Here is a 72,089-nt window from a genome sequence, read left to right as displayed (position 1 = left end):
AAAGGCGACTGGAAGTGGGGGGTGGGAACGAAGGAGCTAGCCCTACAAGGCGTATTAAATGCCTATTCCAGGGCAGCTGAAATGAGCCTGTAATTTACAAAGCAACTTGGATAATGTTTGTCTTTTTCCGAGTTTCGCCGGCACTGCCCCAGGGAATTAGTGTTTGTCTTTAGGAGTGTGTGTGCGTGTATTTATTTTTTTTCAAAAGTGAGTAGAGGTACCGATGGTGGCTCCTTGAAGAAAAAGGTATATTGGGGAGAAGAGACAAGCCGGGGACCCGAGAGAAAGGTTGAGCTCTGCATAGCTTTCCCTCAGACTGTGTGGACATAAAGGGTCACATGTCTCCTGCCCCAACTGTGCTCTGCTTCTCTGCAGATTTCCCCCCCGCCGCGCGGTATAGACGTCCGTGTGCGGTGTGGCAGGCAGGGTTCAGGTGCAGGAGCAGAGCCTGGAGGAGACAGCATGAGGAGTACTGGAAGTGGACACAATTGTGGGCCCCGCCAGGCAAGTGTGAACGGGCAGGTGGGGAAGGACGGCTGAAAGTCTGGACACCGTGGCCGGCCATCCATCAACATTCCCCTGCTTCAGGGATTGTTTGCTCTTCTTTTATACCCTATAAAAGACTTCCCACAGACTGAATGAGGCCAGTCCTTATCTGGGCAGATTCTCCACTTCCCACCGAGGAAATATTGGAAACGAAATCCTTTTCCTTTGGTGTCTGACCGCCAGGCTTTCCCATCTCTAATGAGTTACCGTATTCTCTCTCTTTCCCCTGCGGAGGGAAAAGTTCCACGGGTTGCTTCTCTTGCCAACTTTCTGGCCATCACTTCCCAACCTGTCTCTATGTCCAGAGCCTCTCCCTTCTCGTAGCACTGTGGTCCCCAGCTGGGTGTCTATCCTGCGACTCACCCATCATTAGTAATGAGCCTCAGTGGTGGCAGAATGGCCAGCCTGGTTTATTAGACACTTAGACCGATGTCAGTAGCTGAGGCACATAAGACACTATAAGAAACACAACAAAATGGGGCGCCTGGGTGGCTCACTCGGTTAAGTATCTGACTTAGGCTCAGGTCATGATCTCATGGTTCGTGAGTTCAAGCCCCACATTGGGCTCTGTGCTGACAGCTCAGAGCCTGGATCTTGCTTCAGATTCTGTGTCTCCTTCTCTCTCTGACCCTCCCCCAATCACACTCTGTCTCTGTCTCTCAAAAATAAATAAGCATTGGAAAAAAAATTTTTTAATTAAAAAAAAAAAAGCACAACAAAGAAAAAAGCTTGCCATCAACTTTCCTTGACACTGTAAACTGACTTCAGCTAGGTTTTATCTTCCTTGGAGAAAACCATAGAAAGGTCGGGAAGATCCTGCACTTTTTCTGTGAGCTCCTCCTGCATCTGCTGGGGTCACCGTGTGTGTATCAATTTCATGACCCCCTTGTACCAGCATCCTGGCGGTCCTTCACGAGCTCAGTGTGTGTCCAGCACCACTGCTCTGTGTGGGATGGAACCCATTCCATCATGGTAGATTTTTCCTTTTCTTCTTTTGGCATACTGCTGATTCTATCTGCTAATATTTTGTTAAGAATTTCTGTTTATTTGTTCATGAGGGGTATCTTTCTTTAATTTTCTTTCCTTGCAATGTTCTTAATGATTTGAGAATCAGAGTAATACTGACCTTATGAAATGAGAAGAAAAGTACTCCCCCTTCTGTTTTCTAAAAGGGCTTGTGTAACGATCGGTATTTCTTTGTAAATTTTTGCCGGAATTCATCACTGAATACACCCGGTTTGCAGTTTTCTTTGTGGGAAAGTTTCCAATTATGAATTCTAGCTTGCTAATTGTCACAGGGCTATTCTATTTTTTTTTAATTATTTTGAGTCTGTTTTTGCAATATATGCCTTTCATGGATTCCCCCCCCCCACTTTATTTTAGTTGTAAAATTCATTGCCCAACATTTGTCCATAATATTTATAACCTTGCTATCCTTTTAATGTCTGTAAAATCTAAAATGATGTCTGTCCATCAGCTTTTGGTCTTTTTTATTAAAAATTGTTTATCATTTCATTGTTTTCTATCCTTAGTGTAATTATTCCTTACATTTTTGTTTCACTCGCTCTTCTTTTTCCATTTTTTTAAAAGATGGAAGCTTAAACTATAAGTTGTATACCTTCCTTATCTTCAAATAGAGGCAGTTAAAGTTGTCCCCTAAATACCGCCTTACGTGCAGCCCACAAATTTTGACATGTTGTGTTTTCACTTATAATTGCTATTTTCTTGGGGTGCCTGGGTGGCTCAGTGGGTTAGGTGTCCGACTTCAGCTCAGGTCATGATCTCATGGCTCGTGAGTTCAAGCCCTGCATCGGGCTCTGTGCTGACAGCTCAGAGCCTGGAGCCTGCTTCGGATTCTGTGTCTTCCTCGCTCTGCTCCTCCCTGACTAGCACTCTGTCTCTCTCTCAAAAATAAATAAACATTAAAAAAATTATAATTGCTATTTTCTAATTTATCTTGTGTTTTCTTCTTTGATCCATTAGTTATTTGGGGGATTTTTCAGATATCTTTCAATTATTGATTTTTTATTTAATCATGTTGTGATCATAAAACATACTCTATGTGCCTTCATTTCTGTTAACTTCATTCGGTCTTGTTTTATGGTTTGACATGTGGTCCATCTTGGTGAATGTTCTACTGGAAAGTGAATGTATTTTGCTGTTGGGTGAAGTGTTCTTTTTTTTTTTCCTCAATATATGAAATTTATTGTCAAATTGGTTTACATACAACACCCAGTGCTCATCCCAAAAGGTGCCCTCTTCAATAGGGTGAAGTGTTCTCTATATGTCAATTAGGTTAAGTTGATTGGGAGTGTCATTCAGATCTTCTATATCCTTACCGATGTTTTTTTTCTGCTTATTCTGTCAATTACTTAGAGAGTATTGAAGTATCCAACTAAAATTTATATTTATATGTTATGTATATTTATGTAAATAGAAGTTTTTTACTTACAAATCAAATGTATAACTGTTTAACTTATATTTAATTTATAATAATTGAATATATTGTATGTATAAATAAAAATATATAATATAAATCATATAATATATACATATATATTTATAACTTGTTGATTTATTTATTTTTTCTCCTTTCAGTTTGTCAGTTCTTGTTTCACATGTCCTGGAGCTACATTATTAGAGTATCTGTTTATATTTATGATGGTAACCTTTCATCACTATGCAATATCTCTCTGTGTTTCTGGAAATTCTTGCTTTCTTATCTTTTCATATTTTTTTCCTTGTCTATTACTTCTGATAGTAATAGAAATTTGTCAGCTTTTTGTGTTAAGTGTTTACATGATGTACACTTTTGTATGTTTTTACTCTTAACCACTTCGTGTCTCTGTATTTAAAGCCCATCTCTTCTAGAGAGAACGTAGTTGGGTCTTGCTTTTTAAACCAGTTCGAAGGTTTCTGGAATTTCATCGAAATCTTTAGTTCATTTATATTTGCTTATGTGTTTATGTAATTTTATATGAATTTAATTATACATTTAACTGCATGATATGGTCTGCCATATGGTCTGCTATTTCTTTTTTTTAAATTTTTTAATGTTTATTTTTAAGAGAGAGAGAGAGAGTGTGTAAGCAGAGAGGGGCAGAGAGAGAGGTTGACACATAATCTGAAGCAGGCTCCAGGCTCTGAGCTGTCAACACAGAGCCCAATGCGGGGCTTGAACCCACAAACTGTGAGATCATGACCTGAGCCGAAGTTGGACACTTAACCTGCTGAGCCATCCAGGCGCCCCCCATTTTGCTATTTCTTTTCTATTTGTCTCACTTATTTTCTGTGTATCTGTCTCTCCTTTACTGTCCTGTGTGTGTGTGTGTGTGTGTGTGTGTGTGTGTGTGTGTCTGTGTGTGAAGCAAATTATTTTTATTTATTGGTTTTTTAGCTATATTTCTTTGCATTGTTTTTGGAGGTTTCTCTAGAGATTAAATGAGCTTTTTAAACTTACTGAAATATTTTAAAAGTTAATACTGAATTACTTCTGTTAAAATATAAGAATTTTGCAATGGCATTGTATATTAAATCTGTACAAAAATACAGTATTACAAACTTCACTTTAAACATTTAGAAAATAAAAGAAAAAATAGAAAACATGTGTTCTTTTAAATTTATTCTATATATTTTCCATTTCTGGTGCTCTTGATTCCTTCTGTTTATCGAAATTAACTTCCGGTATCATTTATCATTTCTATCCAGACTGGAGGATTTTTTTTTTTTTTTTGGTAGTCGGCCAGCAATAAATTCTCTGTTTTTATTTATCTGAAAATGTCTTTATTTTGCCTTCATTTTTGATGGATAGTTTTACTTCATGTAAACTTGTTGCTCAACAATTTTCTTCTTTATAACTTTGAACAGTCATTCCAAAGTTGTTTTTGGCCTCCATTATTTTTGTTTTTGTTTTGTTTTGTTTTGAATTATGTTTTTGTCTTTTATTTTTTTATTTCTAAATTCTTATTTATCTTTATTTAGAGAGACTAAGTTAGTCATATAATTTAATGCAGTCAACTAAAATGGTTTTTATTTTAATCTCTTGCCTTCTTGCTTGCTGGCTTTTAAACTGACTTTTTTTTTTTAAATATATGAAATTTATTGTCAAATTGGTTTCCATACAACACCCAGTGCTCAACCCAAAAGATGCCCTCTTCAATACCCATCACCCACCCTCCCCGCCCTCCCACTACCATAGCCCTCAGTTTCTTCTCAGTTTTTAAGAGTCTCTTATGCTTTGGCTTTCTCCCACTCTAACCTCTCTCTCTCTTTTTTTTTTTTCCTTCCCCTCCCCCATGGGTTCTTCTTAACTTTCTCAGATTCCACATAAGAGTGAAAACATATGGTATCTGTCTTTCTCTGTATGGCTTGTTTCACTTAGCATAACACTCTCCAGTTCCATCCACGTTGCTGCAAAAGGCCAGATTTCATTCTTTCTCATTGCCACGTAGTACTCCATTGTGTATATAAACCACAATTTCTTATCCATTCGTCAGCTGATGGACATTTAGGCTCTTTCCATAATTTGGATATTGTTGAGAGTGCTGCTATAAACATTGGGGTACAAGTGCCCCTCTGCATCAGCACTCCTGTCTCCCTTGGGTAAATTCCTAGCAGTGCTATTGCTGGGTCATAGGGTAGATCTATTTTTAATTTTTTGAGGAACCTCCACACTGTTTTCCAGAATGGCTGCACCAATTTGCATCCCCACCAACAGTGCAAGAGGGTTCCCGTTTCTCCACATCCTCGCCAGCATCTATAGTCTCCTGATTTGTTCATTTTGGCCACTCTGACTGGCGTGAGGTGATATCTGAGTGTGGTTTTGATTTGTATTTCCCTGATGAGGAACGACGTTGAGCATCTTTTCATGTGCCTGTTGGCCATCTGGATGTCTTTTTTAGAGAAGTGTCCATTCATGTTTTCTGCCCATTTCTTCAGTGGGTTATTTGTTTTTTGGGTGTGGAGTTTGGTGAGCTCTTTATAGATTTTGGATACTAGCCCATATGTCATTTGCAAATACCTTTTCCCATTCCGTTGGTTGCCTTTTAGTTTTGTTGGTTGTTTCCTTTGTTGTGCAGAAGCTTTTTATCTTCATAAGGTCCCAGTAGTTCATTTTTGCTTTTAATTCCCTTGCCTTTGGGGATGTGTCAAGTAAGAAATTGCTATGGCTGAGGTCAGAGAGGTCTTTTCCTGCTTTCTCCTCTAGGGTTTGGATGGTTTCCTGTCTCACATTCAGGTCCTTTATCCATTTTGAGTTTATTTTTGTGAATGGTGTCAGAAAGTGGTCTAGTTTCAACCTTCTCCATGTTGCTGTCCAGTTCTCCCAGCACCATTTGTTAAAGACATTGTCTTTTTTTCCATTGGATGTTCTTTCCTGCTTTGTCAAAGATTAATTGGCCATACGTTTGTGGGTCTAGTTTAGGGGTTTCTATTCTATTCCATTGGTCTATGTGTCTGTTTTTGTGCCAATACCATGCTGTCTTGATGATGACAGCTTTGTAGTAGAGGCTAAAGTCTGGGATTGTGATGCCTCCTGCTTTAGTCTTCTTCAAAATTACTTTGGCTATTCGGGGGCTTTTGTGGTTCCATATGAATTTTAGGATTACTTGTTCTAGTTTCGAGAAGAATGCTGGTGCAATTTTGATTGGGATTGCATTGAATGTGTAGATAGCTTTGGGTAGTATTGACATTTTGACAATATTTATTCTTCCAATCCATGAGCACAGAATGTTTTTCCATTTCTTTATATCTTCTTCAATTTCCTTCATAAGCTTTCTATAGTTTTCAGCATACAGATCTTTTACATCTTTGGTTAGATTTATCCCTAGGTATTTTATGCTTCTTGGTGCAATTGTGAATGGGATCAGTTTCTTTATTTATCTTTCTGTTGCTTCCTTATTAGCGTATAAGAATGCAACTGATTTCTGTACATTGATTTTGTATCCTGCGACTTTGCTGAATTCATGTATCAGTTCTAGAAGACTTTTGGTGGAGTCTGTCGGGTTTTCCATGTATACTATCATGTCATCTGCAAAAAGGGAAAGCTTAAGTTCATCTTTGCCAATTTTGATGCCTTTGATTTCCTTTTGCTGTCTGATTGCTGATGCTAGCACTTCTAACATTATGTTAAACAACAGCGGTGAGAGTGGACATCCCTGTCATGTTCCTGATCTCAGGGAAATAGCTCTCAGTTTTTCCCCATTGAGGATGATGTTAGCTGTGGGCTTTTCATAAATGGCTTTTATGATGTTTAAGTATGTTCCTTCTATCCCGACTTTCTGAAGGGTTTTTATTAAGAAAGGGTGCTGAATTTTGTCAAAGGCCTTTTCTTCATCGATTGAGAGGATCATATGGTTCTTATCTTTTCTCTTATTAATGTGATGTATCACGTTGATTGATTTGCGAATGTTGAACCAGCTCTGCATCTCAGGAATAAATCCCACTTGATCATGGTGAATAATTCCTTTTATATGCTGTTGAATTCGATTTGCTAGTATCTTATTGAGAATTTTTGCAGCCATATTCATCAGGGATATTGGCCTGTAGTTCTCTTTTTTTTTTACTGGGTCTCTGTCTGGTTTAGGAATCAAAGTAATACTGGCTTTATAGAATGAGTCTGGAAGTTTCCCTTCCCTTTCAATTTTTTGGAATAGCTTGAGAAGGATAGGTATTATCTCTGCTTTAAACGTCTGGTAGAACTCCCCTGGGAAGCCATCTGGTCCTGGACTCTTATTTGTTGGGAGATTTTTGATGACTGATTCAATTTCTTCGCTGGTTATGGGTCTGTTCAAGCTTTCTATTTCCTCCTGATTGAGTTTTGGAAGCATGTAGGTGTTTAGGAATTTGTCCATTTCTCCCAGGTTGTCCAGTTTGTTGGCATATAGTTTTTCATAGTATTCCCTGATAATTGCTTGTATCTTGGAGGGATTGGTTGTAATAATTCCATTTTCATTCATGATATTATCTATTTGGGTCATCTCCTTTTTCTTTTTGAGAAGTCTGGCTAGAGGTTTATCAATTTTGTTTATTTTTTCAAAAAACCAACTCTTGGTTTCGTTGATCTGCTCTACAGTTTTTTTAGATTCTATATTGTTTATTTCTGCTCTCATCTTTATTATTTCTCTTCTTCTGCTGGGTTTAGGCTGTCTTTGCTGTTCTGCTTCTATTTCCTGTAGGTGTGCTGTTAGATTTTGTACTTGGGATTTTTCTTGTTTCTTGAGATAGGCCTGGATTGCAATGTATTTTCCTCTCAGGACTGCCTTCGCTGCATCCCAAAGCATTTGGATTGTTGTATTTTCATTTTCGTTCTTTTCCATATATTTTTAAATTTCTTCTCTAATTGCCTGGTTGACCCACTCATTCTTTAGTAGGGTGTTCTTTAACCTCCATGCTTTTGGAGGTTTTCCAGACTTTTTCCTGTGGTTGATTTCAAGCTTCATAGCATTGTGGTCTGAAAGTATGCATGGTATAATTTCAATTCTTGTAAACTTATGAAGGGCTGTTTTGTGACCCAGTATGTGATCTATCTTGGAGAATGTTCCATGTGCACTCGAGAAGAAAGTGTATTCTGTTGCTTTGGGATGCAGAGTTCTAAATATATCTGTCAAGTCCATCTGATCCAATGTATCATTCAGGGCCCTTGTTTCTTTATTGACTGTGTGTCTAGATGATCTATCCATTTCTGTAAGGGGAGTATTAAAGCAATTACCACATTCTTGTCAATAAGGTTGCTTATGTTTGTGAGTAATTGTGTTATATATTTGGGGGCTCCTGTATTCGGCACATAGACATTTATAATTGTTAGCTCTTCCTGATGGATAGACCTTGTGATTATTATATAATGCCCTTCTTCATCTCTTGTTACAGCCTTTCATTTAAAGTCTAGTTTGTCTGATAGAAGTATGGCTACTCCAGCTCTCTTTTGACTTCCAGTAGCATGATAAATAGTTCTCCATCCCCTCACTCTCAATCTGAAGGTGTCCTCAGGTCTAATATGGGTCTCTTGTAGACAGCAAACAGATAGGTCTTGTTTTTTTATCCATTCTGATACCCTATGTCTTTTGGTTGGCGCATTTGGTCCATTTACATTCAGTGTTATTATAGAAAGATATGGGTTTAGAGTCATTATGATGTCCGTAGGTTTCATGCTTGTAGTGATGTCTCTGGTACTTTGTCTCACAGGATCCCCCTTAGGATCTCTTGTAAGGCTGGTTTTCTTCATTTTTTGTTTGTTTGGGAAGACCTTTATCTCTCCTTCTATTCTAAATGACAGACTTGCTGGACAAAGGATTCTTGGCTGCATAGTTTTCCCGTTCATCACATTGAAGATCTCCTGCCATTCCTTTCTGGCCTGCCAAGTTTCAGTAGAGAGATCGGTCATGAGTCTTATTGGTCTCCCTTTACATGTTAGAGCACGTTTATCTCTAGCTGCTTTCACAATTTTCTCTTTATCCTTGTATTTTGCCAGTTTCACTATGATATGTCGTGCAGAGGATCGATTCAAGTTACGTCTGAAGAGAGTTCTCTGTGCCTCTTGGATTTCAATGACTTTTTCCTTTCCCAGATCAGGGAAGTTGTCAGCTGTTATTTCTTCAAGTACACCTTCAGCACCTTTCCCTCTCTCTTCCTCCTCTGGAATACGAATTATGCGTATGTTATTTCTCTCTAGTGCATCACTTAGTTCTCTAATTTCCCCTCATACTCCTGGATTTTTTTTATCTCTCTTTTTCTCAGCTTCTTCTTTTTCCATAATTTTATCTTCCGGTTCACCTATTCTCTCCTCTGCCTCTTCAATCCGAGCTGTGGTCATCTCCATTTTATTTTGCAGCTCATTGATAGCATTTTTTAGCTCCTCCTGGCTGTTCCTTAGTCCCTTGAGCTCTGTAGCAAGAGATTCTCTACTGTCCTTTATACTGTTTTCAAGCCCAGCGATTAGTTTTATGAATATTATTCTAAATTCACTTTCTGTTATATTGGTTAAATAGTTTTTGGTCAGTTCATTAGCTGTTGTTATTTCCTGGACATTTTTCTGAGGGGAATTCTTCTGTTTCGTCATTTTGGATAGTCCCTGGACTGGTGCAGAATGTGGGGCACTTCCCCTGTGCTGTCTTGAATAACTTGCGTTTGTGGGCGGGGCCACAGTCAGATCTGATGTCTGCCCCCAGCCCACTGCTGGGGCCACAATCAGACTGGTGTGTGTCTTCTTTTCCCCTCTCCTAGCAGCGGGATTCACTGTGGGGTGGTGTGGCCTGTCTGGGCTACTTGCACACTGCCAGGCTTGTGGTCCTGGGGATCTGGCGTATTAGCTGGGGTGGATCAGCAAGGTGCATGGGGTCCGGAGGGGCAGGCTCAGCTTGCTTTTCCTTCAGAGATCCGCTTCAGGAGGGGCCCTGTGGCACCAAGAGGGAGTCAGACCCACGGGAGATATGGATCCACAGAAGCACAGCGTTGGGTATTTGGGCGGTGCGAGCAAGTTCCCTGGCAGGAACTGGTTCCTTTTGGGATTTTGACTGGGGGACGGGCGAGGGAGATGGCGGCGACTAGCGCCTTTGTTCCCCGCCAAGCTGCGCTCTGTCGTCTGGGGCTCAACAACTCTCCCTCACGTTGTCCTCCAGCCCTCCTGCTCTCCGAGCAGAGCTGTTAGCTTATAACCTTCCAGATGTCAAGACCCGCTTGCTGTCGGAACACACTCCAACCGGCCTCTCTGCTTTTGCAAGTCAGACTCGGCGGCTCTGCTTGGCTGGCGGCCGCCCCTCTGCCCCGACTCCTTCCCACCAGTCCGTGTAGCGCGCCATGCCCCGCCGCCCTTCCTCTCCTCTTCCGTGGGCCTCTCATCTGTGCTTGGCTCCAGAGACTCTGTTCTGCTAGTCTTCTGGTGGTTTTCTCGGTTATTTAGGCAGGTGTAGGTGGAATCTAAGTGATCAGCAGGACGCGTGGTATGCCCAGCGTCCTCCTAAGCCGCCATCTTCCCAGCTCTGTCTGGATTCCTTTTTTAAAAAATAGTTTTTGTGTGATCCTGACTCTTTGATAAAAGTATTTAAGTGCGACTTCAAAAGGCTCGAGGCTCGGATGGAGACAATCACCAGCGCGGGGCATGGTTGGCAGTGTCTCAGGAAGTGAGCTAGTCCAGGGCGGGGCTGGTCCCCAGTGGGGACGCGAGGATCCGGAGGCGGTTCTGAGCTGGGCTGGGCAGAGGCGGAGGGCAGAGTGTTGACTCTTCCTTCTTTGCGCTTTACTGTCTTTGAGTCACAGTTTGGTGTTGCAAGGACCCGAGAAAGAGCAGGGCTGGGGGAGGGGGCGGGGAACCGGGAGCAGAGCGCTCCTGCCACTGTCACAGGCTTGGAAGGAAGTTCCTCTTGGCCACGCAGCCGACAGGGCTCGGGTGGGGTGAAGGCCTCAGAAGACAAGTTTCCCCTCTTCTCTCACCTCTCACCATCAGGCCGGCTCTCTGCACCCCCAGCGCCGCTGGCCAGTGGAGTGAAGAGGCAGACGAGCCATTTCTAGAGAGATTCTCGGCTTGGACAACAGCCCCTGTTGGGTGTGTTGGACTCTAGCATTGGCCTCTATTCCCCATGAGGCTGGCCAAAAGGGAGCCAGAGCCACGGGGGTGATTCAAACCCACCGTTCCCTGATTCTCCCAGCCATCCCTGGGCTCTACGCACTTCTCTATGGGGATATACCTACTGCCTTTCTTTCTTGTTTTGTTTTGTTTTTTTTCCTGACTCCAATCTACTCTCTACAAAATAGTTTCAAAACTTAAAAAAAAAAATTAAACATCAAAAAGCAACCCAAAAAACCCAAGAAGCAGTCCCGGAATTTCCTATCAAATCTCCGTAACGTCCTCTTAGGCCCATGGGGCCTGTAGGCCAGGTCTGACGTGGCCCCCTGGCCCCAGCTCTGGTACGTTGCCCGGTGGTCTGGGGCTGTCCGCCACTGATGGAGCCACCCCGCTGCTCCTGCCTCAGACCTCCAACTCTGCTGCCTTGTCCCGGAAACGTTCCTTACCTCTGTCTGGGGCTCCTCACCCTTCGTCTGGGTCCCGGCAAAACCACCACTCCCTTCGAGGCTTTCTGACTGAGCTGGCAGCGTCTCCCCGAGAGGCTCTGTCTCGGTGTCCTGTTAATTTGCTCTCAGCCCTCACCAGGTGTGCCGTGTATTTGCTCAGTCTGTGTCCCTAGAGGCGGTGGCCGTCACACGGGATTTCTCAGCCAGCACTCGGCACGCAGCGTGCACAAGGACTATTAAATGGGAAGGGGACGGGTCCCCAAATGGGGGTTGGACAAAGTGGTTACATCCCTAGTTATAGAATAATGAATTAATGAATCTGATGCCTCTTCTCAAACCCCCAGGAATGGGGGATGCTCTTGCACCGTAGGTTATAGTTGCTTTGATATTTGAGGAGGAAGGCAGAGGTGCCCAAGGTTCCAGGACGGGCTTAACATCCTGTGGTCCCTCATGTGTCGCTTCAGGTGTTTTGTTCTCTCAGCTTCCAAAGTGTTTGTTGAGAAGCAACAAACCGTGGGACAGATATTCTTTGCAAGCGGGGTCAGTGCATTTTCTCGTAAATGTTTAAGAACAAGCTTGGTGACCTTTTGCGTCCAAAGACTGCCCAGTGAAGCGGGGAAAGCCTGAGTTCTCGAGTCAGAAACCTGGGGGTCAAATTTAGGCCTCTGTTTTCACATCTGGGTAACTGCTGCTTAGGCATTTCACCTCTCTTTCCCGACTGGTAAGATGGCGGTGGGCCCATCAGTCTCCTCTACGTGAGAGGGTTTTGTGGGGATCAAATGAGATTATGCATGGGAGAATGCTTTCATAAAATCAAATAGTTACATGGATAAAGGTCATATATTTAAGAATTTAAACTAATATATAAATGGTATGCTCCCAAGTGTTTGTGTGAGTGAATGAACTTATCTTAAGTGTTTTTAAATGTTTTGTCCACTTTATAAAGCCCACATCTGTGTTCAGTCAAGATATAACACCCTATTTTTGCTGCCTAAATAAGTTACCACATCATGACTCTGAGCAAGGCACAGAGTAGCCCATGCAGGGGAGGGAGCCCAGAGGGATGACTGGGGGCTCTCAAAAGCTTCTCATCTTGGGTCTAGGCACCCCACCAGATCTAAAGCAGATGTGTGACAGGCCAAGGAGTCACTCATTGCTGGGGTCTGGCTGAGATGAGGACACCACTTCTATAAGAGACATGTGAATTCCAGAAACCTCAGTCACTTTCTCCATTTGGAGGGACTATTTAAAAAAGTTGTTTTCTAGAATGAAAAGAATAACAGGTCATATTGGTGAGGAGCTCTAAAGGATCCCACGGCACCAGTATGACATGAAGTCGCGTGGTGGCTGGATGGGTCAGAAGTCATCTGTGACTCTGTTTCCTTCCCTGAGATTGGGGCAGTCCTGGGGCACATACGCCCGTGGTAGTAAGAGCAGAATCAATATTCCTTGAACTGAACTGAAAAGGACAACCTTTCGTCCTTCATCTTACAATGGTATTAGAGGAATTTTGTGGTCCTAAAACACCTGTATTTTGGGAGCTGTAATTTAGAACTAAAACTTATCCACCCCTTTGCTGCCACCTTGCTCCCCATCCTTCTAAAAGACAAAGGGGGTGGGATTCTTAACTTTCTAAGGAAGACATTAACGAAAACATTAGTCTGAATGAAAATCAGATCAGTAGTCAATTTCAGGACAATCCTTCAATGTCTCTTAAAAGAGAGACAGAATAGATCCCTATTTCAATTGCATGATTCTGTGGGAATGGACTCCCACAGTTCCTACCGTAGGAAAATCATCCCCCTTGGGGTGGGGAAGTGTGTGGGTGCCCAACAACCTAAACCACAGGCAACGTGAGGGGCCTCAGTAGCAATTCGTAAGCTGGCACCCCACCTGTCCACCCGAGCAGCAGAGATGAGTTGGTTGATTCACAGAGTATGTTAAGAAAGTGTGAATTGGCTGAAGACATTTGAACGTTGGGGCATTCCACCCAAAAATTTGTGTTTCTGACTTCCCTTGAAAAATCCAGAAGACCAGGAAGCCTGGGGCATGTATGTGCACAGGCCAAAAATGGACCTCTTTGCTGGGTGATGGCTGGACCCCTTTCCGTCTCCTGCCTGGCCCCGCAGTGATTTTAACTTGTGACTCTTGCTGCTAAGTTCTTTGAGGAAGGAAGGGAGGGGTAAACTAAGCATAAGTCATTAGAGATGTTGAAAGCTAAGCTTTCATGGTGAACAATCCAAGCAAGGCAATAATTAGGTATTTCAGGGCAGGAAACCTAAACTTTATAAACTTGACTTTTCTTTGTTGATTTTCCAAGTATATTCATACTATTAAAGTCCTTTAGAAAATTACCAGCGTTTACAGATGGGCTGAGGGTGGGGAAAAAAAAAAAAAAAAAAAAAGACCGAATGTGCTGAGTTGGAGGGGAGGAGGAAAGTTGCCCGTTCACCGTGGCCTTGCAAGGCTCTGCACTCTTGGTTTGTAACTGTTCCATGGGTCCTTGGAGAGTTTATATATTCTCTATCTGTAGATGGTTGTGTTCCATAAATAACGGACACATCAAACTTCTGAGCTGCCTTGTTCAAATCTTATTTTTATTGCACTTGGTCTGTAAGTTTCTTTTTTTTTTTTTTTAATTTTTTTTTTAACGTTTATTTATTTTTGAGACAGAGAGAGACAGAGCATGAACGGGGGAGGGTCAGAGAGAGGGAGACACAGAATCTGAAACAGGCTCCAGGCTCTGAGCCGTCAGCACAGAGCCCAACGCGGGGCTCGAACTCACGGACCGCGAGATCGTGACCTGAGCCGAAGTTGGCCGCCCAACCGACTGAGCCACCCAGGTGCCCCAGTCTGTAAGTTTCTAAAAGAGCTGTAGGATCATCTCCCACTATGGCTGGGACTTTGGTTTTATCAATTTCTCCTTGCAATCATGTTTCTATATTTTGAAGGGGATATGATTAGGTCCAACTTATTACTATGTCGCTTGGCTCTGTATGCTTATCTCTACTAAAAATGATAAAATTACTGATCAAAAAGGTACATAAATTTCCTCCATCTGGCAATCGTCCCTGACAGGACTTGGCACTAGTTAGCTATTTGTTGCTGATGTACATGCTTTCATTTTACCCTAACGCTATCGTTGTGAGGCCATAGACATATTGGTATTCCCGATTTACTCCAGCATACATGGATCCCGCACCAGAACGTCAACGTCTGGGCTCTTTCCTAGGCCCATGCTGTCTCAAAAAAGGCAAGCCAACATCTGAGGCCAAAACCATCGTGCAAAATCCATTCCCCTCGGAAGCCGTTTTGACGGATCTCCGTGGGGCAAAAACTCGTACTAGAAATTAGCTGTTCCGGCTGTGTCTTGCCAGATTGCACAGCACCTGCCTGCTCTTTCATTTACCTGGACCCCGTTAGCACCTGGGAGCACACAGCGGCCCTCAGCCACACCGTCGTGATGAGGGAGAAAGGAATACGAGCTATGTAGTGGAGATGTTTTCCTAGCTTGTAAACCTTCCTCCTTCTAATTCCTTCCCTGAAACATGCATTCCCTTTGCTGGAGCACATTTCCCAGGTTATTCTCACGAGGGGTCCCATACATCAGCCCTGAGTCTGATGATTCATGTTTATACCTCTGTCTCGTGAAGCTTTTGGCCCGATCCTGTGTTGGTGTTTCTGTGGAGCCTGCCTGATTCCAGTGTGTTCTGCCAGACCCCAGTGTGGGGAGGCAGCCTGGTGGCACGGTTAGGCTCCCAAGCCGACTGCTGTCTGCAAGGGTCTTTGTTCTGTCTGTTCTGCAGACAGGCTTTACTTTTAGTATATCAACTTACATCAGACGTTTTTTCTCTGTTTTCTGGCATTATTATGTTTTTTGTTTTTGTTTTTTCCCCTATTTAAAAAAAAAATGTTTCCTGGGTTTCTTGTCCCAAGTGCAATGCAGGACAAAAGCTGGTTATTAACTGCTGCGGGCTCAGGGCAGGGCTGAACAATGTGAGGCACAGCCATCTGCAAGGTTCATTAATATTTCACTGCCTTGCATCAGTCTGGGTGCCACGAAGCAGCATAACTCATAACTGAATATTGCTGGTGTGCAGTTCCCTAATGCATCATTAGTGTTTTAGGATGGTCTGGCCCATGGAGCATATGTTGCATATGTGCTGGCAACCTCAGAGGTCAGGCTCTGGGCAGCCCTTCCGCACCAGGGGAGGGGAGAACATGCTGCGCAGAGCAGCCCAGCTGAGCTGTCCGCTAGCCAAAGGCACTGGGAGTTCAGGGAGGTTACCTCAGAACTTTCCATAGCTCAATCCACCTCGGTGTTTGCACGAAGCTTTCCTACACAGAGATGGAACAACATTCATGGACGTAAAATTTTTTCAGAAAGGACTTCGCTGCGATTGAATTGGTACCAAAAACATAAAAAGATGAATGCGTTATGAAAACAGCTAATAGATGAACACTGATTTTATTTAGGAAGATTTTAAGCAGTGATATTTCCACACTTGGAAGTATAGACATTTATGATTTGGCTTGGCTTTAGGCTTGCAAAAAGCCATCATGGTCCCTAAGTTTTGTGTATTTGGTTGAATACTCCATCCTGTAGACAAGTCAGGGCGGGACTGTATTCTGCCCTGGTCCAGGTACTCTGGACATCACTCCAGTTGGTGTCCTTCCATGGAGACTCTAAGCCTTTTTTTACTCTCACCCTCTCATATTTCCTATTCATCTGCCCTCCATATATCAAAATGGATGCCTGGAGATGATCCACCCCTTGGCATAACTTCAAGACGTTGTGTCACCTTTCCTGGTGGGACTTGCGTATATGAATTCTCTCTAGCTGAGGATAGAAAAATTTACGCTTTCTTTTCAAAATCGTCTCTCCTGTAATCCAAGGGGGAGGAGGCTGATTTCATGTGAGGTGTGAGAGCCTGCTTAGTATTACTGAATCTACTCCAAGTGGGAGACTCATGGCCTTTTCTAGTTATCTTTGAGGCCACGCTTAGGGCCACCAATTGTGCCTCCTGGATTATCATTTATTGATGAGTCCAGCCAGACATTTCCAATTATTGGCTACTTGGTTCTGAGCCCAGAGACCTCCCTTGTCAGCCATCGTTTTTAGAAGGCTGCAAACATTCTTCACTCTTCTCAGTAAACTTGACCTAGTTTTCCCAATAGGCATTTGACCAACACCGGAGCAAGTGTAACTGATTAGGAAGTGAATGAAAGGGAATGGACCCCTACCTTCTGTCTCTGGAGCTCTAGTTCCCCAATTGCTTCAGACATCCTTTTCATGGGGAGTGGTGGGGACAAACCTTTGGAGCCAGAGTGGCTGGAAGGATGGCAGAACCAGCCTTTATTGAGCATCTTCTATACATTACCATGATGCCTTAGATATAGACGTATCTGGCAAGGCTCCACTCGAGGGCAGAAAGGGAAGGGAGTATCTTCTGACCTGGATGAGGTTGAAATCATCTGAAAAGGTTTAGACCCTGGCCTTCTAAGTCAGAGTCCTAGGGAGTCCAGAAGTCTGTATTTTTTTTAATTATTTTTTTAATGCTTACCTATTTTTGAGGGGGGGGAGTCAGGGAGAGACAGAGAGAGGGAGACACAGAATCCCAAGCAGTCTCCAGGCTCTGAGCTATCAGTACAGAGCCCAGCGTGGGGCTGGAACTCACAAGCTGAGAGATTGTGACCTGAGCTGAAGTTGGATGCCCAACCAACTGAGCCACCCAGGCATCCCCAGAAGTCTGTATTTTTAAAACAAGAGCTGGAGGTGATTCTAAGCAGTTTAGGAGCTAAGGAGTTTTAGGAGCCTTTGGGTTAGATGTACTGCCCTTAAACACAGTTCCATGACCAATACTTCAGAATCAGCTGGGTGCAGGTAAAAAAAAAAAAAAAAAAAAAAAAAAGGTATTTCTGGGCCCTAGATCTCTATGATCTGATGGTTTAGTCTTGTAGGCTTCTGAACTCTGGCTTTTCAAAGCTCTCTGTCGATTCTGATCATCAGAAAGATCTGGAAGCTGCTGGAACAGAGAGGACGGATGGAGAGTAGAAGCCTGGATGCCCAAGAAGGGGTCGCTGCGGTCAGCAAGAAGAAGTGTGGGGGCAGAGCCACAATACCGGCATAGCAGAGGCTTAGGGGACTGGACCAGACAGGTGTCTGCTCGACTTGGTGGCTTGAGTGAATGTCAGACTGTCTGAGGTCCTCAGCCTGAGACAGTATTAGTAACAAATATAAGGCAAGAAAGTTAAAGAGAGCTGAGGTGAAAATCATGATTTTGGTTGGGGGCATATTGAATTTGAGATGCCAGTGGATTATTAACGTAGAATCCCTCGGAGTGGTTAAGAAATCCCTCTGTGGTTCGAAAAAGCAGAATGGATAGAAAAGAATTAAGACTATACGTCTAAAACTGCCTTCATGGTGGGGACATTGAATGTGGACAAGGGTGACATTCATCATTGATGGTGACATGCATCATCCACGAAGCCAACTTGGAAGAGAGAATCTTCAGAAGAAAAAGGGACCATAGGGAAGTAAACTTGGCATTACTTCCCGTAAGTAAAAGGGTGACTTTATATCGGGTGCATAGGGATCTGCAGAAGTTCTGTCCCTGTTAGACGAGGGCTTGTCTTGTCTATGACCTGAGACTTGGGTTACTTATGAGGAAGAGCTCATATAGTTGATCCTCCACTAAGAGCCAGGCTCTTTACATTCCTTCTGTGACCCTGAATGAAACTCATGGGCTGTTCTGAACTTCAGTGGTCACCTGTCAGGTTTGGAGACTGACCTCTTACCCAAGGCAACAATGCCATTAATCAGCCTAGAGCCTGATACCTCCTAAGTAATGGAAAGACATCTTTTAAAAATATAACCCAACTATATATAAATAACTTATACAACTCTATACACACACACACTCCTTACACAACCCAAGAAATAATCTGATTTAAAAATGGTCAGAACAGGGGCGCCTGGGTGGCTCAGTCGGTTAAGTGTCCGACTTCGGCTCAGGTCATGATCTCACAGTTTGTGAGTTCGAGCCCCGCGTCAGGCTCTGTGCTGACAGCTGAGAGCCTGGAGCCTGCTTCAGCTTCTGTGTCTCCCTCTCTCTCTGCCCCTCCCCTGCTCATGCTCTGTCTCTCTCTGTCTCAAAAATAAATAAACATTAAGAAAAAAAATAAAAATGGTCAGAACACCTGCACAGACATTTTTCCAAAGAAAACCTACAGATAGCCAACAGACACATGAAAAGATGCTCAAAATCACTCATCATCAAAGAAATGCAAATCAAACCCATGATGAGATATCACCTCTCCCCCGTGAGGATGGCTAGAATCAAAAAGCCAAGAAATAACAAGTGTTGGCGAGGATGTGGAGAAACGGGAACCCCTATGCACTGTTGGTGGGGCCGTAAATTGACGTGGCCCCTGTGGAAAACAGTGTGGAGGTTCTTCAAAAAAATGAAAAACAATAATACCAAGTGGTCCAGTACTGGATATTGACTCAATGAAAATGAAAACGAAAACACTAATTGGAGAATATTCTGTTTGCTGTGTCATCATTTACAATAGCCACGACGTGGATGCAGTCCAAGTGTCCATCCACGGACGGATGGATAAGGAGGACACGGTATAGATATACAATGGAATATTACTCAGCCATAAAAACTACAGAGATCTTGCCATTTGTGACAACCGGGTAGGATCTAGAGGGTCTTATGCTAAGTGAAATAAGTCGGACAGAGGAAGACAAATACCGTATGATTTCCCTTATATGTGGAATCTAAAAAACAAACCAAACCAAAAGCAGAAACAAATCCATAAAGACGGAGAACAAACTGATGGTAGCCAGAGAGGAGGGGGGAGGGGATGGGCAAAGTGGGTGAAGGGGTGTAGGAGACACAGGCTTCCAGTTAGGGAATAAGTCACGGGAATAAAAGGCACAACGTAGAGAATATAGTCAATGGTATTGTAATAGTGTTGTGTGGTGACAGATGGGAGCCACACTTGTAGTGAACACGGCATAACTTGTCATCACCTTGCCGTACGCCTGACATTAATGTGACATTGTCTGTGGACTATGTGTCTATTAAAAAATATGTGTCTCATCAGCCAGGAATGAGGTGGGAATTCTTTGTAAGACAGCACAGATGTGCCAGTGAGTGTGAATCCTCACATGGGGAGGGTCCGTCCTCTGTCAGGGAACTGCCTGAGGGCAGATCACGTGAGGCTCTCTTCTCCCTCTTCTCCTCCATTCTGGAAAACCTAAGCTCACTTCCTCAGCCTTTGGCCAATCCGTCTCCTCTCTCTCCCAAGTGGCACCTGAAGCCCGACCTAGCAGAGGGTGATGGCCACGTACACGGAAAGCCGGGAAGAACCGAGACGGGGCCATGGTGAATTAGGCGTGAGCAAACTAGAAAGGATGAGAGGCTGCGGGAGGGGGCGAGGCGTGTGGAGGGCTGACCCGGGTGCTTAGAGGTGTTTGAGACCGCACCCCTGCACCAAGCCCGAGGATATGGGAAATATACTAGGTGGCTTCTTCCCAGTCCAACCCCTCCACGTTTCTCTATACATTTCATTGCTTGATGTAATTCAACGACTAAATGCCCTTCCAGCATCCATGTGTTTGCTGACATGAGGCTGGGCTCCGACCCCCAAGCCCGACGAGCTCACTGAAATGAAGCTGCCAGGCTGTTCTAGAGCACTTTCTCATAACTAATCCTCGGGCTCTTTCCAGAATTCCTACTCTCGTGTCTCAGCTCTGGTCACCTGGCCTGGGCCTCACCCACATTGCTAGTGGTCCCTGGCCATGCCACTCTTCCGTGGGCAGATGGAAACACCTAGGCATCTGACAGCCTCCTGGGTGAAGGTAGCCTTTCAGAAGCACTTTCCCAGACCTCAGTGCAGGACAGAGGGCAGGAAAATAGGGGGCCCAGAGCTACCTAAATGACATCTGCAGTTTCCATTCCTCCCATGGCATCCTTACCTGAGACATTTAGCTTCAGTTCCTTCCTTTGGCAAAAGGTTTCAAACTAATGTTTTGCTGTAGCTCTAAATCTTTGCCTACCATCCCCCAAGACGATGAGAACTTGTCCTGAGTCCTATGCTCTGGGGTACATGGGTGCTGCAGCCAGGGTGGAAGGAGGGCGCAGCAGGTGCTTGGCTGGGGGCTGTGGCACTCAAGGGCTGGGGAGCTGTGTCCCCCACCCAGCACCTTCTATCCTCCTGGATGGTATTACTTACCCTCACTGCCGGAGAGAATGAGAATTAGAAATACGGATGGTGTGGAAATCAATGTTCAACAAAGACTTTGGGGAAAGTGTCCCTGCAACCTATTAAACAATTTCCCTAAAAGCTACCAATTTCCCTCACCCCGAAGGTGATTCTTGACACATTTGATGCATTGCTCTAGAACCGCAGAACAGCTTCATTCTATGGGCACCACTGAGTGCTGGTGACATATGCAGATAGCGGTGGCACTACGTCAGGTGCCTCGACATTCCGTCTGCATTTGCTCCCAGAACGGGCTGTCGAGAGGCTAACCTTGCATTTGTGTAGCTGCTCCATGAAGGGCTGCACAGTCCACCCCTCCCGTAGCCTGGATAATTAACTGCACGTGAGGAAGAGCCCTTGCGCAGGAGGCTGATTTTGGAGGTCCAGATAATTGCATGCCAAGGGGATGGTGGAAGCTGTTACCGCAGCTCAGGACTGATACCGCCTCTTTGTAACTAAATAGAAAGTAGACCCAATAACATTCCAGCCAGTAGTAATATGGGCGTGAAGAACAAATGGGAACCGAGAAGTTACTAATTGACCAGGAGGGAAAGAGGAGCATCTCTAATGCATTTTATGGCTGGAGCCGTCAACACTGCCAATCTCCACACTCTGTAAAGAAGGCAACCCCGGCTGCCTCCCAGCCGTGTCTCTCTGAGAGCGGGGACGGGGTGCAAATGTGGATTCCTCCCCAATATGGCAAATGCACCGAGCCAAAGGTAACCGCTCGTTGGGATAGATCTCTCTCTGTTGAGTTAAGATCATGGCTGTGGATTTTGCTTCCCTGGTGTGGACTGACTGCCTTCTCAGCCAGTCTTGGATCAGCATGATTTTCCCCATCAGTTTCACTCAAGCTCCCCTGAGTTTCTGCTCTGGGTTTGCAGTACTCTTGGTGGTTCCGAGAACATGCTTTTGCCTTAGATAACTGGGGAGGCAGGACCTTTGATCATGATGGGTGAGTTCTGTGGGTCCTTTTTGATTTGGGGGCTCTTTAGAAAATGAAGCACAATCAGAAACCTGGTGTTGAATTGAATTGTTGTATTTTAAACGGTTTTTTGAATTTATTTATTTTTGAGAGCGACAGAGGCAGCGTGAGCATGGGAGGAGCAGAGATAGAGGGAGACAGACAGGATCCTAAGCAGGCTCCATGCTGCCAGTGAAGAGCCCGATGCAGGGCTGGAACTCATGAAACTGTGAGGTCATGACCTGAGCTGAGGTCAACAGATGCTTAGCCAACTGAGCCACCCAGGTGCCCCGAATTGAATTGCCATCGTAAGGACCAAAAGAATCTGTGAAGACAACACTAGCTGCTTTCCTGAAGTGACCTCAATTTCTCTAAAGGGTTGAGAACATCTCTGCCTGAGACTGATCAGAATCAGAAATGGAGGGCTTTAATCTCTTTGACTTTTAATTCATGGAGATAAGAAAGCTATTAGTGTTCTTGGGTTCTTGGACATTGACTTGATTAATAATCAATAGTTAATTAATAAATGAATAGTTAATATTTTAACTTCCCTTTCTCACTGAAAAAGGACAGGAGGCTTATATTTCAATTTGGAACAATTCCATATTAGTATTTTACTTGTCACGTGTCTTAATATTGCCACCTTATTTCACTGCAGAACCTCACCTAGGTGATGTCAGCCAAAGTACTGGGACATAGTTTGTAGTGGAAAATTATTTAGAGATTGAAATTTTGGTCTTAGGTATAGAGTAATGGAAATTACTTAACGAATAGAGTGTTCTGAGCTACTTCAGAACCTTCTGGGGACAAAATCTAGACTAACCATGGGAGGTCCCAAGAAGCAGTGTGGCTGGTGTGAAGGATGGCCTCATTAATGTGGGTGCACCCACATTAAATACCACAGGTATTTATAACTTGAAACGATGCTCTAAGCTAATGAAAAATAGCTTATTTTTTTACAAAAAATTCTTCTTCCCCCAAACAATGTAGGCTTCCAAGAACTAATCACTTGTGCACACTGTCCTAAAGCACCTTTATCGCAAGTAATTCATTTAAGCAGGCCAGGGAAATGTAAGGCTGTCATCCCTAACTGTGAAATTAAATGTATTCTTCCTTGTTGAATACTGTGATTCTCTGTCTGCCCCTCTCTCCTGCTCCTGCTTGCTCCCTTTCCCTTTCTCAAAACAACAACAACAACAAAACTAACAGATAGAAACTGCTTCTCAGGACCAGGCCCCATGCCTCGGGGACACTGCTAGGAATAGAGGGGGCAGAACGGGTGCCGATGAGGAGACAGAACCATGTAGAGGCTGGGTGGGCCTCATGGAGAGGTGAGCAGAGCTGGGGGCTTCAGAATCAAGACACATTTGTGGACACTCCGGGACTGTGGGAGGGGTCTCCAGAGTCGCAGAGCCAGAAGAGCCATCCCCTGACCCAAAAGTTGGGAAACCTAGTGCCACACCCCAAGGAGCCACAGAAAAGGGCTGTACTTAAATACAGTCTCAAATTCGTCTCAGTAAAAAAGAATAAAGAGCAGAATCAGGTCCCTAGAGACAATACAAGTTTACCAGAAAGGCATGGCCGCAACAACACGGGTGAAAGCTATAACCCAGTATTTCAAATAGACGAAAATAAATTAGCAGTTAATACAAGACACCAAAGAACAATAGAAATCAGGATTTGAAAGCTAGTGAAAAAAGAAAATAATCATTTTAGAAAGGATCACTAAACTAGAAGGACAATATGACAGTTCTGGCAAGGGACAGGGTCACCTTACGGATGGAGCCACATTACAGATGGGGTCATCTTATGCACAGGGTCACCTTACGGAAAGGGTAGGCTGAGAGAGGAAGGCTGCGGCTATACAGTCGGGGAGGGAGGCAGACGCTGGTGCTCAGGGGTCCCGGGGGGACCAGACTGAACAGTAAAAGAGGTAAATGCAGCAGCTGGGACCAGAGCGAGGCTGGTAACGAGGACGCTGGGCCCCTATGGCCAAGGGTCTGGCTCACCCTGCCCGGCTCCCTGCCTCATTGGGACAGGGACCAGATGAGGGTGAGGGGAACCTAGAACAGGTGGTGGAGGATAGATGCTGAGTATTATGTCTGGCTTCAAAACCAGCTGCGGCAGCAGGGGCCGGATCTCCTGCGTCTTACTCGTCCCTCATAAGGGAAGTAAGTCCTCACAATCTTACAAGAAGCCAGCGGGTCTGAGTGGCCCAAGGATAGACAGTGATGGATACTGCAGTCTCCACGAATGCCCTCTGCACGCCCACACGCCCGTGCTCATGGGTCAAGGCTGTGCCCCTCCTTCCAGGGAGTAGGCTCCCGCCTCATCAAAGGCGAAACCCGCACAGGGAGTGGCGGTGGCAACAACTTGCTGTTCCAGCATCCAGTTGCCATGCCCTTGCCCGGGACGAGGCAGAACCACCCCAGATCTCAAGTGCCCTGAAGGGTTGGGTGACGTTCAGTTGCAGCTGCGTGATGGGGCAGCACGTCCCTCTGCTCAATCCTGCCTTCCTTGCTGACCAGTGTAACTCCCGGGACCACTGCCCCAAACGTCCTTGGTCCAGGCTGTTCATTTCGGAGGCCGTCTCCAGAGAACCCAATCTAAGGTGGCAGGCCACTTTCACAAGGAGCGTCCGCTGGGCCGGGGCTTGGAACGTGGCTGGCTACAGTACGACGATCCCTTCATGTTGTCAGATACGTGGGGCTGAGAGGGGACAGGGCCTGCTGGCCCGGGGGTTCCCTGCCCAACGGTAGCCTGGCCAGGCCTGCGGACCTCCTCGTTGTCTGCCATTTCCACTCTAGCACATGCCTCCCCGGAGGAAGCGCCTCCTTTCTACAATCCTTTATTTCTATCTTTTATATTTCCTTCTATGCCCCCCTCCCCCCCCACACACAGGAAGCTTCTTCTTGAACCCTGGAAATTGCTCTCTTGAAGAGCATTACCATTCTGGTATGGTTTGACTTTCCACTTTCTTCTCGGGAGGATTTCCTACTTCTCCTCTTTCCTGAATGTGTCATAACTTGCTCTCTGGAAATTCCCTTGAGCTGCCCTGTTTTCAAAGAAAGAGTTCACAACCAGGAACACGCACAATGATTCTTTGTGTTGTTGGGAAATCAGAGTGTGGGCCACAGTTTGTGGACTGAGTTTACTGCTACAACGACCGGAGGAGCTGATTGCCACAGGCTGGGAAGTACGCTGGCTTTCCCGCCTGAAGAAAAATATGCACCAGTTCTCTAGAAGACACCGAACACCGTCTGATCTCTGTTTTTTTTTTTTAAAGCTCCATATTCCCTTACCATGATTTTTTTTAACTCCTTGTACACAGTGTTGAAAATAGTAATTTTTTCCTACTTCACGCAAAGGAGGCAGAATGAAGACTATTCTTGAAATGGCTTTGCAAGATGTGCTTTATTTTAAGTCAGTCCTGAACCCAGACTACATAGGATCATTTTTTTGGACATGTTCTAGTCCATTTAATGACTCCTCAGAAACTGTATTTTAATACAGAATGAAAACTACATTTCAATCATAAATTTTCATGCTACATTGTTATTTAATGAAGAGGTTGTATTACCAATAATAATAATTTAAGAAAAGGCCGTTTTTTTTTTATTTCCCCAAGCTCAATATACATATTTCTTCCATAACTATGAACTTAAAAAACCCGTCTCAGATGTAAAAATGTGAATTGGAATATGTAAACTCTTCGATATACCTGAAAAACAGGAAGGAAAATGTCACATACTGGAAAAAACCATTGCCTTAAATCATCGAAATGGGAAAAAGCGTGTTGAGGGATGGGGAAAAAGGTAGAAGGGCGTTCATGACCTCAGTTAGGAAAGAGTTACAGAGTCAGAGATTTCCACACCCAGCTGGGCGCCATTTTCATCCTTCTACCTGGAGCCTGTGTCTGAGGAGGAGCAGAACTCTGAAGCATAACAGCCACCACTGAAGCGAGTCATTTGCTGGGCCTCGACAAAACCGGTGTCCCCATTTTTGTTTTGCTGCTTTTTTTTTTCTTTTTTCCTGAGAAGTCACTGGTGTTTAATGGAAAGATTTTTTTTTTTTTTTTTTTTTTACTAGTCTTCAGTTAAGATAAGGCAGTAAGAGTGTCACTAATGTTAACTTTTTGCTTAGAATGAGGCTCGTTCGTCCACTGGTATCTTCATGGGTCTTTGGCTCCCTCTTGTTCCCCGCCCCCCACCCCAGAAATCTCTTCAGGAGTTTCAGCCTCCTATTGCTGTTGCGTATTTTCGGGGCATGCTGAGGCCCATCTGTTCTCCCCACAGCAGCTTCCCCGTTGGCAACAGGGTGCGGCCTACTGAACTAGAGCATCTCTTCAGGAAGTGTGCGGGCTCCGCACAGAAAACCATGGGCAACTTTCCTTTTCCCTTCTTCTCTACTGTTTCTCTGAGGGAGGAGACCCATAAATGATTCCTTTGCATCGTCAATCAGAATGCAAGACACTGTTGACTATATCATAAAACAAATAGCCCTGATTTTGGAGAAATGGAATTACAAATAACATTTTCAACAGCGCCTTCGTTTACAAGGTAGCTTAGACTGCAGAAGGAAGTCAGCTCCTTTTGACCACCTGTCAGAAGAGAAACCATTTCCATCCAACTAGAAATGCTTAGCTCTTATGAGCATATTGTGCTTTTTTTTTTAATTCAAATGTTAATTTGATCTGCAGTCTGTGTCTTAAAGCATCAATTTGTTTTTTCTCTAGTCCATTTGATCATGGTTTCTGGTGAGCGGTACAGGAATATTAATTTGGCATAGAGATCTTCCTCGAGTTCCAGTTCCCCTGTCTCTCGAACTAAAAAAATATCTGTGCACAACTTCAGAATTCGGTCCACGTTTGGAAGCTCTTCAAACATGATGGAGTGAGAAATCCCACTGAAGAATTCACGGACAAACTTCCCAATCACAAGGACAACCGAAGCATACAATCCCATGATACTGGGGGGAAAAAAAAAGGTAGCTAGAAATTGTATCTACCAGTTAAACACAGTTAATAGAACACGTCTAAAAGAAAAAAAATAACAAAATTTCTCTAGAGTTTTTCCCTTTGGTGAAAACATTTACTGTGTTTATTAAAAAGGTAATTCAGGGGCACCTGGGTGGCTCAGTTGGGTAAGCAGCCAACTTCAGCTCAGGTCATGATCTCGCGGTCTGTGAGTTCAAGCCCCGCATAGGGCTCTGTGCTGACAGCTCAGAGCCTGGAGCCTGCTTCCGATTCTGTGTTTCCCTCTCTCTCTGCCCCTTCCCTGCTTGCTCTCTGGCTCTCTCTGTCTCTCAAAACTAATAAACATTAAAAAAATTTTCTTAAAAAGGTAATTCATATTCCTTGTGTAAACACACTTTATACATTACAGTGCTGTAAGACTTGAAAAATAAAAGTGTCAAAAAATCTCAATTCTGGAAACAACCAATGCTAGTAGTCTCATGCATGAACTTCAGGGGGTTTTACTGCAAACATTATATAAAGAAACCACATAATATACTTGATAGAAATTCAATTGTACTATATATACTTTTCTGCACCTAGCTATTTATTTTAATACTATAATTCTGCATAGACATTGACTTCTTAACAGACTTTCATGTCTTGTAGGGGATGCATGTGTCTTAGAATGTAAGCATCAGAACACGGTGAAATGATAGCATCAGACCATTTTGGACATTGGACCATGTCCAAAATTGCGATGCTTGACTGAGCATCTGCTCAGGTCAGAAGGCAATCTATGCGGAAAAGAGATAACCCTACACCAATTTCTAAGTTTAAACATTGAATTACATCAAACGTAACAGGAAGACGTGGAGTCAAGAAACCAGAAATATGACTTCTAGTCCTGTCCTTAATGGTGTTATTCACCCCAGGCATTTTGACTTCTTTGGGACTCTGGTTCTTGAAGGGCCAATGATCTATGAATTTCAACACTGCAGCTGTTAAGTTCAAGAATTTTAGGAAGGTACAAAGCTTCCCATCAACTTTATATGACACAGAAGTAGGCTCTAGTGACTGCTAACTGAAATGCATCCTTACCCATAGCCAGCCAGGAACCCCAGACTGGGCGGGCTGACTTTGTCATTGAAGACCACCAGTTCCAAGGCCTGAGCGTGCTGATTGTATATTCTGTTTCCAGTCAGGTTGAGAACCCACCACTCACTGTTAGATTTAGTTGTATTGTCTCTGGACAAAATGATGGTGATATTCATGAAGTTATTTTCTGTAAGACGAGAAAAATGAAACCAAGTTAGCATAAGCATATTAAGATTCAATGCACGCAAACAATTGTCAGATGGCAGAACCTGATTACCACTATCCATAGCGTGTGATGCCAGGATGAGTAGGGCACATGTTAACAGTGTGAGTGGAGAAAGAAAAGTGGGCCGCAGGTGTGCATAAGGTTTCTCCTTGTCGCTAAAGAGGACGCTCATTGTTGCTAAGTGAGCATGGCAGCCATATCACAGGGAGAGAGCGAAGACCCATGTGATATATATGTGAGTATATACGTGAGTATATACGTGAGTATCACACGTGCTTAATATACATGAGCATATTTCTTTGCTAATAATTCCAAGCAACTAGTTAGACATTTAAAAACCCAAATCACTGACTTTTTATTGACTTGACTAATCCAATCATATTACTAGCATTTATTGAGTGTCTTCTGGGAGGAAGGCCCTCTGTTAGGTGATCAGGGGTTACAGAGTTGAATACAGCACAATTCCATATCTCAATGGGAACAGGCCATGTACATGAGCACAACTTATGGGCACGTGGCAACCACTATTAGACCTGTGTTGACAAGGAGAGAACAATTCTGGTTGGTAAGATCCATGAAGGCTTCCCAGATGACATGCCTTCTGAGTTGAATTTTGCTGAGAACATCAGTAAAGTGGAGATGGAGAGGGAGAGGAGGTTATTTCCGCAAGGATTGATGGCATGAAGCTCAGGAAAGTTCTGAAAACCCATGATGTGTGGTTAATGATTGCTTGTGTTGGAGCTTAGGGTGAATATAAAACAGTAAAAAGGCCAACAGAAAGCTTGGAGTCCTCTGTGTAGGCCTTTCTAAGAAAATACCACCACTGCCAATGATAATACGGCCTCCACTGAGAATCATGGTGGTGGACTATAAACTCTGTGAGGGTGGGGGCCGTGGCTGCATTATTTCCTGCTAAATTCCTAGATCAAAGGAATCTAGGACAGTGTGTGGCAATGTAAGTCTATTGGATGGATGGATGGATGGATGGATGGATGGAGAGTGAGGCAGGAGACTCATAAAGATAAAGAAACCCCTCCTCAAGAAGAATGTGAACCACTGAGAATGCTCAGGAAGAAAAAGAACCTTGGTTCTGAAGTCTAGAGAGTTCTGAAGGGGGACATGTGGCCCATGTTTGGATCTAGTTTGTCCACGTACTGGTTGTATAACCTTTGCTGAGTAATTCACACACTGGGCCTTGGTTCCCCCTTTGTAAACTGGTGATAACCACCAATGTATGCTAAATAGGCCTTATGGTAAAGATCAGAGAGAACTCAGTAAAGCTAATCAGAGAAGTTGTTGTGTTGGCAGGACCTGAGAACACCAAGACCTGTGGTGTGGGGAAGGGGGACTTCACAGGCTGAACCTCAAGAGGAAGAAATGCATAGAGATGTGGGGGCCCGCCCACACTTGTCTTCGGAACCTCTATGCTGCCTCTACTTCTTGAGATCTCCATGGGGGTGTCTACCTGTTTACCTAGGCAATCTCCATCTTTCCAGCTAAACATGAACCATGTAGAACCTCGTCTCCAGTGCCTGGCATACCGCCTGGTGACAATGAGCAACCCATGTTGGCAAAGGAATGAACATGACTTGGATATATACTGCACTGTCCTTCTACTTTTACCATCCATACCCATCTGTTCTGGTCCAGGCAACTGATGAAGTCAAACAATGCTTCATAATTAATGCTTAAGAATTCCATATCATCATCTTACTACCATCTCTGTTATTTGGGGTAAATACAGTCCCTAGAGACTACTGTTGATACTTAACGACCCTTGGGCTGAATCACGCACATTTCCTGCTACCTTTTTATTGTTCTTATCGTGGGGCCTTCATATTTAATACTGCATGAGGCCATTTTCTGTCCAAGATATGGATGTTAATAGAAACAAGTAAACAGACTAAGGCACTAAATGTGGATTTAAGCCCATCAAGTTCTATATCAATGAAAACAATGAAGAATATGGCTTCTGGTGACTGATTCCTTCTGGCTGTGGAACGCAGCTGGGAGTCTCATGCTTCCTATAAGCTCTGTCTCACAGAGACAGAAAACTGGAAAGAAGCTCGAGAAAGGTTGAAAATGCAAACTGTAGAAGTTGAATAAAAGAAGGTTAAAAAAAAAAGTTCTGAAATAATTCCTTCTCAGCCTTACCAGACAAAAGTTGCTTTATAGGTTTTGAATTCGAATCACTAGGTGCTTTCACGTAATATGGGTAGATCTTTTCTATAGTCCTGTATGTTAAAAAAAAAAAAAGGAGGGGAAGCGTAATTAAGTTTTAGTTGTTTTACCCACATAAAATTGATTTTTTTTGTTGCTACTTTGACCTCATATCAAACGATAATGGTGAATCTTTGTATATGTATACAATGTGATGTCATCGCAATTTATAGGTTCCATTCTAACTAGAATTATCTGAAGCCAAAAAAATTTTACCTGTTTCTATTCGAATACTCAGGTAAACTCTGTACATGAGCAGTTTATGACCTGAAAACTGCTACAGAGATTTTCCATGTCTGTGACTGTTTCTGAAGCAAGGGACTGTCTTTCTTGCTAGGATCTAGGTCTGTACTCTCTCTCTCTCTCTAGATATATCTATAATCAAGTGGACGGCATGAATCTATCTAGTGACAAGACTGAGGCTTGAGGGGAGAACTAGTGGCCTGGACCTAACCCTCCCTCTGCCAAGGACAAGCTAAGTGACCTGAGCAGGTCGCTGTGTCTTTCTAGGCCTGCCTGTTCTCTCATGAAATAATGGGGGAGGAACTGACAGTCTTTGAGGTTCCTTCAACTTTAGTGATTAACACAGGCTGTCGTAGGGAGCACGTCTGAGGACTGCATCATGGTGGCTTATATTCACTGCATTAAAGTGGGGCCAAGGCAGACTGGAGGTCAGAACTAGGCATTGGCTGGTGGACGTCTGGAATACTTCATTTAGTGGTTTTGCACCAATAGCATTTTCTCCCCCTCCTGCTTAGAATCTAGACATCACAGCTTATATCTGTTTGAAGTGGAGTACTTATACGGCAGGAGAATATTTTAAGATGTAGATCCCCCCCCCCCCGCCCCAAATTTCCTTTTACCCCTTATCTTCCCCTCATCTCCCATCCATTCAATGACCCCAGGCCAGGAGTAATAGTAGAAGAGGGGTATCCCAGGGGCTTTCTCTGGCTTTTGGTGATTATGGTCAGATAAGAGCAAAGTTTGCTACCCAGGAACAAGGTCAGTACTCCCAGGGCTAGGTGGACAGAGTACCGGGGGAGGAAAACAGAGCTGCCTTAATGTAACACAATGAGGCCTCCAAGTAGAGATTGACTTGAGTTACTGAAGAAAGTTGCATTTCTGGTATACGTGAGTTTGCAGATGCAGATTTTGTACCAGATATATCCATCTATTAAAGCTAATTAACAGGAGCAATCACTTACACCGGTGTTCTTGAACTTTCCGTGTTGTTGCCGGCTATCATTTTAGCTATATGTTCTCGTGTGGTATTTTTAAGAGGAAAAGAAAGCTTATCGGTTGCAATTTCTGCCTTTGCACCCAAACTCATGTTTCTGTGAAGAGAAATAAAAAGACTCAATGTCAGTGATTACTTGGAAGTCTAGAAGAGACGTTCAAAAATTCACTTGACTCTTCATTTTATTAATCTCACCAAGTCTTCCTTGGATCCACAACTGTCACCCCCAACCTTTTCTGTCCACCTCACCTTTACGTCCAGCTTCTTAGACAACCAAGTTAGTAAAGCCCGGGGAGGCCACAAACACCTTTAAAACAGATGGCAGGTGAGAGGGCAGAGTCTGTTGACTAGAAGAGAAACCGTCTTGATGCTCTGATCATGAGTTTCTGAAACACTTTTTTTTTTATTAATCTAGTGAGGTTAGTCTCCATGGTGACTAATAGAATCCATGCTTTTAAAAGAATGTTCCATCAAGAGTTGATCTTTAATGTTGTTATTATTTATTATTATTATTATTTTGGTAGCTCTTCAAAGAAAAAGCTAGAAAGTGAATTTTGGCAGTACAGAATTTCATGTGAGGAATTTGGGATGTTCTAAAGGAGAAAATAAGATGAAAGAAAGAGTTCTTTCAATTCTGAACAGCCCCCTTTCAGATATTTCTTTACTGTTTCTTTGTAAATTCACTTTAGATTGGAGAAGCCTTCTTCTGTACCTATCATAATTCTTTCTTAATTTTATCCTAGAAGCCAGGAACCATGAACCCAATGAACCTATCACTTGACTGCTGGCATAGAATCCTGAATCACAAGACTATGACAAATACAAACAAACAAACACTAAGCCAACCAACTAGTGTATTGTGTTGAGGTTCCCCGGTTGCTTCACTAACACATTGGGCTTCTGAATGCAAGAACTTTTCTTAAGACATGCTCATGAATGGATAAGGAAGATGTGGGGGGGGGGTGTGTATGGAATATTACTCAGCGGTAAAAAGGAATGAAATCTTGTCATTTGCACAGACACGGATGGAGCTAGAGAGTATTATGTTAAGCAAAATAAGTCTGTCAGAGAAAGAAAAATACCATATGATATCGCTCATGTGCAGGATTTAAGTAACAAGACAAGTGAGCAAAGGCGAAAAAAAGAGAGAGGCAAACCAGGAAAGGGACTCTTAGCCACAGAGAACAACCGAGGGTTACCAGAGGGGAGGTGGGTGGGGGGATGGGTGAAATAGGTGATGGGGATTAAGGAGGGCACTTGTGAGGTGCACCGGGTGTTGTATGGAAGTGAAGAATCCCTATGCTGTACAGCTGAGACTAATATTACACTGTGTGTTAACTAACTGAGTTTAAATACAAACTTAACACAGATCGACAAGTGCAGTAGTGGCCACGTGCTGGCCATGGGCTCAGGTTAGGTGAGAAGGAATCTCTCTCAGCTCTCCCATCTTGGGACTCCCAGGCTGCTCTCACATCTCCTGCTTAGAGAAAAGATCTGACAGGACTTCCCTACGTTGGAGGGATTCGAGTGAGAATTCGGGTTCCCGAGACTGCCAATTCTTTATTGCTAAGACCAAATGTCCACCTTTCAGGGAAATCTTACAATCATCCAGACCATTTCATTTTATAAGTCATGACACTTTTTCTTTTTGCTTTACCCCTCTCTCTCTCTCATTCACAAAACTCATTGCCAGCCTCTCTTTAAAAACTGGAGTGAGTAGAAAAAAGGAAAACTAAGAAGTTCTTATTTTTGTCAGAGATTCCTAGGCACACTGTTATTTAGTAAACACAGATGTTAGCTGTAGCATTGAATGAATGTTCCCAAAGTGTAATGTCAGCTATAAACCACATCCATCGACTTTTTCTTTACTGCTATCCACCCACCCCCACCCCGAGTTTAGATTGGGGGGAAAGGGGAAATTATGCATGGAAATACAGTAACTACCTCTGAATACTCCATGAAAAAACAACAGAGAAGCTACTATTGGGGTCCGTGAGTTCGCTTATCATTTTCTGCTTACTGGGAGGGCTGATGGTCCACAAAGAATTTGAGTTTCCTTCCAGTTCTGCTACAGTTATGTCTTCTTTCTCATAATTTTCCAGAAATTGCATAGCACCCTGTATGCGCACAAATACACATGCATAAATAGATCATATATATGGTGATGTACAAATAAAAATTTTTCAAAAATGTTTATTTAGTTTTGAGAGAGAGACACAGCGCGAGCAGGGGAGGGGCAGAGAGAGAGGGAGACAGAATCTGAAGCAGGCTCCAGGCTCCGAGCTGTCAGCACAGAGCCCGACGTGGGGCTCGAACCCACCAACCGTGAGGTCATAACCTGAGCCGAAGTCGGACGCCCAACGGACTGAGCCACCCGTGTGCCCCCTGTGGTGATGTACAAATAAAGTGATTACTCTTCTTTGTAACTGGCTACATGAAGGGGAATTCTTAGTAAGGAAGGGCAATTTTTACAGTGCATGGTCTTCATGCTCTATTGCACTATTCTGTTCCCCTCCCCACAGGGATGGGCAGCCCGAGTGCCATGGAGCAATCTTGGTGATGTTGTCGCACCAATACAGCTATGGGATCATCCCAACTCATCAATAAAGAAAAGACAAATGACTTGGTGTCATTTTCCTCCCCATTAAGAAGGAAATGTATCAACTATTGGGGTGTTCCCTCTCACCACCCAGTCAAATTTAATCCACCCACAATATCCTGGTCCTGTCTTCACAGCTGCACATCCCTCAAGATTAGTTTTGGCAGTGTGCATTAGAGGCTGATAATTTTATAAAGGAGATAAGCATCTGTGTGCCTAATCATTTTCTTTAAATACAAAGTATTATTTGTAAATCAAATTTTAATTCTGAAAGCTTGATTTATCATGTGATTAAAAGTTTGTAATGTAAGGAAGAGAATACATCAGCCACAACTTTACCACCAGGGCATCACCGCTGTGATATATGGTAGGAAATGTTGATTTCATTTGTTTTAATTTAAAAAATAGGAATGTGTGTCCTTTTTCACTTAGGTTTTATCTTGAGAAATGTTCACGCCATGCAGAGTCTCTGCAATGACTATTTTGTATTATGAAAGACGCTGCTCGGAAAACATTCAGACGACGTAGCATGTAAATAAAATGAAAAGTGGTGGTCCCCTTCTCCCACGCCGACCGCTCTAGGGCAGCCAGTGCCTATCAAATTCACTTGATACATTTGCCATAACTTATTTAACCGCTCCCTAGTTATGAAGCCCTCAGTGGCTCCCAGCTTTTACTAATGCAGACAGCACAAGCAAGGGCCTGCATAGAGCTTTTCCAACATTTTGAATGACTCCCTTAATACAGATTCTCAGATTAGACCTACCCATCAAAGGGGTCAGTATCTACTACAATTAAAAAAAAATTAAAAATATGAAAGTGGACCTACATCTGTTAAGCTTACATTAAAATGTCCCGAATTACGATTACGTTTATTAACACATATCCAATGATACGGACATAATGGCTCAGAGTGTCGAAGGGGCCAGTAGCCAGAAATGCGCTGCGGACCCCTGGTAACCCCTGCAAAGTCCCTCCCACCACCACAGGCCATGACAGAGGAGTGAACAAAATGACAAGCAGTAAGCTCACCTTTCGTCTAGAAAGGTCTTCACAGAGATCTACTGCATGCAATTACTTACAGTGTCCCTAGAAAAAGCTTTCATAAATTTATTAAACTTGGGCTGATCCATAACTTTCAACTGGCTTTGCTGTGCACTCATTGTGAAAATAGGCTGGAAAACAAAGAAACAAGGTGCCGTTAGCCCTCCGAGGCCCGTCTCTGCATCCTGGGTTCAAAGAACAATATTTCCGCCGTGTTATCGCCCCCCCCCCCCCCCCCCCGGGTACCCGAGGGCAGCTGGCCTCAGAGATCTCTTTTTGAAGTGATTACCCAACCAGAACAAAACGATTCTTTCACTGTCCTCGGTGCTTTACTTATCTCATACATCACGTATTTGCTGACCAGCCGAAATGTAGGGAGGAATCTGGAGCACCAAAGCTAACTCCACATCCTGTGGCTGTTTATTGGGAAAGGCGCCGGCAGGTGAGCGAGCCCTGGGGGAGGTGCACAGCGGTTACCTGGTACCCTCCCAGGGTGATTGTGACCGAGACGTCCAGGGGCTGGTTGATGACCCCCGCCACAGATTTGATCAAGGACATGAAGAGAAGGGGAAACCAGACAATGCAGATGAGCAGAACGATGATCATGCCTCCCATGCCATACTTCACCACTTTCTTCTTCTTCTGCCCCCGGGGCTGCGGGTATCTCTGCAACAGAGAGGTCACACCGGGCTCAGGCTTCTGGCCCCGAGAAGCAGGCGGGGTCTGGGTCGGGGAGGAGGGGTGCGCGTTCTTGCCGCGGGACCCGACTGAGTCCTGATTCTGCTCAGTTCGCTCAGGTCACTCTAGGAAATTAAGTAGTGATGTGAAGCTCTAAGGAGCACCCAACACGTCCCCACGGTGGTGCCACGAGGGACCAATGGGACCCGAGGGACTTTCTCCTTAAAACTGTGTTGGTTTTGGCTGGTGATGAACCTATGGACCGATGGATCAAATACTGCTGAACAAAGCCTCTGCTTTCAAGGGATCATGTGGGAGAAAGACATTTTACTGCAAATTCCTGAATATTCCAAAGCTGTGCCTATCAACCACCTGCTCTTGGTGGGTGGAAAAAAGTTTTTCACCTCATTCATGACACACGTTGTCAGAAGGCAGTGTGGTTCAAGCCCTGCAATAAAATCTATACGATCAGAAGAGCCCTCTCTCTCGGCCTCCAGGACTCCACGCGGGTCCTCAGCGGGGGCTGTGCTGAACAGCAGGAACTGGGGGGTGGTGGCAGAAGTGTGCGTCACGTGAGGGACCTGCTCTCTCCTACAAAAGCAGTGCGTTCGGAAGGGATCAGCTTTGCACCAAGCACTGCTCCTAAGCAAGGCACAAGGAGCCAGCTTTGTTATCCGGAATCAAAAGGGCTTCAGATATGCACGTGTAACCCTTGCTTAAATGATGCTTCTCCGTGACCTTTTTGCCTTCCAGGGTCAGCCCCTGAAGCTGGGCTGCACACACAATATGGGGGTTACCCCCACTCCCCAGCCTGGCTGTGAGATTTATCCTGGGGGCCACAATCCCTCAGGAGGCAGCCATTCATTTCACTAGAGGTGAAGTAAGGAAAACTCATCCACATTCTGCCTGCAGGCGCTGAGCTCATGTGACAAGCGACAAACAAGGACAGAGGTCTGGGAGCCAGCACTGCTACAATGGCTCTATGGGCCCTGGCCGTCCGTGATTGCTGAAGTCAGGCCTGGAAGTATAGGGCGGGGGCTGGACGGGGGACACGGGAGCCAGTATGGGCAGCATTATGGATTCTGTGCTCAGGAGATAGTGCCTCTCAGTGGCTGTGCTCCGAGTTAGGGCATGATGTTCAGATCCAGCACTGTATTTCGGTATCTTTGCGCTGGAATTTGAGGCCACTGACTATAATTTTCTATTGCGAAAGAAAAACTGCAGTATTGGAGAATTTCAGATATATATTCACACACACACAGGCTTGCTTTTTCATCTTTTTCTCCGGGAGGCAAGTTGAGACAAGCGGCCTCTCATCCTCACGCAGGAGCGCTCAGGCATAAGGTGGCGAAGTGTTTTGTTGGTTCAAGACTTTTCTCTGCTAAGAACAGCGTGGGTCTCTTCTGACTGTAGTGGTGCCATATCGGTTCCTCTCCTGGAGGCCACCCTTTGAGGCTCACTGCTAAAATCCCCAGAACCTCCCCCTCCGTTCTCCCCCTTCTCCTGCTCAGCCCCGGGGCAGGACAGGGCCAGCACCTTTGGACCTCTCTCTAACTCTGAGGCTACTTCCCCCTTCACCTTTCAAAGGGACCGTCCCCTTCCTGTCCTGCACTGCCTGTCACCCCTTTCCTGGGTAAGTCAATGCTCTTCTGGGTCTCCCAGTTTGCATAACCTTCCAGGCTACATTTCCAATCAGCTTCCTAAAGTGTTTTGGGACGTGACTGCCTGGAAATCATTGGAAACGAGGACTGGGACCCAGTGGCCTGCATTTGTGTGTGCTCCTATGCCAACACTCTGCCTTTTAGGAAATTGTTCTGGCTTCATAAAGTGTGTTCATAAAGCCCCTGGAGCACAGCACATTCGACTTGGAAGAATCCCCAAGAAAAGTTACTTAAATTTTTTCTTTTAATATTTATTTATTTTTGAGAGACAGAGTATGAGCAGGGGAGGGGAAGAGAGAGAGGGAGACACAGAATTTGAAGCAGGCTGCAGGCTCCGAGCCGTCGGCACAGAGCCCGACACGGGGCCCGAACTCACAAACCGCCAGATCATGACCTGAGCCGAAGTCGGACACTGAACCAAATGAGCCACCCAGGTGCCCCAAGAAAATTTACTTTTAAAAGCAGCTTACTCTTCTGCTTTATACTGGGCAAGAGACAGTTACTGGTAACGTTTCTGTCTCTGATGGGACGGAGTAAAAACGCGTGCCAGATTCGCCTGGACTCCCCTGACACTGACCTCCCACACACCTAAGTTCCTTAGCAAATTGTACTACGTGTGATTTAAAAGGCTCTTATTCTGAAATAGCCAGCGACTGAGCATAGATAGAAGTATATATTTAAGTAGAGGTGATGCATGTATCACCAAAGGTGATACATTGAAATGAGGCTTTTTATTTCTTGAAGATAAAATGACAATAATCGTAAACCTTTGTGGGGAGGAATGCTTCGTGTTCTAGGGCACAGCAAACCCTGTCCTTCACAAGGACGACGGGCAATGGCTGTGACTTCCTCACTATAGTATTAAGAAGGTTGTCGGGGCGCCTGGGTGGCTCAGTCAGTTAAGTGCCTGACTTCTGCTCAGGTCATGATCTCAGGGTTCCTGGGTTCCAGCCCTGTATTGGGCTCTGTGCTGACAGCTCGGAGCCTGGAGCCTGCTTCAGATTCTGTGTCTCCCTCTCTCTCTCTCTGCCCCTCCCCTGCTCACGCTCTGGCTCTTCCTCTCTCTCAAAAATGAATAGACATTAAAAAAAAACTTGAAAAAAAAAGATGGTTGTCACCTGTTGGCTCAAAGGCAGTGAAAAGCTTGTAAGAGCTAACAAATGGGGCAGACACAGCTGCTCCCATGAAAGGTGGCCCTGTATCGATGTGGGACAGTAATGTGAGCTCTGATTCAGAAACCCCCACCTGAGGACTCCCCTCCCATTCATCCAGAGGAAGTAGTATCTCACGGTTTCCAGTGCTCAGTGGACAGGCTCTGGGTTTTAGGATGCCGTCCTTCCCTCCTGCTGTCAACAGATAAGTTCGTCTACTTCATGCGGAAGCCAGGCTATGTGGTGTGCAGTCGCCTCACCACATCTTTCCCCAGCTTCCCGTAGGATGGCCACTCCTCTTTGCCACTACTAACTTAGTCACCCACGCCTCTGGTCCCACGCTTCCCGAGGCCCCCCACCCAGACCTTTATCCTTTGGCTTCGATGCTAAGAATTTCTCTTTTTCTTTTTTTCTACTGTTCTTTTTCTTACCATCTACAGAGGTTCAGATCCTCTCTATTCCGAAATTATCTTCTCCACTTGCCTGTCTCTTGAACCGCTTCTCTCTCGGGCCTTTCTCTGGCCTGTGCCTGCTCCCTCTGGAACAGCAGCCACAGGATGACCCTGGGCAAGTCTGTCCAGCGACATGCAGCCCAAACTGCCGACCCGCAGAATTGTGAGCAAAGAAAATGGTTGTGATTTTTTTAAGTTTATTTATTTTGAGAGACAGAGCACGAGCAGGGGAGGGGCAGAGAGAGCAGGGGACAGAGGACCTGAAGTGGGCTCTGTGCTGAGAGCAGGGAGCCCAATGTGGGGCTTGAACCCACATGACCTGAGCCGAAGTCAGAGGCTCAACCAACTGAGCCACCCGAGTGCCCCCAAAACGGTGGTTATTTTTAAACCACTAAGTTTGATGTAGTTTGATAAGCAGCAATAGACAACTGATATGATAAACTGCTGAATGAATAGATCTAGGACCTACGCGTCCCAGCACAGAGGTTTCAGGATGTAAATTCTCCTCTGTGTGACGGTGTGTATGTGGACACCTCTGGGCAGCAGCCACCTCCTGAGGCAGCCAGTCTGTGATGGGGTAGCTTCGACTGTTAGGAAGTTCGTCAGATGCCACTGAAGCTTACTAGAGCTTTTGCCAACCTGTCTCAACTGTGTTATCTTGCGTCTTCTAGACAAATTCAAACTTTCCCCCTATTTCCCACTATTTCAAATAGTTAAAAGCGGCTATTATCTTTGCCTCCTTCCATTTGTTTTTCTACTTCCGACAGGACAATTCTTGGTTCTTCCCGCTTTTCTTCACTGGTCACGAATTCTGGATGCTTTATCGCCATGACTGTTACCTTCAAAGTCCCTTTGGTAGAATAGCTGCCATATTCTGTCATTTTATCAGCTTCTCTGCTCCTTACAAATGAGGACAAGCTAGCAGATTTTAAGTTTACTGCCAGCCCTGTCTCCTTTACTCTCACAAACCCCACAAATACAGGAGCCGCCGGTGAGTGGGACCCGTGATTATGACACTGGAACTCCAAGAAGCAGCAGCAGAACATACTAGAAATTATATACACTGGAGGGAACTTTTTCAAGGAGGGTATTATCAAGAAGAGAAAAAAAAAAAGGGATACTTTCTACCATCTCAGCCAATGCTTGTTGAGCGTTTCCACTGCTGTTATGACTCCTGTTTCCGTCTTTAAGCTTTTGCAAAAAATCCAATGAATAACAGTAATTGTAACCGTATTCAAACTTTAATATTCAATCTAACAGAATAAGCAAATATTTGCACTTCGATTTCCTTTGCACAAGGAAGTTATATTGTCCCGTCGCTCATCAAAGAGTGAATCAGAGGGTGAGCCTGAGTCCAAGCCACCTGACCCCACTTTTCTCCATCCTACCACATTCCCTTCTGCTCCCAAATGAGCCATTTAAGAATTATGGGTCACAGAGCAATATATCATTTCTTCTTTTAAAAATAACTACAATATAGGCTGGCCAAAAGAAGAACACATCTGGATGCCATTGCTGACTAAGGCAGCAGTGAGTCCAAAATTCCCAAGTCCACCGGGGTGGAAACCAATGGGACAGTCGCAGGTCCTCACCATTTTTGCCCCCTGCCTCCATGTATTTGGCCACAAAGCTTGCAGAGATTCACATGAATCCTATACCCAGCCTGGATGGAAGGGAAACGAAAAGGGGTAAGGCATTTTTATTGGCTTACTTTTTCAGACTCCCGCCAACACTTCAGGATGAATATGTGAGCGTAGATGTCCTCCACACAGATCCAGCTGGAGAGGCTCAAGGTCGTGTCTGTCCACACCCAGTCCATCACAGCCCTCAGCTCAGTCAGAAAGGGAACGAGGCGGAACCTGCCAGAAACCACATCTTGCTAGAGAGGCAGTTGTGGGGTGGCCCCCGTCATCCTCCCAACCCCGGGAGCTCATGTAGTTCCTTATTGTTTTAGCCCCTATGACTTGGGAAAAATTCTCAAGGTGACCCTTATAGTAAAATTAACTTGGAATACAACTGCTTCTCATCCTAAGTCAACGTATGAATTAGTATTTTCCATTCTTTTTTCTATTTTTTCTTTTTGCTGATGGTCTTAACAAATTAGGATTGCCTTTTAAATAAGTTTGAAGGTGTCCTCTCCCACGTCTCTCATCAAAGTCTTGTGGTTTTCATTGCCCAGATCTTTTCATTTCTTCGGTTAAATTTATTTCTAAGTATTTCATTGTTTTTTGGTGCTATTATGAATGGGATAGTTTTCTTTTTCTTTTCTGATGTTTTGTTTTTAGCGTATGGAAACACCATTGATTTCTGCATGTTGGTTTTATATCCTGCAACTTTACAATGAATTCATTGATTACTTACAACCGTGTTTCGGTTGATTCTTTAGGATTTTCTACATTTAAGGTAATATCTTCTGCAAAAAGACCCATCATTTTACATTTTAAAACGTGTATGTGTTTATGTTATGAGAATCTGTCGGTCGTGGGATTATTGAGTACTGGGGTTTTGCTGTTGAATGAGCTAGGAAAAGTTGTACACCTGATACGTGAAAGCTGAGGGGAGATGAGAGATGTCAGAGGGAGCAGGACATGGGGTTGGGGGCACACAGTAGATGGTGGACTGAGTAGCTGCCTCAGGTTAATAAGATTTTGGCCTTACGTTCTCATATTTGGGACTGCGTTGGCGTGGGCTCCTCTCTGGCCTAGGAACTATTCCCTGTTTCTTGACTAACACAGAGCTTCTCCCAGCTGGAGACCTAGGTTCACCCTAGGCTCTTCAGAGCAGCTTGGGTTATACTCGGAAATTCTCCCCTAGGCCACTCAGCTCTGCCAAGTGAACACTAATCCAGCCCATTGAAGAAATATCAGGCCATACACAGAGAACACCACTAAGTGACTGACCGAGCACACTCCACACCTCTTCTGTGACTAAGTCACCTGTCGCCAGGTCTGGTACAGCCAAGGAGCCAGCGGTGCCATGAGCAGCCTCACCTTCCGGGCTGTGGTATGATCTTCATTGGAACAGAGAGGAGATACTACCAACGAAATTCTTACACGGAAGAGCCGATAGGCCTTGTCTAGTAGCTAACTTACTACCAGGGACAAGCAAGTCATGTGGCATTCAGGTTGACGTTAGGTGGAATAAATGGCCCTCTTCAACGGAGGAACTCATTGTATACGCAAAATTCCAAGGGGATCTTCAAATAGTACAAATGCCGAATTCTGTTCCATTGTGCCCAGAAATACATTAATACCTAAGGATCGTGTATCCCTGGTTTTCATCCTGAAATGTTAGCACAGTAATTATGCAGGATCCAGTAATAGAAAATTAACCCATGTGGATAATTCTAGAACACTATGCTGACCAGGTGTGTGGCAACTACACCTAGAAAGGCTATTTCAAGAGGTGTATCTGTCTTTTGCCAAAAGTCATAAGAGTTCTGTGATGATCTAAATTGCCCCATCAGCCTGTTTTCACCTTCCTGTTTCTTCCCAAGGAAACAAGTGCCTTTCTATTGCCAGCCTCCCCTCTGTGAGTGACTGTGACAACACAGAGTGTCCTTCCTTACCCTTGAAACAAGAAGAGGTTGACATAATTGTAGCTCTTGGTGAGGAAGTTTCCAAGGACTCGCGTTGGGTAGCCACAACGGATTTGGTAGGCAGACAACCCAAAGTAAACACATTTCACAAAGTACCAAAGCTGAGCAACCAGGTTCTGGCTGAATTTCCTAAGGCGCAAAAACATAAAAGTGAAATAATGGAATATTCTTCTGGTATAAGAGCATACCAGTTTAGGATTCAAAAAAAAAAAAAAAGTCGAATTGCCCCTCTGGCATGTAGAGCCAGTTCAGTCCATTGTAAGGAATTCTCTGAACCTAGTAGTAGATCACTTCGAAGGCAAACAGTAGGGTAAGAACGTCTAATAATTAAAACAAATTCTACAAATGGTGCCTCCAATGTGTTAGTGCATAATTCAGTTGTTTAGGCCATGAATAAACGAATTTCTTTTTAAGCGAATTTACTAATGAACATTTTCTCACAATGTGAAAGATGCTGCTACCGTGATCCAAATTAAAGTTCACCAAAAAGATGTATTTTTTTTTTTTTTACTTCAAAGGACCTGTAATTTGGAAGATGTAGGAGGAGGTATCCTGAGGAATGAATCCCCCCCTTTTTTGCTATCCATCTATAAAGGCAGGTCGTGGAGTAACAAAGTTTCAACACCCTTGGTTCCAGTTGTGTTTATAACCTATTGCGTTTGTTCCTCAAGCCATCATGCTCAAGACGTCTGTCTTCATTTGAAGACTTTCCCTAGCTCTGAAAATATATGATTCCATGATCTAACATTCTTTTCTCCAATGACATCTTCAGCAGTCGAAATGGTAGTCCCTTTTGCCAAGACTTCTGTACCACCTTCCCTGTGTTTAAAGTGAAGAGCAACACTTAAAGCTTCCTCTTTATTCCTCTTTATTTTATGTTTCAGATTCGTCGTCTTAAGTTTTAATTCTGACATTAGAAGAAGACATGTGTTATTTTTTTTTTAACTGAAAATACTATTTAGTTGACCAGATCTAAGAACCAGCTGGGAATGCACTGGCCTATGTATCTCAGGGACCTAGGGACCTCTACGTGGATCTCAACAACTGGAAATCTTAAAAGTATTTCTTAGAAGTGTCTTCCCCTGTAGAGAAACCAGCTTTGGTATTTCAGGTCCTAATGTGTTAAATATACTTGACCATGATCTAGCACTTGACAAGTTATTAATAAATATGTCAGAACTTTACAGAGAGCCAATATCAACTATTCCTTCCCTCTCCCTTTCAAGGGACTGTCTCTATTGGTGTGATAGTAAGAAAGAACATTCTTTCAGCTTTCCAGGGAAATGTCCTTGGATTTTACAAATAATTTATATGAAAACTGCATGAGGAAAAATTGTTATCTATCAAAATTACAAAACTGTGGGGTGCCTAGGTGGTTGAGTTGGTTGAGTGTCCGACTTCGGCTCAGTTCATGATCTCACAGCTTGTGAGTTTGAGCCCCACGTCGGGCTCTGTGCTGACAGCTCAGAGCCTGGAACCTGCTTCGGATTCTGTGTCTCCCTCTCTCTCTGCCTCTAACCCACTCGCATCCTGTCTCTGTCTCTCTTAAAAATAAATAAACATTAAAAAAAAAGGTTATAAAACTGTGTTGTCTTCTATCCCTTATAAAAGGACCAACCCATGTTGTGATGAGTACCGGGTGTTGTATGTAAATTTCAAAATCACTAAATCATACATTTGAAACTAATATTACACTGTATGTTATGTTAACTAACTGGAATTTAAATAAAAACTTGAAAAAATAAATGAACATTTCCCTTCCTTCAACCTTAAAGTGAATCAACTTGGAATAAGTTAATCAGTAGTTCCTGAAGTAATCCTGTTAAATCTAATAGGAACATTAAAGTTGTCCCACAGTGAAGGACTTTTTCTTTTGGTGGTCTCTCCATGCTTTATTACTAGCAGCTGGAGTTATGCTTTACTCACCAATCTGTCCCCCACGGCACCAGCCACACAGCACTTTGTAGACTATAGGCAACCACTGAAAGTTTGTGGACTAAATAAATCACGTGCCCACACACAGAAAAAATCACTTATCAGATGAATTATTTAAAATATTGGAGTTTCCTGATGCTGAATATTATAACTGGTAGCCATAATTTTTTTTCTGTATAGTTTCAACTCCTAATCTGTTCCTTCTCTTATTCTTTTCCTGTTTTGAAAAGGATTTAGATAACATAACTATTAATGACTGCTTTCTTTTGCACAGTAATGAGTAAAATTTTTAGCAACAATATCTGGAGGAGGAAAAATGAATCTGGGATGTTAACAAGTGATGGCAGCATGGCTTGAAATGACATGAAATTATATTGTCACTGACATGCTGGCAATGTAGACTCAAGTCTCACCAATCCTAATATATCTTGCATTAAATGTCCAAAAATAAAGATAGGGTAATACATTGCACTAGGAATGACCATTAGGTGAGGCTCAAAAGTGAGATCCAATGAGACAGAAATGATCTCTGTGGCCGTTTTTTTTTTGGTAATATTTATAGCAGCTTTATTTGTAATTGCCAAAGAACTATAAACAACCCCAATGTCCTTCAACTTTTGTATATTTAAACACTCTTTGGTACATTTACATGATAGAATACTACTGACCAACAAAAAATAATTAAGTACTGATACATGCAACAACATGGATGAATGTCAAATATATTATGCCAAGTGAAAAAAGCCAGCCTTAAAAGCCATAGGATGTGTGATCCATTTAAATGACGTTCTGAGAAAGGCAAAATTGTAGGGACAGAAAATGGATGTACCAGAAGCTAGAGGTGAGGGATAAGCCTCTGTCTACAAAGGGCATAGGAAATTTTATATATAACATTATATAATATATGTAATATAATTATACAAATTATACTAATATAACATTATATAGTCTTAGGTGTGCAGCTATGGGCATAGTGTTAGTATTTATCATAGTGCCTCAATCTCTGGAATCCCATCATGTGGTCCTTCCCAGATGGGGATAGGTCTCTGCTTTATTCACGTTAGTGTTATGCCCCTTTTCACCTGGTCTACTGCCCTGGACATAGCAGGTACTCAATAAATGAGAAACTGAGTTGAAGTTTTCATTAATTCAGGTATTATAACAAACATTCCAGCTCTATTTGGTTTGCAAGGTATTGTTGCTTAATGCCCAGAACCTGTGAATATATTACCTTTCATTTTTTTTTAAAAAAAATTTGAGAGATTCATTTTTGAGAGACAGAACACGAGTAGGGGAGGGGCAGAGAGACAAGGAGACACAGAATCTGAGGCAGGCTCCAGGCTCTGAGCTGTCAGCACAGAGCCCGATGTGGGGCTCAAGCTCACGAACTGTGAGATGATGACCTGAGCTGAAGTAGGACACTTAACCAACTGAGCCACCCAGGTGCCCCTGTTAACTTTCAAAGAAAAAGAAGGCTTTATAGTTGAGATTAGATTAAGGACCTTGAAGTAGGGAGATCGCCTAGGTTATCCAGGTGGGCTGAATCTAATCAATGAGCTCTTAATGGAAGAAATCTTTCTCAGCTGCGGTCAGAGGGAACCATGATGGTGGAGGAAGGGAAAGAGTGAAGTAATGAGAAGAGGACTCCACTCACTGATGTTGAGGCCGGGCCATGAGCCAAGGAAGGCTAGCACCTCGAGAAGCTAGAAAAGGCGAGGAAAGGGATTCTCCCCTAGAGCCTTTAGAAAGGAATGCAGCCCTGCCTACCCCTTGATTTTAGTCCAGCATAAGATGATCAATTCATTCTGTTTTAAGCCCTAAGTTTGTGGCAATTTGTTACAGCATCAATTGGAAACTCATACCAGCAGGAATAACCCAACATTTGGTAATTTGATCCTGCTGAAGGATTCTCCATGGCTTCTCCATTGCCCTCTTTCTGGAAACACCAGTCTCTATGAACTTTTCTATCAGGACATGGCAACATCCATGCTCTGGAACTCTGTTCTGGGGATGGAAAAATCAAAACCTTTTCACAACTGCACAACGAATTGTAGGTTGTATTATTTCAAGAAATCTGCTTGGTAGTGAGCACCCCCCCATGGGAGGTGGGGTGTAGCATACAGTAGGGTCAAGAGGTCTGTGATTGGGATCTGGTCTCACCACTAGCCAACTGAGTGACTTTGGGGACACCACTCTTCTGTATGGGTTTTACCTATCTTCATCTGTGAAGTTAGCAGGTCTAGAAAGCTTTTTAAGGTCCCTTTCATCTCTGAAATTAAGAGTTTCTAGGAAGGCTGGTGGAGAATGCCCATTGATGCTCTTAAATGTCACAGAGATAACATTCATCATCTAACTACCATGGCTTTTGAATGTGGTTTACTTCTCTGAGTTGATATGTATATAGAATTATTTATAGAGAAAAGTGCATTTATTTCACTTTAAAGACTAACAAATAAGATCTACAATGTCCTTACAAAGTATTTTAACAAAATACTAGTCTTTTAACAAAAAGCTTGCCTTAATCTGAATTATTTTTATCAGCTGAGATATGTTTACTCTCCCCATACGCAGTTTAGTGTGAAGGACTTATTTGGCTGTTGGTATTTTTCTGGGTAACAATTCTTTATTTACTTAGTTTTACTTCAGACTCATGGGAAATATCCTAACTCCATTTTTGCTTTTACAATATTTGCATTGCCACCAAAATCAAAAGGTCACAGCCTAACCATCCAGGTGAGAGTAGACAGGTAGCTGAAGCATTGTCAGGAGAGAGTTGAATTTCCTCGTTAAGAATGCCATTTGAGTCAAGTTATGAACCACATAAGTGAGAGCAGTTTTCATTACTTTCTAGTCACTCTTCGGAAAATGGCATTGGCCAGCCAGATTGCCATGTTATTCACAAGGCTTGGCCAGGAATGACCCTTGAGGTATGATAAAAAGATCAGCTTCCTGTAAAACATGAAGACTTTTAATGATATGTTCATTACAAAGATCATTCCTATTACATTATATGGGTGCTTCCATGTCCCCTTCTGTTCACCCTTTGTTCCCATAATGTCCTGTTTATAGCAGTCTCCCTTGTTTCTCTTTCATTCATTGGCGCATCCATTTGTTCATGCGTTTGGCACCAACTCGGTCCCAAGTAGTGTTTCTGGTGGAAGCAACCTGGGAAATCTAAAGGGTGAGGAGGAAGAGTGGGTTGGAGGCAGGAGAGAAGGGCAGTGAACAAGGTCCCATGAGGTGTAGGAGGACATGGCGCCCTCAATATGACTGGACCTTAGAGCTCAGGGAGACAGGGAAAGGCAGCAGACAGCCACCTCCAAGGATCTCACTGGCCCTTTCCCCATTGAACTTTAGGCTGCTCTTTTTATGTCCCACTTTCTCATAGGACATAGTCTGAGAGCCTCTCATTCTCTTAGCAGTGCCTGTAAGACCATCTCTGGTTCATCTCTGTCTACTAAGGGGTAGAGACAATCACAATGGAAGGCCTCTGGTTTTCTCAGATCGCCAAGGTCATCACTTCTCCCACCCTGAAAAACCCGATTTCTATGAATGCGAATGAACACACAATGAAAATGTGTTTGAGGAATCAGTTCACGTTTTGAGCCACACTGAATTTGATAGTGATGATTATCTCTAACTTTTCCAACCCATGGTGCTGTTTAGCCATGCCTCTGCCTGTACCTGGTGATTTTGTTGTGGTGATGCGTATGGCATGATAACCTCCTGGAACATACTTGCGTTAAAGTGGGAGCGTGCCTCCGGCTTCCACCTTACCTCTCAGTCACACCAGGCAAGATGAAGAACATCCAGAAGTGAATTCCAAACACAAGAATGACCTGGAAAATGACCTTTCCCAGGACGGTCTTCCTGAGGTATAGTGCTCGGTCCACGACCATGGTTCCAAACTGAATTAGGACCATCACCAAAAAAGGCCCAGGGACTTGGTCCTCTGACAGCGAAGAGGTGATGTCTGCTGCTGCTGAGTGTTTCTGGGAAGGAAACAACAGGTTTAGGCACGAGTGGCACTTCACAGGACAGCATCGCTCTTACTCGTTAGAAGTGTGGTGGCCTTCACCCCCCAACCTACCCCAAAGGCCCAGAAGCCAAAGACGATGATGACAAAGTCAACAGTGTCAGCCAGGAACATGAGCACATACACATCGGTCACAGCACTGTAGTCTGGATGGATGAGGTTGTAGAAGAACTGTCTGATGGGCACATATATTTGCAAAGTCCTGCAAAACAGAGACCCCAGCACTTGCTTCAGGAGGGGCAGGATGGGAGGGATGACCGGGTATTTCCATCATTCCATTCCTCCGTATCCCTCTCTCCCAGCAGGTCACACCTCCCTTTTCAGCCTCAGCAGAGCCCGGTGTGGGGTGGGGAGGCTTCTGCTCTAATGGCAAGTGCAGACACATTCAAGTGCCTTCCTTGGCACTCTGCCTCCTTGTGCTGATGAGACCAGAGGCCTCCTCTGTTGTTCGAAGCACAAGAGAATGGTCGAAAGCCCCAGAAATGAGGTGTTGGGTTTGTCACCTGATTCAATTACTCCCTGCCTGTGAGCCCCTGAGCATGCTCCTTACTTCTCTGTGTTTTGTTTCCTCTGTTGTAAAACCCCACAGGGCTGGGGTGAGAATTAGATGGGACTACATAATGGTGCTTAGACCTGGAGTCTGACCTGAGCACCCTGTACACATTAGGTAGCCCCTGCTCCTCCCCTTTATGGGTCCTGTGCCCCTTCTGATTCCTACATAGTGCCCTGGGCTTTTGACTACACCTTGTTCTGTCCAGCCTCTGCTCTGTCTTCCTTGTTTTCTGGGTTCTGCCTTCAATTCAAGGCCAGGTTCACGTTGGATGGCCCTCCTGGTCTCAGAGGCCACATTCAAGGCCAGCCTTGCCGAACCTCCTCCATTCCCATTGCTTGTCTGCTGCCTGTCAAGGTCCCTGGCACTGGAGGAGGGGCTCATGCATTTTGCTGGAGACCAGCTGTGTGCCAGTGAACCTCAGTTTCCCCTCTCCAGGATGAGAGTGTTTCTCTAACCTTCCAACTTTGACATCATACACCTCTCTGTCTAGGTGGGATTTAGCATGATGATGCTTGGAAATACATACTGTGAATCCTTGAAATTACTTATTCTATTCAAATAGGAAAACTATGTTTATAAATGTAATGGATATAAAAATGAATCACACTGAAAAGCGATTTTTAAAAACAATACATTACTTCACACAAAAAGACAGAAAAATAACATGTTGGTGAGGAAAGTGGAGAGAAGGGAACCCTCGTGCACCGTTGGTGGGAATGCAAATTGGTGCAGTCACTGTGGAAAACAGTATGAAGGCTCCCCTCCAAAATTAAAAAACAGAACTACAATAGGATACAGCAATTCTACTTCTGGGTATTTATCTGAAGGAAATGAAAACACTAACTCAAAAAGATCTCTGCACACCAGGTTCAGTGCAGCATTATTTATCATAGCCAACTCATGGCCCCCAAGTGTCCCTCAATGGATGAATGGTTAAAAAAAAATGTGTGTGTGTGTGTGTGTGTGTGTGTGTGTGTGTGTGTTTGCACAGTGGTATATAATGAAGTATATATATTATTGGGATGAATACACACACACACACACACACACACACACACATGGAACAAGTCTGAGAAAGTCAAATAACATATGATATCACTAATATGTGGAATCTAAAAAAAAAAAAAAAGAAGAACCCACACTCAGAGATACAGAGAACAAATAGGTGATTTCCATGAAGGAGGGTTGGGCAAAAGGGTGAAGGGGGTCAAAGCATACAAAGTCCAGTTAGAAAGTTAGTCCTGGGTGCACAGCATGGTGACTGCAGTTAATAATCCTGCACTTTACATTTCATTAAAAAAATTTTTTTTAAGTTTGTTTATTTTGAGAGACAGAGAGAGCAGAGGAGGGGCAGAGAGAGAGAGGGAGAGAGAGAAACCCAAGCAGGCTCCATGCTGTCAGCGAGGAGCCTGATGTGGGGCCTGAACTCATGAGCCGTGAGATCATGACCTGAGCCAAAACCAAGAGTCAGACGCTTAACCAACTGAGCCACCTAGGTGCCCTGTGTACTTCACATTACAAAGCTGCTAGGAGAGTAAATCTTAAAAGGTCTCATCATAAGAAAAAATCTGTAACTACAGGTGGTGATGAATGTTGACTATTGTGATCATCCCACAACGTATACATCTATCAAATCATTATATTGTATGCCTGAACTTAATTTATATGTCAATTACATCTCCATTAAGAACAATATAATAACAAGTCATTTTCTTATGCCTTAAGCAGATGATGTTTGTGATATGAGAGGTAACTTCGCTGCTCTGCACCCCTGGTTTACATGAAATAATTGATATCAGCTCCCTGACCCTAAAATAAAACACCCCACACCAAGTGTCTTCATGGACTCACTTCTTTATGGTAAATGCTTTTGCTTTGATTAAATGTTCTTGAAGCTTTTCCATATAAAGTTCCCTTTTACTTTTCTGCTTGATGCTCAAAACACTGCTTCCTTTTTGACTGCTGTTTCGGGTGCTTGTGCTGCCTAGAGACAGAAAAAAACCCAAGATGTGCTGAGTTACAGGTTTGTTGACATAAACACCACAGAAGCCCTGGAACCCACAGAGCAGAGGATGGCCTGAAGCAGATTGAGAGGGTGACTATATACGATGGACTGTAAGAATAGTGACTGGGGATTTGCAATCTGCAGTTTCAACTCTGCCTCCACAGTGAAATGTATTTGGGTTTCTACACCCAACACTGTCTCCTTCTGGGGTTGTTATGCCATCTTTTTTTTTTTTAAAGTTTATTTATTTATTTTGAGGGAGAGAGAGAGAGAGAGGGAGCTCAAGCAGGGGCGGGGCAGAGAAAGGGCACAAGAGAGAATCCTGAGCAGGCTCCATTCTACCAGTGCAGAGCCTGACATGGGGCTCAAACCCATGAACCCAGAGATCAAGACCTGAGCCGAAACCAAGAGTTGGATGCTTAACAGACTGAGCCACCCAGGCGCCCCTGTTATATGATCTTTATTCCAGGAAGAAATAGATTGGAAGAATAGTTTTTATCGTGCTAAATGGGGTCCCAGGTTGTGGGTTTTCCAGATTGGGTCCATGCCCCATGCCTTTCTCATGTCCAGATTTCTCTAACTGTAAAACGAATATGGATGACTGCTGGTGCCTGCCTGAAAAGTGTATTCTGAAGATGAATACACGGGTGTTTGGAAAGCTTCAGGCAGGAGCACTATAAATACAAAAACCCAATTTCTCCAAGAGTGGAAACTGGAGAGCTTATCTGTCTGCTGATAATATCCAACTATTTAGTTAGAAATTAACTAGCTTAGGGAATAAATAGGTGGTTTTGCTAAAAGTTTCCACTGATAAAATTTAAAAATATTTTCAAAATAAATTGTGATTTGTAGCATTCTGGACACACCCTGAAATATCTCATATTTCTGGATATGATTTAAAAATTAGCATGTGCCCAGCACTTACTATACGAGGCAGTGTGCTGGCCACTTTTCACAATGACCCCAAATCCTCGTCCTGGGAAGGAATCAGATGTTTTAAAGAACAATATGGCTGCCCCAGGTCACACAGTTGAGCTACGAACTGAACTTGAGTCTGTGATGTCAAAGCACTTTCTTCTCACATCACCACATCTGTCTCCTTGAGAGCACCCCGTAAACGCCCCTGCCCAAGACCCAGACCCACTGGCACCGGAACAACCAGAAAACTCAGAAGTTTTTCCAGCCTAAGGAAATCATGTGACAGATACCTCTTTTGGACCTATTGGAAGAAAAGCTGGATCTGGGGGATATCTGGGAGCTACTGCCCGATCGCTTCCTCCGGATGGCCGTGGGCTGCTCCGGGAAGGACACGTGCACCGACTCTGCTGAAGCGGCCAGGTTGATGGATTTCAGAGAATCAGAGGAGGCTCTCCTGCCACGACTGAGGGACAACTCATCATCCGACTCTTCCTTGTCTGTGCCACTGTCGGTGATGTCATCTTCATCCCATAAGCCGTGGCACTGAGAAAGCATAAGGGACAACTCAGACAGCCATTCCCGGTGAGGTAGCATCGCATCCCCCACGATTAGAAAGCCAAATGTGAAACATCGTGACTGTGGCTGTGATATTGCATCATAAAACTGACATATGCTAGATAGTTAGAATTTAACTTTTCTCACAAAAAAGAAAGAAAGAAAAAGAAGAAAGAAAGAAAGAAAGAAAGAAAGAAAGAAAGAAAGAGAAAGAAAGAAAGAAAGAGAAAGAAAGAAAGAAGAAAGAAAGAAAGAAAGAAAGAAAGAAAGAAAGAAAGAGGAAGGATAGAGGGAGGGAGGAAGGAAGGAAGGAAGGAGAGAAGGAAGGAGAGAAGGAAAGAAGGAAGGAAGCAGGGTGGGGGATGGGAGGAGGGAGGAAAAAAATAATGAAAAAGAAAACAGATATATACGGGAGGCGACGGGAACTAATGAACCCTATGGAGGTGCTCCTTTCACTGTGTCTACGTAAGACACATCACCACAATGTATACACTTTAAATATATTACAATTATTTTTGTCACTCATACTGCAATAAAGCAGAAAAAGGATTGGAAAATGAAGGGACTCTAGGAAAGCTTATTATCTAGATGTTTATGATAGTCCCAGAGAGCGGGGACGGGCTGGTGCAGATCATGAGTTTGGCTAACTAATTGACATGGATGCAGATCATGTCTGGCAGATGGAGTAAAGGCGAAGTTATAATCAGTTAACTCGTTCCTGAGGGAAAGCACTTTCTAGAACATATTTCTCTGTGTTTACAAGTAGCATTTTAAATATCAGTGGGTGAATTTAGCCCCACCGTCCATGTTCACCAAATACCTACACTTGAATACAAATGCTATGTCTCCCTGAACATCCCCGGTAAGCTGTGAACCGCTGCATCACCCACGGCTGGGTCAGGAACAGAGCTGCAAATACTCTACTCAAAAAATGGCCCACATATGAGACAGAGATTGTGATGCACTCTGTAGAGCCTGCATTTTGCTTCAAAGAAATGGGCAAAAGGGGCTGGTAGGACAGCAGGAGGAGGGATAGTAGGAGAGGCTGAGAAAAACCAGGGGTCTTGCTGGTGCAAGAGGTTACCTGGACCGCAAGTCCACCTTACAAAGACCTTGCTGCCATTTCTTGAAGCTCCCCCGTGAGCCCACTGCCTCCTGAGTGCCCGGACTGCCAGGCTATGCATTTATTCCCCAGGAGCTCACCCAGTCCTCCCTCTGACACATGCTGTAGAGGATAAGAGCTCCAGTCCAATTTGCCAAAATTCAGTTGGTCAAAAAACAACTTGGGAGCATGATCAACTCATTAAAAGACAATGTCACCTAATACACAGATTATTCTTTTATTTTGAATTTTTTAAAGTTTATTTATTTATTTTGAGGTGGGGAGGGGCAGAGAGAAGGGGAGAGAGAAAATCTGAAGCAGGCTTCATGCCCAGTGTGGAGCCTGACTCCACTGACTGGGAGTGGGGCATGATCCCATAAACCATGAGATCATGATCTGCACCAAAATCAAGAGTCTGACACTTCACTGACTGAGCCACCCAGGCATCCCTATTCTTAAATATTAATAGGTATATTATTTCAAAAAGAAAAGTCAGTGGATGCATTCTTGAAAACATAACAAACATTCTAGATTTTCCTAATGGGATTTTCCAACTTATATTGATTTCTTTTCAATCATTTTTTTTCTTTTAAATCGTTTTAAAAGTTGTTTTCTCTTTGGCCAACATTGGAACATGTTTAGATTCTTTTACTACTTTCATAGTAGTGTATTTGTTAGTGAATTCTTCCAATTATTTATAAGATCTATAGCAATTCATACCAAATAGGATAGTTTTAACCACATTTGAAATTTCCACGTAGTTTGAACTGTTTGGTTTCCTAGATTTCCAAAGCTGTAGGGTAGTTTTGTCTCCTTATGAAAAGATTTGTTATTCTAAAAACGATTTTTCATATCATTAGCCAAAATTTCAGCATAAGAGTACCTCAAATACATTCACCATAGATATGAAATTTTCTAAGAAACCAGAGTAAGTATATCAATAGGAAACGCCAAAATTTTGTTTATTCTATGCTTTAAATATTCAACTGTAGCTGCTAAACCACTGAAATATTAATGAGAAGGCAGCAAAATGCCTAAAGGTTTATATATACATTTTTTAAATGATGTGAAAAAGGATACAAGTTGCAAGAGAGTTGTGAAGTGACCAAATTTATACAATCATGTCTTTTTTTTTTTTAAACGGAGGTGTAGTTGACATACAACATACTACCACCATGTCTTAAATGCAGGAATTTAAACCTCAATTTCTAGAACTGAAAACATAATGTTAACACATTTGTTAATATATTCATAACAAGAATTAGTAAACTGCATGAATTCAGGTAATTTATCAGAAGAACTAGAAAATTCAGGCAAACTCAGTTTTGGCTAAGTGGTTTCCTTGGATAACATACCTTTGCAAGGTTATGCATTTTCTCTAACACAATTCCCACAAATATGGATTAATTATGATATGTTCATAATAGAAGTAGAAATATGGGGGCATTCTCTTCCAAGTTTGTTACAGTTTCCCTTATTGAGCCCCATATGCCTTGGCCTCATCGCCAATCGTAATGTTCAGGTTCTCCAGGAGTATCACACGGGGCTGCAATGATCAACATGACCCGGTTAAGTGTTAACGTGCAGTACCTTCAAAATGGACCGATGGAAGAAAAGAGCCAAGAGCTGAATGAGATCATAAAGGACATAGCCTTCTTTCTTCTCCACTCCTATGATATTCGGTGGGTGGAAAGGTTTATCTTTGTTCAATTCCACGTTCTTGTTCCAGGGAAAGAAGCCAAATTGGAAGAAATACTTGACCACAATTGCCACCTACATGCAGATGATGGAAATAAAAAAAAAAAAATCACTCCTTTTAAGAATGGTTCTACATGAAAAATAGTGATATAAAAGCTAAGAAAAAGATCATTTCACAGTTTTGGTGATAAGATCACACACAATGATGTGGAAAAATAACATTATCATTCGTACATGGACTTTAGACCAAGAGCAATATCTTACTGCTGCCAGGGCAGGACTGCAGATACATCAGAGCCGGCCAGGTTACTCACGGCACCTACTTATGATTTTTTCTATTTTTCAGGACTTGGCTAGTTTATACTAATTTAATAAGGTTTAATTACTCAGCTATTAAGATATGGTAACGAGGACAAACTTGAACAAAAAGAATTCTATATTTTACATATTGCTTTCATTTGTAATCTTCCTGAGCATCTCAGGCAGTTTTGATGCCTATTTTCATTTTCCTCTGACCTCTTTGTTCTCACCGTTAAAACAAATTTTTTTTAATGTTTTATTTTTGAGAGGCAGAGGGGGTAGAGCGTGAGTGGGGGAGGGGCGGAGACAGAGGGAGATGCAGATTCTGAAGCAGGCTCCAGGCTCTGCACTGTCAGCAGAGTCCGATGCAGGGCTCGAACCCACGAACCGCGAGCTCATGACCTGTGCCGAAGTCAGATACTTAACCGACTGAGCCACCCAGGTGCCCCTGTTCTCAACATTTCGTTGCTCCCTGGAAGTTCTCCTCAAGAAGAAATAAAAAGAAATAAAAACTTGCCGGTTGTGGTGACTAGTTAAGGGTACAAATGTTGGGGAGAAGCGGTCTGTGACAAAGACACATGAGAAAATTGACAGGCCTCATCTAAACATCCCTCTGACAGCTGGGTCACTGGGAGTTAATTGCAATTCATGCAATTCATCCATAAAAAATATTTTTCGAAGTCCTCTTCCGACCTAGAGTCACTTTACCCTCCTCCCGTCTCTCTCCTTCTTATAGCCAAGCTTCCGCAAAGAACAGTCCTGTGTTTCTTACCATGCTGAGCAGCACTGCCACAAACGGATGCCAGAGCCGATACCTGAAGACTATCTTTGCCTCTTTCCTTCTCACTCGCACCCCCAACCCGTTTGGGTCACTTACTAAAACTTCTCATTTACCCCATTCATCTTCAGCCTCGTGGCCATTGCGTCAGTTCACATCCCATGACCTCTCACCGTCTTTTCAAATACTTTCATACCAAGGGGAGAAAGTCCTGAGCATACACCCTGTTGACATTCCCAAGAGCCTACTACCGTGCTGTCCACTCACGGCCTGCCTCCCAGCCATCACAAGCCATGTGTCATTCTGGGCACACGTCAGAGTGTCTATACCTTTGTTTGACCCTTTGCTTTTTGTGCTTTGATGACCTTACACTCATCCGTTAAGACTCAGTTCTAAGTTGTCTTCTACTGAGAAGATGCTATGATGGCCTCTCTCCACACCACCCAGGCTGCACGAGGCACAGACCATATCCGTATTTCTTGTATGCTCTCTAATGCGGTTTTGTGTTGTACTGTAGGGCAATTCTTTGTTTACATCCTATGTGTTCACCATATTGGTTTGTGAGCCATTGAGAAACAGAAACAACTTTTTTTTTTTAAAGTTTTTTTTATTAAATTTATTGTCCTCTTCTTATGCTTGGCATAGTTCCTGGGTTTTGGTGCATAGTCTAACTTGTAGAGTGAATTAACATCACCTTAATCTTCTACTTCCTCCCTTCTTGGTGTGACAGAGAAAATGGGGAGCCCCAATTTAACCTAACTAGGAAGATTTCATTTTATGATGAAATAACGTAAGTAGCTCTTGTTCCCTTCTCTAAATTTTTAGAGAATTTCCTTCTTCCTTCACTTCTACATTAGAAACTCCCTTCCTTCGCTTCCAGGTTAGAAACTCCCTCACCTCTGTACAGAGGTGGTACAGAGAATGGACCCATTCCCCAAAGAGGGGGTCATTTATGTCCCGGATCACAAAGTTTATGTGATGGAAGTAAGACTTAAAAATAATTATTTTGGCAGAATCGTGACAGACAGTCTACTTAAAGTGATAGCTAGGTAGTTGGCTTTCCACCTTTTATAAGTATTTAATTATATTTAAGTAATTACTATGGAAATAAGATACATGATACTTTACACTGATACTTTTGAGATGCTTTGATAAAAGCTTTGCTTTATTTTACTGGTGAATTACCTATAAACCTACAAAATTTCTGGAATCTCAACGTACATCCATCATGAATTCCATCCTTTAAGAAGCAACTACAGTACCAATGTTAGGGAAAACTTTCCTTTATGAGCCAGGTAAGAAAATTCGCCTTCTTCAAAGACCTCAGAACACAAAGAACTACAATAACCCAAGGAAAAAAAGGCTATTGAGCCTCCCTTTTAATTCCCAATTTTATCGTTGTCATGGGAGTTTGTGACATTGCATATATTTGATGGGGAAGGATGGAAAAACAGGTTCGTATAATTGGGAAGAGTGTCTCCTGTTCCCTCACACGTGATGAAAATGAAATGGTAATTTACCCTCGTGTTATTCAGATTTTTAGGTAGGTGCTTATGTGACTTTGTGTTTTTGTGTGTTGAAACTGGCTTTAAGCTTAAAAATGGGAAATATGCATGTTGTATCAAACTATATTCAAGTTGCTTACTGTGTTGTTTAATTCAGCATCCATTCACTGCACATCCACTGGCACGAGACACTAATTTCTGCATAAATAACACATTATTTCATAAATAACACATTATGTCCTATGATTAGGTTCATATCATAGGACAGACGACCAGATTTCAAAAGCCTCCCCCATCACTTGCCAGTTGGGAGGCCTGGGTCGGTTATTTCATCTCGCTAAAGCTGTTTCCTTATATGTTAAACCAAACGATACTGGTGCCTATCTTGGTGTGGTGTGACCTGTCAAAAGACATGTACAATCGCCAGCACTAAATAACTGTTAGTTAATAGTCATTTGCCTATCTAAGAACATCCATTTACTTGAATGTCCTGCGTGAAACTGTCTGGGAGACAGGGCTGGCCTGCCTCGAGTGAATGCCGGAGGCGATTTATTAGCAATTCCCACTCGAGGCTTACCTCTGTGTAGACAATGGCCATCATCCAGAATCGTCTACTGGGCCTGGGCACAGACAGCATGGCCCAGAGGAAGATCAGAATGGGAAGCACAAGGGTGATCATGGAAGCAGAGACCATGTGGTTGAGGATGATCCCAAAATAACACACCATTTCTGAGCGGGCCACCAGAGTGTTGTACATGGCATAGAACAACAGCAAGAACCGGGGTTGGCCAACGTAGAATTTTTCGGACTCTTCCAGCTCGTCATCATGGAACATCCTGTTCAAATAAACAACATGAGAATAAACTCGTCTTCATTTCTCCAAATCACTGATTTCTGCTTTGCATGATCCCTCTTGTCCCTCCCCTCCTTCCCATGTGGCCAGAGTTCTGGCGGAGTCAACCTAATAGCCTACTGGAGGAAGAAATATGTGCACAAGCGTCTATCACGGACAGCTTTGGCTAGTTCTGTGCTTCACGACGGGAGCACTGAACATTGGGTCTGTTTGCTCTGAATGTCCAGGTGGACGGTTGTCCACGGGAGTTTGTCTACCCACAACCTGCGGAACACCCCCCCACCCGCCCAGCACTCTTACTTGTTCAGCAGCAGCTCACTGGCCGTCAGCTCGTGAGTCAGGGGCGGTAAGATGCTGGACTCGAGCCTGTCTGAGCGGCTCTCGTCAGGGCTCACGGCCATGTGGCTCTGGCCTGCAGAGTCGTCCCGTGAGCAGAAGGACAGGCGCTCGAAGCTGACCGCCTTGCTGTAGGAGGGAGGCGCCTCCACGTCCCCATCCTCGGTGGAGTAGTGCGGCAGCTCGGCATCTGGGGTGAGGCCGGCTTCCGAGGCCTCCTCCGGCCCCAAGTCCGCGGCCTCCTCCCCTCCCTGGTCGGCGTCTTTGGCCACCGCCTCGTCATCCTGCTCGGCCTCCACCTCCGCTATGGTTTCCGTGGTCCCCTGGCGCGAGTACAGCATGGTGCACTGCGTGGGCTCGCTGTCGGGAGAGAGGGAGGGCACACACCCCGCTCTTAGCATCCTCCCGATTCTCGAGACACCTTCCCAACACTCCCCAATACAAACGTCAAGGCGGGCGAGAAAATTACCACCCCGTTCCCTCCCCCGCCCCCACCACCCCGCCCCCGGCATTCCATCCACCTGCTTTGTTCCTTCAGAGTATTCATGTCTGGTCTGCAGAGACTGCAAACAGCAGCCTCAAAATGCAAAAGCCCACAGTGCACGCGCACGGTTGAGACCCTGAACAAGTCACATGACATGGCTCAGACGTTGCTAAAGCCACCTATGCACAGAGGTTGTCTAAATCGTATCAAGATTTGCAGCCATGGTTTCCAGTGTTTCTTTTCAAATGGAGACAGCATAGCATACCTACCACTATATTAAAGGATGGTGCCTATGGAGACAAAACTTTGCCGGTTTGGGTCCGTGGGTGTTGGCCAGGAGGTACTCTACTCCCAATTCTACGTAATGGGAGTTACCTCCTACCCATAAAGGTAGGATAGGAATGAGAAAATATTGGCTAAATTAAACAACCTGCATGCTTTATGGAAAAAATGCCTCATTTCTTGGATATCTGTTCCTCCTCCCTATTTTTCCATCCTTTACCTCTTTCTTACTGGTGCTTATTACATGTGACTGAATTTTCACCATCTCTCTGGCTCCCAACATTCCCCGCTGGGTTCTTTGTGTTGCACATGGGAAGGCCTGCCATTTTGTCCTCCCCAGTGCTATGGACCCTCTCCAGTGCTATGGATCCTGCAGGCTGCACCCTATGATAGCAGGATCACTTGCTATCTCTGTCCCCGATGACTGCAACTTATCTTTTCTACTTGTTCCCCATGGAGTATTCATTCTCCCTAAGCTTCCCTACTTATCTCCACCCTCTAGTTTTGGCAACCTGACCATCTCTCTTGTACCTCTCCTTCTCTGTCCTTTATCTCCTAACTTTCCCTGCCATGTCTGTGTAGGCGACTTTGGAAATGAAAATACAGCAGCCATAACAGTGAAATTCATGGCCTGCCTGTTTTTATTGTCTACCCCAGCCCCTGAAGGGCAGAAAGGCAAAAATGTTTTGGAGATGTGGAATCTGGTAGATAGAGGACCATACTATGTTAGACTCTGAAATTGTACTGTTATCTGAATGGCATACGGTGAGCAGCTTGGGCCCATAAACACAGAGATTCTTAAATATACAGGTCGTACCCACTTTTCTTGTCATGGACGACAGTAGACATGTCAATAAGTGAGTGGATCGGTGGATGGATGGATGGATGGACAGATGAACAGGCCTTGGCAGAGCCCTTCATGGCATCCTGAGACCGAAGAACATTTACGTGAACCCTCAGTGCCCACTCATGTGTTTATGTTCCCAGGACCTTGGACTTCAGTACGGGACGTCGCATAGAAAGCTCTTGGAATGCCAAGGCAAACTGGGTATTTTTCTAGGATTTACCTCCTAGGAAGGCCATGAAATTGATCACCCCAGGCAATTTTCAGAACAGTGGAGCCAACCCCACATCAAGTCTAACTTCTAGCTGGACTCTAACCAATTACAAGCACGTTCTTTATGCTTTTGGATCAGGTCTGGCCCTGAAGGGAGTCAACGAGTCCTGGTACCTTCAGGACTCAACCGAGTGCAATGGAAGAGAATAAGTTAACACCCCTCTGATTTACCACCGTGCACGGTCAAAACTGAAATTTGTCTTGGTTCGGGTGATTTTTCTGGTGTCACGAGAAGCGCAATGCAGCTGATGTTTCTGTGCCCCCGTGGACCATTCAAAAAGGCAATTCCACAAAGAGCTTTGGGACTGTATGTCAATCATTTCATTTCTAAATGAGTATTGTCTTACGGTAGGACTTAATGAGAAAACTCAAGCCCAAAGCAGTAAGTTCCAGGTGGCAAAGGCTCTATATTCTACCGCACGATAATGTTCTTTATAAAAGCCAATGGTAAAGTATATTCTAAGTTCTGTAGATTTGGTCTTATCCACTAAAAACGACTCCTTGTGGCAGATTTTAATTTTTTTTTCTTCTATTGCATGTCTCTTTTGATGAAATCATGAGAAAAAGTCTTTTATATTTCCTGGCCCATTTTCCTCTGTGAGGACTGCCCACATGAGCTCTCCATCAAGGAGGGAGCATGCTTATCTCTTTACACCTAGGAAGTGGAAAATACTTACAAAATGGAGGACAACGTTTGTAATAAGGATTTTTAAGAAACTCCTAACAGACAAAAACCAAAGAGCGGTTAGTGTAAGAGAATGCTGTCCTGGGAGTGACCAGTCATGTCCCAGAATGAGCGGCGGTTATGCTTTTGGTCAGTCATGCAAATTCTTAAAATGAAAATTAAGAAACCAAAACCAAAACCAAACGGACATCACAAGAGCTTATGTTTGCAATGACACGAAGGGGGAAAAGTGGTAACGTGAGGGAAAAAACAAAGCATGCACGAGTTAAGCACCTTGATGCTAAACTGCCACTGTCAGCTGATGAGGAGGACATATCCATGCTGAACATTTTACGAAGCCTAGGTCGAGCACGCTCACTTGTTTTAGGAACAGTTTCTGGTCCATCTAAATCATCAAGGGTAGACTGCCTTGAGAACAGCACGGTTGCTTCAGTGTAGCACCTAGCAGCACAAACAGTTACAGAGACACAGTGTTAAAACACCAGCGGTACATCAGTTTACACACGGCTCAACTGACCAACACACGGTCATGCAGCAAATCACACACGACACCAATATTACGGACAATGAGCGCCACAGCGGGGCTCAAGGATAGGGAAGGACGTGTTTGGCCGGACGAGAAAACACAGCAGTACTATGTTTTTATAAAAGTATCCCGGCTGGCAATAAATCACGAAACGTCACTCTCTGGGTGGGACAGGGAAATAGAAGAATTACAAGTCCCAATATTTCTTTCGCAGAGCGGAATTTGTACTTCATGACTTTGTAGCTGAGTTTGGTTTTGTTTTTAAATTAGAGAAGATATGTTTTATTTGGAGCTCCCAATCCTGAGTTCATTGAAACCATTTGGTAACCAAATGGCTTAAGCAGAAATACCTGCTTGGGTAATATTTATATAGACATTTCATTTTTAGAAAAAACGTAACGGTCTCCAAGATGAGAGAGGGAGCGAGGCTCAGAAATGACCATGACAAACTGAATTATCCACCCCATTTTCTGAGTGGTATTCAGTGAAGCCAAACTAGATGCCTTGCGTGTGAAAGAGATGCTGGTTTGATCTGCAACCAGATATAAACCAACATCGGAAAAAAGAAAAAGAAAAAGAAAGAAAGAAAGAAAATGGTACAAAGAAAACAACAGAGGAAGTCTAGCAATGGCAGGGTCATTTTGTCTGTTAACTTCTCATTTTGCCTAATGAATTTTTTCTTCTGGATCACGTTTTAGGTCTTGGCAGATGTTATTTAGGGCGAGAACCCATGGGCTAAAATCCTCACTTCTTGTTACCCCACGGAGCGACACTGGGGGAGAGAAGGCTGGTTGATTCAGGACTGAGGACTGCGTGAGCAACTGAGGAAGAAGCAGACAGAGTTATGACGTGGGCAGAATTTCAGTGCTGACATACAGTTTAGCCCAAAGGGGTACAGGCACCCGACGAACCTATGCAGGAGACTACTGGAATGAAGAATCTTCTAGCCTGAGCACTAATGACCTGGCCGACCCAGCGGGACAGGACTTTGTGACACAGGATGGCTGATCCCCTGGCCGAACACCATTATCATGTGAGTGACTGAGGCCTACTGTGTGCCCAGCCCACACAGCCAGATGTGCTCAGTCAGACATTGTGAGGCAGCAATGGAAACCATTCAGGAAGTGACAACGTCCAGGGCTCAGGGAGCGTAGGGATATCTGCGTCACTCACTCGCGGAACCAGTTAAAGGGCTTTTCAGGTTCCGAGAGCTGTGGCACCAAGCCCATGAGTGCTCGGTGGGGCCCCTCTGCAGTGCATGTAACATGCTGTGCGTGTGGTCAAGATGCAGGGCAGTGACAGAGGAGAGTTGGGGAACAACCAGATGGTCTCTAATAAGGCCATAGCGACTGTTTTTTTTTTTTTTTTTTAAAAGGCCCCAACTCCTCTAGATATCACCAAATCCTTTATACAATGAGGAGAGGAGGACAAGATCGAGTAGAAACGCACTGGCCAAGTGCAGTGAGGGCTGGGCTCAAGTCCCCACGCTGACATGAACTGGCTCTGGGGGTTTAGAGAAATTCATTCTCCTCTCTGAGGTCTCCCTCTCTCTCTCTCTCTCTCTCTCTCTCTCTCTCTCAGAATCAGAAGAGGTTTCATTATGATGAAAATAACTACAGATATTATTGCTTATTTGATAAAGTTGTTCGGTAGAAATTTTTGACTTTAAGTTTATAGAATTGATAACATATAACCCGTTCTCTCTCATTTATAAGATGAGGGAAATGGATCTTTGAACTTCTGTATTTAATTTTCTAGTTTTAGGGGTGCACCCTTACCGCCATTTAGGGGTTAGCATGCAGGCAAAAAGATACCGTGTGCCCTCTCCTGTGGCCCTGCTCAGATTTTCTGCGTGGGAACCACTGTTCTAATCCCAACGTCGGCTTCATCTTGTTAATTCCTGGGTCCGCTGTCACACTGGCTGACCCTCAGACCCCACACCATCCCACCCAGTTTGGTTACTTGGAGTGTGACCAATCTGTCGTCCAATCCAGGGCACTTTAAAAGTGAAAGGGAAGATTGGGTGCTTTCTGATAACTGGCCCAGATGACAAAGGTGAAAGGGACAGTTGCTGTCACCTCCCTGATCAGCCCACACCTTTTAGGTGACACATTTCAAGTGACGACCACTCCTTTGGTATCTAGGAATGCTCTTTAGAATGTCATCTAACGCTTCTTGCAGCCATTTAAAATAATTTATTTTCGAGGAATGTAGACGATATCTGATTTCAGGAAACAACCATTAAAATAAGTGCCGTTTTACAGCCGGATTTGAAGGAAATCGTGACTTTTGCAATAAGTCAAGGGAATAGAAAGTCATTTGTTAGGTTTTTATCCCAATCCCATCTGCAGTACGCCCAAAGGCGAAAACGGGTGACGTGGAAGCCAGAGCACGTGTGGCAGGTGCGACAGCCCCATCCAGGCTGGGTCCTCTGCACGGGAGGGGGGGGGGCCATGTGCAGCCCCACTGGGGGACGATGCTAGACCCTGTCTAATGACACAGGTGTCTCAGAGTGACCTTCCACTCGGAATCCCTTCTAGGGAAGATTCCTGCCTTTCTAGTAATCAGCATGGCTTCCAGCAGACTTCAGTGTAGACAAATTTTGTCTGCAGATTGGATAGTTTCCTAAAGCAAAAAAACCAGAAGGGGAGGTCAGCCACTAAGAAAAGGGCAGGTATGTTAACTCATTTATTAACAACATAATGACCTCTACTGCGCCTCCCCTTTCTTTAGGTTGAAATAAAAAGTAAAAAATACATTAGGAACGAATTGTAATTCTTTTTTTTATGTTTTTCTTTTAGAGAGAGAGCGAGTGGGGAGAGGGACAGAGGGACAGCGAGAGAGAGAGAGAGAGAGAGAGAGAGAGAATCTTAGGCAGGCTGCACACTCAGTGCGGAGCCCAACACGGGGCTCAATCCCACGATCCTGGCATCACGACCTGAACCGAAATCAAGAGTCGGATGCTTAAGCAACTGAGCCACCCTGGTACCCCAGGAACTAATTTCAAAGGTACTCGTTTTCTACTACTAAATTTATTGGCTGATTGACTGGTTTTAAGTTTGGAGGATATTTTGTCAGTCTTTGTTAAAAAGCAATCAATGGATTTAAATAATTCCTACCTCATGGTTCTTAATCACGGGAAAGGTTTTACACTTGTAATCTTGGGTCCAACTTAAAGGTAGTTTACTTGATTTCATTTTGATCAATCTTCTTCTTCCTTTTTTTAATCCCTCTTATGTTGTGATTTATAATATTAAGTTGATTTCTTAACTGGGCATGTTGTCAATTATTATGCAGTTACAAGTTACTAATACAGGCATCACATGTTTATTTTATGGACAACTCGTTGTCAGTCTACTCTCTAATTCTCTTTGATTTATTTGATTCAGTTTGGTTCCTGAGCAGCTATTTTCCAGCCAGGCCAGAAAGCCTGTAAAACCCTCAAAAATTTATGGAAAAAAAAATTATATTTCTGGGTAGTTTTCCCCTTTGGGAGATAGTACATAGCTTTATGAAACTTCAAAAGAAAAGCGGTTCATGAAAAATAATGTTGCCAATTACTAGCAGTGTCATTGCAAATTATTGAGGGAAAGTTATTCCATCCATTCTCCTTTTTACTTGCCAAGCTTAGGGACCCAGGTAACAACAGCAACAACAACACCCTCTGTATTATGAAACTAGGCAAGGGAAGAGGTTAAAAAAACGTTCATTAGAAAAAAATAAGTCTTATTATGGGCATTATTATTATTATTATTTAAGAACAGATGCAAATAAATATGCAATAACCACATTATATACCCTGGGCGGATGTTAAGTGTATTCTTCGCTATGTGGGAGGAAATCATCCCAGTTGAATATGAACATGACTTTCTGTTAAGTTAACCAGAGCTGACTGAAGCCTTTTATTCTGGAATGCAGATAAGGGAAAACGGGTTTGCGTCAGACCCAGTGTGCAATACAGAGCAGCGCTGTCCGAAGCTGAATGCAGCGGGGCATTTGTACATGGTATGCAATAACTCACTGACTAAGATGTATCTTGAGAAGTATACATCTTACCATTCTCCTTTTTTTTTTTTTTTTTAAACCAGTTGTTTGGTCTTGAATAGGTTACAGAGTGTGTGGATCTGGAAACTGTGTGATCCCCCGGGGGCCTTCGTTGACCCCTCTCACTAGAAAGTAGCATCTGTCAGCATCTTGAATATTCACTACCTTCAAACAAATCTTGCCTCCCCCTGCCTCCCTGTTGACACACTGTATAGTTTTGTACCCACGCTCATGCAGGCTTTATTTCTTATTATGGGAATAGCTACCACGAAGTAACGTGGGATATGTAAGAGCCTGGGTAGAAGGTAGACAGAAATGGATTTTCAGGTTTCGCATCAAAATGAATCGAGAGAAAATAATTCTGTTTAAATGACTGATTTGTAGATAGAAAACTGTTGCAACAAGAACAAATTTAAGAAAGTTGGAAGCTTCCAAATAGACGAGTTATTATGATTTGCAGAAAATGAAAATAAAATATAAACCATAATGATTTTTTGTCTCAATGGAGTCTGTCCAAAGAGAATGAAGTTCCCCTTTCAAAAATGCTATTTTCCTGAAAGTGAAGACACACAAGGGGGCGCTGTCAGCACTTGCCAATCTAAGGACATGAAAACTAAATTTTCACGTTGTAACTTTGCTATTACTAATGGTTTCAAAAACTACGGATTGAGAAATGTGTGTATGGTGGAAAGAGAATGAGAGAATTTTATTAGCATACCCACTGTTCTAACAATCAAATATTTTATTCTAGAAATTAAAAACATCTTGAACAGGATCTCAATTACAAATAAATGCTTCGACCTTGAAACTTTTTTTTAATTAAAAATTAATGTTTATTTATTTTTGAGAGAGAGAGAGAGAGAGAGAGAGACCGAGCATGAGTGGGGGAGGGGCAGAGCAAGAGAGGGACACAGAATCCAAAGCAATCCAAAATCCCAAAAGAAACCAGTTCCTGCCAGGGAACTTGCTTGCACCGAGCAAACACCCAACGCTGTGCTTCTGCGGATCCATCCCTCTGGCGGGTCTGCCTCCCTCCCAGTGCCGCAGGGCACTGAAGTGGATCTCAGGATCTCCAGGATCCTGAAGTGGATCTCCGAAGGAAAAGCGAGCTGAGCCTGCCCCTCCCGCCCCCTTGCACCTTGCCTACCCACCCCAGCTAATACGCCAGATTCCCAGCACCACAAGCCTGGCAGTGTGCAAGTAGCCCAGACGGGCCACGCCACCCCACAGTGAATCCCGCCGCTAGGAGAGGGGAAGAGAAGGCACACACCAGTCTGATTGTGGCCCCAGCAGTGGGCTGGGGGTAGAAATCAGGTCTGACTGCGGCCCCGCCCACCAACGCAAGTTATTCAAGACAGCACAGGGGAAGTGCCCCGCAGTCCCAAGCTACTCCAGGGACTATCCAAAATGATGAAACAGAAGAATTCCCCTCAGAAAAATGTCCAGGAAATAACAACAGCTAACAAACTAATCAAAAATGATTTAAACAATATAACAGAAAGTGAATTTAGAATAACAGTCATAAAATTAATCGCTGGGCTTGAAAACAGTATAGAGGACAGCAGAGAACCTATTGCTACAGAGATCAAGGGACTAATGAACAGCAGGAGGAGCTAAAAAATGCTATCAATGAGCTGCAAAATAAAATGGAGATGACCACAGCTCGGATTCAAGAGGCAGAGGAGAGAATAGGTGAACTAGAAGAGAAAACTATGGAAAAAGAGGAAGCTGAGAAAAAGAGAGATAAAAAAATCCAGGAGTATGAGGGGAAAATTAGAGAACTAAGTGATGCACTAAAGAGAAATAATCCACGCATAATTGGTATGCCAGAGGAGGAAGAGAGAGGGAAAGGTGCTGAAGGTGTACTTGAAGAAATCATAGCTGACAACTTCCCTGATCTGGGGAAGGAAAAAGGCACTGAAATCCAAGAGGCCCAGAGAACTCCCTTCAGACGGAACTTGAATCGATCTTCTGCACGACATATAGTGAAACTGGCAAAATACAAGGATAAAGAGAAACTTCTGAAAGCAGCTAGGGATAAACGTGCTCTAACATATAAAGGGAGACCGATAAGACTCGTGACGGATCTCTCTACTGAAACTTGGCAGGCCAGAAAGGAATGGCAGGAGATCTTCAATGTGATAAACGGAAAAACTATGCAGCCGAGAATCCTTTGTCCAGCAAGTCTGTCATTTAGAATAGAAGGAGAGATAAAGGTCTTCCCCAACAAACAAAAACTGAAGGAATTCGTCACCACTAAACCACCCCTACAAGAGATCCTAAAGGGGATCTTGTGAGACAAAGTACCAGAGATATCGCTACAAGCATGAAACCTACAGACATCACAATGACTCTAAACCCATATCTTTCTATAATAACACTGAATGTAAATGGATTAAATGCGCCAACCAAAAGACATAGGGTATCAGAATGGATAAAAAAAAACAAGACCCGTGTATTTGCTGTCTACAAGAGACTCATTTTAGACCTGAGGACACCTTCAGATTGAAAGTGAGGGGATGGAGAACTATTTATCATGCTACTGGAAGTCAAAAGAGAGCTGGAGTAGCCATACTTCTATCAGACAAACTAGACTTTAAATGAAAGGCTGTAACGAGAGATGAAGAAGGGCATTATATAATAATTACAGGGTCTATCCATCAGGAAGAGCTAACAATTATAAATGTCTATGCACCGAATACGAGAGCCTCCAAATATATAAAACAATCACAAACATAAGCAACCTTATTGATAAGAATGTGGTAATTGCAGGGGACTTTAATACTGCACGTACAACAATGGATAGATCATCTAGACACACGGTCAATAAAGAAACAAGGGCCCTGAATGATACATTGGACCAGATGGACTTGACAGATATATTTAGAACTCTGCATCCCAAAGCAACAGAATATACTTTCTTCTCGAGTGCACATGGAACATTCTCCAAGATAGATCACATATACTGGGTCACAAAACAGCCCTTCATAAGTATACAAGAATTGAGATCATACCATGCATACATTCGGACCACAATGCTATGAAGCTTGAAATCAACCACAGGAAAAAGTCTGGACAACCTCCAAAAGCATGGAGGTTAAAGAACACCCTACTAAAGAATGAATGGGTCAACCAGGCAATTAGAGAAGAAATTTTAAAAAGTATGGAAACAAACGAAAATGAAAATACAACAATCCAAACGCTTTGGGATGCAGCGAAGGCAGTCCTGAGAGGAAAATACATTGCAATCCAGGCCTATCTCAAGAAACAAGAAAAATCCCAAGTACAAAATCTAACAGCACACCTAAAGGAAATAGAAGCAGAACAGCAAAGACACCCTACCCAGCAGAAGAAGAGAAATAATAAAGATGAGAGCAGAAATAAACAATATAGAATCTAAAAACACTGTGGAGCAGATCAATGAAACCAAGAGTTGGTTTTTTTGAAAAAATAAACAAAATTGATAATCCTCTAGCCAGGCTAGAGAAACAGGAACCCTCTTGCACTGTTGGTGGGAAGGCAAACTGGTGCAGCCGCTCTGGAAAACAGTGTGGAGGTTCCTCAAATAATTGAAAATAGATCTACCGTATGACCCAGCAGAGGCACTGCCAGGAAATTACCCAAGGGATACAGGAGTGCTGATGCATAGGGGCACTTGTACCCCAATGTTTATAGCAGCACTCTCAACAATAGCCAAATTGTGGAAAGAGCCTAAATGCCCATCAACTGATGAATGGATAAAGAAATTGTGGTTTATATACACAATGGAATACTACGTGGCAATGAGAAAAAATGAAATACGGCCTTTTGTAGTAACGTGGATGGAACTGGACAGTGTGATGCTAAGTGAAATAAGCCATACAGAGAAAGACAGATACCATATGGTTTCACTCTTATGTGGAACCTGAGAAACTTAACAGAAACCCATGGGGGAAGGGAAGGAAAAAAAAAAAAAAAAAGAGGTTAGAGTGGGAGAGAGCCAAAGCATAAGAGACTCTTAAAAACTGACAACAAACTGAGGGTTGATGAGGGGTGGAGGGAGGGGAGGGTGGGTGATGGGTATTGAGGAGGGCACCTTTTGGGATGAGCACTGGGTGTTGTACGGAAACCAATTTGACAGTAAATTTCATATATTAAAAAAAAAAAAAAAAAAAGGCTCGAGGCTCTGATGGAGACAATCACCAGCGCGGGGCAAGGTTGACAGTGTCTCAGGAAGTGAGCTAGTGCAGGGCGGGGCTGGTCCCGGGTGGGGCCTCGAGGATCCGGAGGCGGTTCTGAGTTAGTGGCAGTTGCATGGAAGCGGTTGATGGGCGGGGCAGCCTTTGGAACCCCAAGGCAGTTATAAGAGGCGGTTCCAACGCCCGAAGCAGCCTGGGCGGAGCTGGGCAGGGCAGAGGCGGAGGGCAGAGTGTTGACTCTTCCTTCTTCGCGCTTTACAGTCTTTGACTCACAGTTTGGTGTTGCAAGGACCAGAGAAAGAGCAGGGCTGGGGGCGGGGGCGGGGGGGGGGGCGGCGGGGAACCGGGAGCAGAGCGCTCCTGCCACTGTCACAGGCTTGGGAGGAAGTTCCTCCTGGCCACGCAGCCGGCAGGGCTCGGGTGGGGTGAAGGCCTCAGAAGACAAGTTTCCCCTCTTCTCTCACCTCTCACCATCAGGCCGGCTCTCTGCACCCCCAGCGCCGCTGGCCAGTGGAGTGAAGAGGCAGACGAGCCATTTCTAGAGAGATTCTCGGCTTGGACAACAGCCCCTGTTGGGTGTGTTGGACTCTAGCATTGGCCTCTATTCCCCATGAGGCTGGCCTAAAGGGAGCCAGAGCCACGGGGGTGATTCAAACCCACCGTTCCCTGATTCTCCCAGCCATCCCTGGGCTCTACGCACTTCTCTATGGGGATATACCTACTGCCTTTCTCTCGTTTTTTTTCCTGACTCCAATCTACTCTCTACAAAATAGTTTAAAACTTAAAAAAAAAAAAAATTAAACATCAAAAAGCAACCCAAAAAACCCAAGAAGCAGTCCCGGCATTTCCTATCAAATCTCCGTAACGTCCTCTTAGGCCCATGGGGCCTGTAGGCCAGGTCTGACGTGGCCCCCTGGCCCCAGCTCTGGTACGTTGCCCGGTGGTCTGGGGCTGTCCGCCACTGATGGAGCCACCCCGCTGCTCCTGCCTCAGACCTCCAAGTCTGCTGCCTTGTCCTGGAAACGTTCCTTACCTCTGTCTGGGGCTCCTCACCCTTCGTCTGGGTCCCGGCAAAACCACCACTCCCTTCGAGGCTTTGTGACCGAGCTGGCAGCGTCTCCCCGAGAGGCTCTGTCTCGGTGTCCTGTTAATTTGCTCTCAGCCCTCACCAGGTGTGCCGTGTATTTGCTCAGTCTGTGTCCCTAGAGGCGGTGGCCGTCACACGGGATTTCTCAGCCAGCACTCGGCACGCAGCGTGCATGGCGTGTGTCTGATGAGGGGGCAACCGGACTCTTGGGTCTCCTGTTTACGTTACAACCTATGCATTCTGCCAGGAGGAAGGCTGCACTCCTGTGTTAGCCGAGTGCTTACAAGCGTTGGCAGCCTTTTACAGACTGAATCTGCAGCGTCTCAGTCAGGCTTGCAAGGGGTCCGGGCGTTTCTTCCCACTCTGGCCCGCTGGGCTGGGGAGAGGGGTGACGTCTTCCCATC

At 44.0% G+C, this 72,089-nt stretch overlaps 1 protein-coding gene across 1 annotated transcript; it reads right to left on the bottom strand.

Moving 5' to 3' along the window:
• Positions 1-25,185: 25,185 nt before the first annotated feature.
• On the bottom strand, positions 25,186-63,605 carry LOC123587471 (piezo-type mechanosensitive ion channel component 2-like). Its single transcript, XM_045457284.1, has 18 exons — positions 63,550-63,605; positions 62,124-62,291; positions 59,247-59,642; positions 58,671-58,929; positions 55,403-55,585; positions 52,446-52,698; positions 51,084-51,216; positions 48,734-48,881; positions 48,421-48,635; positions 42,679-42,837; positions 40,822-40,969; positions 35,646-35,834; positions 35,207-35,299; positions 33,470-33,642; positions 31,494-31,622; positions 30,223-30,302; positions 27,846-28,029; positions 25,186-26,758 (listed from the first exon to the last, which is right to left on the bottom strand). Exons 1-18 carry the CDS (start codon positions 63,603-63,605, stop codon positions 26,506-26,508), a joined length of 3,219 nt encoding a protein of 1,072 aa, XP_045313240.1. The 3' UTR covers positions 25,186-26,505.
• Positions 63,606-72,089: the final 8,484 nt, after the last annotated feature.

Source organism: Leopardus geoffroyi, chromosome D3 (genome assembly GCF_018350155.1).
Source record: "Leopardus geoffroyi isolate Oge1 chromosome D3, O.geoffroyi_Oge1_pat1.0, whole genome shotgun sequence".
Lineage (NCBI taxonomy): Eukaryota > Metazoa > Chordata > Mammalia > Carnivora > Felidae > Leopardus > Leopardus geoffroyi.
This window is presented reverse-complemented; position numbering and strand designations above follow the sequence as displayed.

Excerpts from the sequence above, each read along its gene's own strand:
- LOC123587471 (XM_045457284.1), bottom strand. The coding sequence starts at position 63,605 with ATGGGCTTGGTGCCACAGCTCTCGGAACCTGAAAAGCCCTTTAACTGG. Across the intron at positions 48,636-48,733 it reads TTGGCTTCTGGGCCTTTGGG|AAACACTCAGCAGCAGCAGA; the intron begins GTAGGTTGGGGG and ends TTTCCTTCCCAG. Across the intron at positions 26,759-27,845 it reads GGGTTCCTGGCTGGCTATGG|TATCATGGGATTGTATGCTT; the intron begins GTAAGGATGCAT and ends TTTTCCCCCCAG.